The 69,790-nt window shown below is 38.9% G+C and overlaps 7 protein-coding genes and 1 long non-coding RNA gene across 13 annotated transcripts in view; 7 read left to right on the top strand and 1 right to left on the bottom strand.

Moving 5' to 3' along the window:
* Window positions 1–21,957, top strand: part of LOC131315109 (acyl-CoA hydrolase 2) — a 34,055-nt gene extending 12,098 nt beyond the window's left edge. For 4 of the 5 annotated variants that reach the window (XM_058344180.1, XM_058344178.1, XM_058344181.1 and 1 more), the window contains 13 exons: window positions 2,313–2,359; window positions 2,509–2,634; window positions 5,454–5,531; window positions 6,168–6,255; window positions 7,490–7,602; window positions 12,519–12,581; window positions 12,665–12,720; window positions 17,513–17,617; window positions 17,736–17,792; window positions 18,453–18,554; window positions 20,997–21,045; window positions 21,276–21,344; window positions 21,466–21,957. In XM_058344180.1, coding sequence (XP_058200163.1) covers window positions 2,313–2,359; window positions 2,509–2,634; window positions 5,454–5,531; window positions 6,168–6,255; window positions 7,490–7,602; window positions 12,519–12,581; window positions 12,665–12,720; window positions 17,513–17,617; window positions 17,736–17,792; window positions 18,453–18,554; window positions 20,997–21,045; window positions 21,276–21,344; window positions 21,466–21,543 — 1,031 coding nt within the window. In that variant the 3' untranslated portion in view covers window positions 21,544–21,957. The remainder of the gene's footprint in view (window positions 1–2,312; window positions 2,360–2,508; window positions 2,635–5,453; window positions 5,532–6,167; window positions 6,256–7,489; window positions 7,603–12,518; window positions 12,582–12,664; window positions 12,721–17,512; window positions 17,618–17,735; window positions 17,793–18,452; window positions 18,555–20,996; window positions 21,046–21,275; window positions 21,345–21,465) is intronic. The other variant, XR_009196603.1, reaches the window with a different exon arrangement.
* Window positions 21,958–26,575: 4,618 nt separating this feature from the next.
* On the top strand, window positions 26,576–33,948 carry LOC131315107 (autophagy-related protein 18a-like). Of its 2 annotated transcripts, none has more exons than XM_058344177.1 (5): window positions 26,576–27,248; window positions 27,466–27,882; window positions 29,455–29,662; window positions 32,579–32,705; window positions 33,550–33,948. In XM_058344177.1, the coding sequence occupies exons 1-5, from the start codon at window positions 26,787–26,789 to the stop codon at window positions 33,638–33,640; spliced, it is 1,305 nt and encodes a 434-aa protein (XP_058200160.1). In that variant the 5' UTR covers window positions 26,576–26,786; the 3' UTR covers window positions 33,641–33,948. The 2 variants fall into 2 exon arrangements, with proteins under 2 accessions (XP_058200160.1, XP_058200159.1); XM_058344176.1 differs by having other exon boundaries at window positions 26,597–27,254.
* On the top strand, window positions 32,712–33,492 carry LOC131315108 (uncharacterized). The gene is made up of 2 exons (XR_009196602.1): window positions 32,712–33,041; window positions 33,129–33,492. It is a non-coding gene; the product is annotated as an uncharacterized LOC131315108 (long non-coding RNA).
* Window positions 33,949–38,085: 4,137 nt separating the features above from the next.
* On the top strand, window positions 38,086–40,598 carry LOC131315106 (glutathione S-transferase-like). The gene is made up of 3 exons (XM_058344175.1): window positions 38,086–38,681; window positions 39,228–39,276; window positions 40,053–40,598. Exons 1-3 carry the CDS (start codon window positions 38,529–38,531, stop codon window positions 40,520–40,522), a joined length of 672 nt encoding a protein of 223 aa, XP_058200158.1. The 5' UTR covers window positions 38,086–38,528; the 3' UTR covers window positions 40,523–40,598.
* Window positions 40,599–41,767: 1,169 nt separating this feature from the next.
* On the top strand, window positions 41,768–43,062 carry LOC131315105 (glutathione S-transferase-like). Its single transcript, XM_058344173.1, has 3 exons — window positions 41,768–42,047; window positions 42,154–42,202; window positions 42,380–43,062. Exons 1-3 carry the CDS (start codon window positions 41,898–41,900, stop codon window positions 42,817–42,819), a joined length of 639 nt encoding a protein of 212 aa, XP_058200156.1. The 5' UTR covers window positions 41,768–41,897; the 3' UTR covers window positions 42,820–43,062.
* A 3,594-nt stretch (window positions 43,063–46,656) lies between these two features.
* Window positions 46,657–47,851, top strand: LOC131315104 (glutathione S-transferase PARB-like). Its single transcript, XM_058344172.1, has 3 exons — window positions 46,657–46,878; window positions 47,025–47,073; window positions 47,254–47,851. Exons 1-3 carry the CDS (start codon window positions 46,738–46,740, stop codon window positions 47,667–47,669), a joined length of 606 nt encoding a protein of 201 aa, XP_058200155.1. The 5' UTR covers window positions 46,657–46,737; the 3' UTR covers window positions 47,670–47,851.
* A 2,287-nt stretch (window positions 47,852–50,138) lies between these two features.
* On the bottom strand, window positions 50,139–54,871 carry LOC131315099 (probable aquaporin NIP5-1). Its single transcript, XM_058344167.1, has 4 exons — window positions 54,416–54,871; window positions 52,510–52,929; window positions 52,216–52,277; window positions 50,139–50,631 (listed from the first exon to the last, which is right to left on the bottom strand). Exons 1-4 carry the CDS (start codon window positions 54,596–54,598, stop codon window positions 50,436–50,438), a joined length of 861 nt encoding a protein of 286 aa, XP_058200150.1. The 5' UTR covers window positions 54,599–54,871; the 3' UTR covers window positions 50,139–50,435.
* A 6,937-nt stretch (window positions 54,872–61,808) lies between these two features.
* On the top strand, window positions 61,809–69,590 carry LOC131315102 (glutathione S-transferase-like). Its single transcript, XM_058344170.1, has 3 exons — window positions 61,809–62,027; window positions 62,149–62,197; window positions 68,904–69,590. The coding sequence occupies exons 1-3, from the start codon at window positions 61,887–61,889 to the stop codon at window positions 69,350–69,352; spliced, it is 639 nt and encodes a 212-aa protein (XP_058200153.1). The 5' UTR covers window positions 61,809–61,886; the 3' UTR covers window positions 69,353–69,590.
* Window positions 69,591–69,790: the final 200 nt, after the last annotated feature.

Here is a 69,790-nt window from a genome sequence, read left to right as displayed (position 1 = left end):
GCTTTCCTTCGCTTTCGCCTTCACCGTCAACACAATGGGCCCATATCCTCTCCCCCTCCACCGTTCCATTCTTCTCTCTTTTTTTTAAGCAGAGAAGAAAGCAAAAAAATTCCTTGATCCATTCAATCTCCTTTCGTAATTGAATGATGTCCCTCTCCCGAATCCACGTATACAGATTATAGATACCGGAAAGAAGTACGATACAAATTTTTTTTTTTTTTTTTGGGGGGGGGGGGGGGGGGGGGGGGGGGTAAGTTAAAAAAAATGCAATGAGCCATCTCTCTGTGTCTCCACTCTCCATATATGATGTTGGAGAAAGATGGCCTTATTCCCCATTCATGTGACAACAACCTAGCGTACTATAGAAATTAATTGATGACTATGGTTGTGTTGCTCAATTTCAATTTGATAAACGAAAGTTATCATCGTCATCATCGCCAAAGAAGAAGGCATTGATCCGATCTGCGGACGCAAACCCATTGGCCTTGCTCTGTTCGGTTGTCAAAGATTGAGAAGCACCGATTGGAAATTTCACAAGTGAAAAAAGAGTACTAGTGATTGGAATGGGAGAGTAGAAAACGAGCAAATGATCAGAGAGTGGGAGAAGTAGGAGGGAAGGCATGAGTGTGTGAGAGAGATGAGAGAGAAGGACTAAGGGTACAATTGTAACACAACAAGACACTGTCGTGGCACTAAAAGAAGTGTTCGTGGCAGTATCACCATCCTGAGTAAAATAGTAGGGGAAGATAATTTATTAATATCGTAACATTTGATGTGGTATGAATCCATTGAATTCTCTAGCTTTTCCCTACACCATTAGAAACTTATCTTGTCTCTATGATTTAAACAGGCAATATACTTTTTGAATTTGAAACTATGACCCCCATTGAGGGTTTAGAAGATTTCTACTTCTAGAATAGGAGGAAATGTATAAAGTTACCATCATGGAAAAAGGCAAATGCAAAACTCAATTTGCTATTACTAATTTTAATTTCTAAGTATCTCTTCAACAATATGCTTTCTTAATAAAAATTTGGAAAAAAGAACCATGGAATTATGGGTTTGGGAAGACTGGATTCGGAAAGTCCAATAGAAAGATGAAACCCTCATGTACATGTAGTTGAGTAGATGTGTTTCACAGCCTAATACAACCCATAAGGACACAAATTGTATTGTTGGACTATACGTTCGACCATAGTGAAGCATACAAAGAGAATGACAACAATAAGCATAGTTGTGAGTGTCATTTTACCATAAAACTCTTCTGGTGATGAAATTCTCCCATCATCCTTAAACCCTTTTCTCTCTCAATATACAAACACCCATGAGAACCTTTATAAAGTCGTATATGAACTTATATGGGTAATTATACAAGAACATAACACGAAAAAGGCCCACAACTGCAAAAAAAGATACTAAAATTGATGCATACCTGTTTCACAGAAAGAAAATTCAAGCACAAAACCAAAGAAGCTATCAATGCCAATCAACTTCTGATCCCTTCACGGAAAGGTCAAATGATTGAAGATCCAGGCGACTACATTTCAGTTGGAATAAATTCGTTGGTTTGAGACTATCTTTAATTAGGAATGAGAACATACCTTCGGACATTTGAAGGGAATTTTTGGGATTCCTTATGTTTGCACGAGGGATATGGAGCCTTCATTAGGTAACTGTCGGAAAATGCAAAAATAAAGTGATGATGACATTGAGTAATCATTGGGTCATTGTATCAAACAGTTGGTATGCAAATCACATATGAGAATTGTGTTCACAATGTATGTGAGGAATTAAGCAGTTAGTATGCAAATCACATATGAGAACTTTGTTCACAAGGTATGTGTGAGGAATATGTTATCTTCCTCAGGAAACAGTTTGAAAACATACATATGAGAAAACATTAAGTTAAGTTATGGTGTAATTGAACCATTTACCTTTGCGCGCACACAGAGAGTGTGTGTGTGTGTGTGTCCGGAAGAGTTTCTGTTGTTGGATTTTCCAGGAAGGGGGTCGCCTTGTTGTGTTGTATCGTTTTTTTGGGAGGCGTTGAATGTGTATGTTGGAAGAGGTGTAGGATAGGTCAGGTATTAGTTGCACGGGGTAGGGGCATTTGTGGAAGGCAAAAAGAAGGAAACATCTTCGTACATTTAATTAAAAGTAGTATAGATACGTAAAGGCATGTGAATATATTTATACAAAAACATGTTTCTTATCATAATGGATGGATGTAGTTTTCAAATATTTTGAGACCGGGTTTCCCCTCTAGATTTGAATAGTCGTTTTACAACAATAATGTTGGTGCGATTTTGCAGGTATTGCAACATCTGCTCAACATGCAGACGTGATTGCATTGTCTAAGGTAGCTGCACTTCTCTTTCCCGTAAATTTAGTTTTTTAGTTTTTTGTCGCAATTTCGCGGTGCCTAGAGCTACTTTATGATATACATATTGACCTAATATATATGTGGGTGCCATTTGCTAGTTCATGGTGTGTTGTGTTTGATGGCAGCTGACCTGCTTGGTGCTGCCACATATGTATCGTGATCTTCTGCAACCACTATCAATCTGGAGTGCAGATAAAACACTAGAGACATGTTCACTTGTGGAGCATATACTGCACTTGGAGCCATTAGAAGTATGATCTCTTTGCTTTCCTATTGAAAGTTTACTATTTCTTATTTTGGAATGGCGAAGAGTATCTTCTTCTTTTTGATTAGTTGCATACTAGCATTATCTTGATGCTGGTAAACGCAGGGTCTAAGAGTGCCTCCAGCAACAAAGCCGTAGGTATCCCATATCCTGATATCTGCTTGATATCAACTTAGGCATTTTGTTACTCATCATGTCCGTGGAATCTTTCCTGCATCGTGTTTCTATGTGCATTATACTGAACATTGCAGAAAGCATTTATTCTTCTATTTTAATATGCTTTTGTTATTTCAGTTGTAGTTTTTGGAAGGGATTGAAAAAAATTGGTCTTGAAACTATGGGAGGGTCAAATACAGAAATGGTAGCGACCCTTCTTTTTTCCATGAGTTGATCATAAGACTGCATTTCCTTTAAAGCTTAGTCACTGGAACTCGACTGCAATAAGTCGTTCCTAAATTTTCAAGTTCTAAGTAAAGCTAAAAGTAGTTTGGCCCGGGGGTGGTCTATTGGCTTTTGAAGGTGTTCAAGCCATCCCCCTGGTTTAAAATGTACTAAAATTTTATATATTTTTGCATGTAATTTGATTTATCTTTAATATTGACTGCGCTAGATCATTCGTAGAAGTCCACAATAAATGAAAAAAATTGTAAGAAAGTAGACCATAAAGCTGAACAAAACAAAGTGAACTGGGTCTGATATGTTTTCGATCAAGATAAATATATTATTTGTATAGTGTTTCGTGCAGATTTTTTTTCACATTTTTGTCCCCTTTGAGCTAAAATCTTGCAACCGCCCCTGCATTGGCCTAAGGGGGTGTGACGACCCAGATCCACAAGCACCACGACGTAAAGTAAAGGATTTCTATCAATTATTCCAAAAATGATATCTTTTACAACAGTGTTTAAAATAAATTAAAACAGTCTAACGAGCCTAAACTCCAAACACTCATCCCACGCTGCCGTCCTCGCACCAGCAGCCAACCTGCAACACAAACCTCTAGGAAGTATACAATACGACGAGAATAGATATGCTCACAAAAAACGAGACCAGCCAATTAGTGACACAGAGTCAACAACAATTCACATAATATGACCTCATATCAGGTTCTTCTCAGTATATGATCAGTGACTAGCCTCACTTGCCTCACCCAGCCTATAATGAGGCTTCTCGGGCCGTTAGCACAGTTGGCAAATCCACTTGGTCACATACTAAAAAGTTCCTCGGCACCCAACCCCAACACACCACATGACTCAACTCAGCAAATGAATTCAGATGATTCAAAAATAGCATAGCGATCGAACATAATACAAAGACAGGCCAAAGGAATACTCTGGAGATTTAGAGCATATTATATACTTCCTGGCTTGGGTACCTTGACATATAATCATATGCGTGAAGTCCATCGTACGCGTCACCATGAATATCGCGCCTAAGTTCATCTCCGGAAAGCCTTTGCTATGGTTTCAGTTCCTCTTCTTCAGTTCCCTTTTACTGTTTTCTTTATGTTCTTGGCTTCATATATATTCACACAATTGCTAGGCATCCTACACCTATCACTAGCAGCACACACACAAACCCAACAAGAGCTCCACATGCACCTCCTAGCCAAACATCAACTCTTATATCTATCCATTTTTGTTTTATAAAAGTTAATTTCACAAGACAAGTCAAACTCAACACCTTATACTCAAAAACGACAGAATTGGTTTTGTTATGAGAAATAGCTCTTTTTCTTTTTTTCTTTTTAAGTACGGGGTATTACAATTATTGTGACGCCTTGCCCTGGAAGTGGTCGACCGGCCTGAGGGTGGTTGGGACCCGTGCGGGGGCTGTTCGGTGACCAGAAGGGTCAGTCGGGGGTGGTCCCACATCGCTTGGTGAAGTGTAAGTCGTGTGCTATAAATAATAGATCGTATCCTACCTTGTACAAGGCCTTTTAAAGCCGTGAAGGCATCAAAACTCATTGGAACTTCACAGTTAAGCGTGCTCACTTAGGAGTAATCCCAAGATGGGTGACCTCACTGGGAAGTCTAATGGGGTTTGGTGTTCAAAGCGGACAATATTGTATAGGGCGGGAGCGGGTCATTACATGTGGTATTGGTATCAGAGCCTGCACCAACTGGAAATGTGGGACAAAATCTCGATTCCACACAAGGACGTGTGTTCCTAAGTGGGGGAGATTGTGATGCCCCGCCCTTGGAAGTTCCAAGTAGTGGTTAACCGGCTTGAGGGTGATTGGGACCCCTGCGGGGGCTGTCTGATTAGTGACAAGAGGGGTCAGCCGGGGGTGGTCTCACATCGCTCGGTGAAGTGTAAGTCATGTGCTATAAATAATAGATCACCATCCTACCTTGTACATGGCCTTTTAAAGCCATGAGGGCGTCAAAGCCCATTAGAACTTCACAGTTAAGCGTGCTCGCCTAGGAGTAATCCAAGGATGGGTGACCTCACTGAGAAGTCTAATGGGGTTTGGTGTTCAAAGCGGACAATATTGTACAGAGCAGGAGCGGGTCGTTACATGGGGACTTAAGGACATGATGCAAGGTTTCACTTATCAACTAATATATATTCGCTATAATTACTTGGTGATGCTCTTGTGAAGCCATGAGTTTCAAATCACGGATCTTTTATCATCTTTGAATTTTTGTACCTAGGTGTCCATATGTTTGTATGTGGTTTGGGCTTGTGGTGGGAATAATTCCTGGAAAAAGTAATGCGTGTATTGTTCATCTTAAGCCTTTTGCTTGATGACTTGTCCTGGAAATGATATCGTTTCTCTAAGATGTAGTTTGTATTTGTTTGAAGGTGAACATTTTCCGAGGGATCACCTTGCCGGATGCTCCAAAATTCGGGAAGGTTTTTGGAGGACAGTTTATTGGGCAGGTAAGATTAAGCTTCTTTTTTCAGTGCGTGATACGGATATACCTTGATTATTCTGAATAAAAAATTGTCACTGAATTGCATGAATGGTAAGTCGAGAACTTATGCAAATACACTTTTTGCCTTTGTAAAACATTAAGCTTCCATTTTCGCTTGGGGAGGGGAATTAAGATATCGATTGCATCTAGGGTACCCTATTACATTTCAATGCAATCCCTGAACTCATTTTATGTTGTCTAGTTCTTGTTTCCTTTTTTTTGTTTTTTGTTTTTTTGTTTTTTGTTTTTTTTTTGGGGGGGGGGGGGGGGTTGTAAGGATCATTGGAAAATGCTCTAAAGAAATTAAGAAGCATTAATTCAGTTCAGTGGGTGACTAGAAGGCTGAAGGCCAGAAGCGTCGGTTTATTTTTGTTTATCTCCTATATTGGTTGGCTGATACAATTATGGTTATTTTGCTTCCATCCTAAGCCAGCAGATGGCAACCAATAATATGAATTTGTTGATTATAGTACTTCCATGGTATCTTTTAAGCTTTTTTTCTGATAGTACTTAAGATATCTTGTCCATACAGTCTGAGCTGGATTTCATACGTGTAGCAGTTTCTTTGTGTACTTGTAATTTAATTGTCCACAATTTGCAGGCCCTGGCTGCAGCTTCAAAAACTGTTGATTGCCTTAAGATAGTTCATAGTCTGCATGCTTTCTTCCTTCTCGTTGGCGATTTTGACAGTAAGAATATGTTTAACCTGCTGAAGTGGAGTGAACATCTACTTGTCTTTAAAAACTCATGGTAGCTGTATTTTCTATTTTAATTCTTATAATGTATAGTTTTGAGGATAAGTATATTACAGGGGAACCTCGTGTTGATTGCGATAAAAGAAACCTTGATCGAGAATGAGTGATTAGAATGATTCCATGTAGATGATCTGAGTATCTGACACGTGACGAATATTGTGAGAGGACTGAAGAAGAAATTGTACAGCTGTAAAAATGAAATTTAAATCGGCTAAGTGAAATAATGAATGTATATGTCATAATTCAGAGTAAAGAATGATCTAGAAAACTAGACACTAGAAATTTGCATGTCATTGGGGTCAAGTGATCCCACTTTGACATATACTCCCTCCGCCCCTGCATCTGTGGCCTTGAGCATATTCTTCCTCTTCTTTTATAGGTTAGCCAAAAAAGGGTAGGAGGGGGTGGCCAATGCTTGGAAACCCTCCCTGAATGGGACCAACGGAGCCTGAGCCCCTACTCGTTAGGGATCATGACAAGAGGGGCCTAAACGGGCCCGGCACCACAGGGGTACTGCACAAGGGGTTGTAGCCCTGAGGGTGTATAGGTAATCATATTTGTGGTTGTGATGAATAGTATGGTCACTGATTAGTATCTCTCATTGTGCTCTTGTGCAATATTGTGGGGAAATTGATACACCACAGTTTCCTCCATGTAGAGTTGCTCCAGCCCCCAAGGAGGAAGAGCTGTAGTCATGACCTAAAGTTTTAATTATTTCTGAAAGCCCTGGCAGTGAAATCTATATACTATTGAACTCTTTTGGCATAACGAACGAGGTCATCTTGTATTTGCGCTGTGGTAGGTACATATATCCCTGCTTGTGACCCTATGACTGTGTGACCCTGTTTGTTGCTGCTGATAGAAAACATACTAGAAGCCACTCTTCACAAGTTGAATGATTGAAGAGCTTTAAAATGGCTGTGTACATGATTTCATGCTTGAACTTGCTTAGTAAATAGTGGCCTTGATTTTTACTCTTCAAATCTACACTTTCCATTCTATAAGAAAGCATAGATCATTTTTATTGCATTTATTTGTTTTTTTAGTTTGATTTATTGAAATTATTGATCTAAAGTGTTTTTAACTCCAAAGACCTCCCAAGATGTTCCGTTGCTTTTAACCTGGAAAATGAAAATTACCAATTGCATGAATAACAATATGTTTGCAGTGCCAATCATATATCAAGTTCACCGCGTACGTGATGGGAATAGTTTTGCCACCCGAAGGGTAGATGCAATACAAAAAGGAAATGTTGTATTCACATTGCTTGCTTCATTTCAGGTAATGCTGTATTCATTCTTGCATGTAATCGACATCAGAGAAACTACTCTATATTAATTTTGATTTGCAACATGCACACGACAGGACCCATCCACTCTTGTCTTAACTTTTTCCCCCCTATTTTGATTTTCAAAAGCTACATTCATCTTTTATAGTTGTACTTAAGTTCATTTTTTGGGCAGTTTTGTTAGTAATAGTGTTTCCAAGTTCCATTGCTTTGTTTCTGCTCCTTAGTAGATGGGCGGGACCAGATTGAGCTTGACATTGGTTGCTGCTGATTTTCTAGTTGAATTCGTGGGGTTGATGATCACAGAGTGAGGTTCCTCTTCGGTGGATCTGTCTCGCGAGTTGGGATCCTAGCTCTTTGCTCTGGCCTGCTTAGGAAACACACGGCCAAAAGACCTAACCGGAGGAGCTCCGGCAAGGCCTTGGGCAATAGAGTAATTAGGTGCAGAGGGGAAGGCAAAAGGGCTAGGGTTTTGAGTATGAGTCAGAATGTACCTTGGTTGTTAGAGCATCCACAATGTAATAATCAACATCAAAAGGTTGCTAAAGTTAACAATATTTGTTCAAAAAAGTGCTCACATTGTAATAATCAAACTTAGCTACCTCTTAGCAACTCATCAAATATTGGCTTTTGAATAATCAAAACTAGCAACTTTTTGCCAATAATCAAATCTAATGGTTCCCATATTTTTTCAATCAAGTACACCCATCATTACATAAAAACCTTTTCTCTCTTCCCTTCTCTCTCTCTCAACAACGTTTCCAGAAAATTATTTTCAAAAACTATTTTTGTTTAGAAACTTAAAAAAAACAGACAGTATTTACACACAAAAAAAAAAAAACTCTTTTGGTTTTACACAAAAACTGTTTTTTGAAATACTGTTAGAAATTGTTTTTTTTTAAACTGTTTTCTTTTTGAAAAAAAACTATTTAAAAAAAAGTCAATAAACTATTTTCTTTAAAAAAACTGTCTTTTTTTTTTTTTTCATAAAGAGTATTCAAATTATTGTAAAAAAATTTAGTTTTTAGACTTTTGTAGTTTAAAAAGGTGATGTGGCAAGTTTTGGTTATCCAATTTTGATTATTACATTGTGGACCTTTACATTGCTAACTTTAGCAATGTCTAAAATGGATAACCAAAAGATGATGTGGCAACTTTTGGTTATCCAATTTTGATTATTACATTGCGGATGCTCTTATCACTGGGTATTTATAGAAGCACTTTTACTTGCCCTCCAAGTACGAGCATGTGCCACACACGTGTCGGCTGACGTCCTTATGACATCACAGATGGAATCTGGTAACCGTTTTTGGGAATGAGCTGGCACCTCACGCTCACGTGCCCTCATCATTATCCTCTGGGGTAACCGTTGAGGGTGACATCTTATACGTCACCTCGGGGTGAGTCAGCTCTCTGTACGTGAGAGCGTGGTCCCACCTGAGCGTGGCCGAACCTCACCATTCGGCTCCAGTCCGTAGGGCCATTAGGGAGGGTATTTTCTATCTGATCTTGGTTGTGGCCGAGCCAAGGGGTTCAGGTCCGAGCGAGTAGCTTGATTGCTAGAGTGAGTAGGCTGGAAGGTATCCCTCGTCCGTGCTCAGCCGTGGTCAAGCCTAAGAGCTCAGCGGCTAGTCGAGCCCCATGACGGCCATGTCAGGATGACTTCTGTTCGTCAGCATGTAGCATCCTTGCCTAGCCCCAGACTGAGCTTAGGAGGTGCATCTGCAGTCCGATAGGCTCTGGTGGTCTGAGCCGTATAGTTCGGCCCACTTCATAATTTTTGTCGCATGATGGTTTCGTATAGTTACAACAGCCTCACCTGAGGTTTAGCTTAGCCGAAGTGGGTAATGTGATTCAAAGATGCAGCTAACTTTTCTGGTGATTTGGCTGTCCATGTGATTTCCCCCCCTCCCCTTGCATATATTAGGGAAAATTTCAAAATACTCCCTGGAATTTGACCTCAATGCTTAACAGACACCCAAACTTTGTTAAACTTCAATTAGACATTCAATTAGGCTCCTGCCATCTAAATCTGTCAATTTACTAATGCAAGTTGTTGATTAGGATCATTTTTTTCCATTAAATGCTGACTTGGATGCTAATCTCTCTTTCTCATGAACCCTGAAACTCTACTCACTCCCTACTCCCAAACCAACTCTTCTTCCAACTCCTCATCTCCGCCCAACTCCCCCTATCCCACGGCGGCCTCATCGCCTCCTCTCTCTACATCTGAATCTCTGTTCCCTCTCTGCCGCCACCACCACTCTCCTACTCCTTCCCCTCTCTTCACAACCCCCTCACTGCATCTTTATCCACCCAATACACTGCCCAGACCAACTGTTTGACGTATGCCAACGAGATTTTTCTCTTTCTAGCCCACCAAAATCCCAATTACCCATTAAGTTGGTTGTAAATGATTACATTGCAGCTTTATTCAGATCCGGATTTGATAACACCCCAAGTGATAGCTCCGGCGGGGGCGACAAAGGTAATGAAATGGGAATTTAGGAATTTCAAACTTATGACTTGATGAGATTTGGGGGAAGAGAGGATATGAGGGAGTTGACTAAGTAGGGGAAGTGAATGTTGATAGTGATGGAACAACTCTGAATCCATTAGTGTTACTTGTGGAGATTAGAAGGGGAAGAAGAAAGGGCAGCCAGTGTAGCCATAGTACCACAAGCTGAAACAGCGGAGCTGGAGACCTTATTGGATCAAAATTTGGGAATGGGTTAGGTCAAAGTAGTTTGGGAGTGGGCCGAAGAGGGTTGAGTTGGGGTGGTGGTGCGGCGGTGGAGATGGTTTCGATGGTGCTGGGATGTGGGGGGAGAGGGAGAGCATTTAAGGGAAGAAATGATCCAAGTCAGCAATTTTTGTTGGTAAATTTGCAGATTTATACGGCAGGAGCCTAATTGAATAACAGCTCAATAATTTAGCTGTCTAATTGAAGTTAAAAAAAGTTTGGGTGTCTATTAGACATTGAGGTCAAAGTTTGGGGGGTATGTTGAAATTTTCTCCATTTATTTCATCATTTAACAACTCCCATTTTAGTCTTAATCAATCAGAATATACCAACTTGGCCCTAATGAAAACAAAAGAACCAATAGTTGGCCCTTATGAAGACAAAAGAACCAATATCGCCTCATAAAACACTTATATGGAAAACTGCAGAAGCTACATTTACTGTTTGGCTTAGGCCCATGGCCCACCATCACCACTCGTTACTTGGAAACCTGAGTACCATTGCCAATTTGGTCCCACTGAACCTTCACCACCACCACCACTGCAATATTCCTATTGGAACATTTGGTATGTAATTGCTCCCATTGGATTAAGTGATCAAGGTCTTCTTAATGTGACCTACCATGATTCGAGATTTTAGTTGCATATGTTTCCTTTTTATTCTTCATTCATGGATTTGGAAATACTATCAACCAATAGGAACTCACTGGAGTAACCAATATATTGTATTTACCGAAGGATGAGTTTTGATATTAGGTCAGAAAGTGGAGGCTTACAGACTTTCTTCAGTCTTCTGTACAGCAATCTGGACGCCAAATTTTGTGGACACAAACTCACACACCCACAATCCTTTTATTCCTCTTCTGCACTTCAATTGCATTGCATCAAAGTAATATTTCTGAAATGCTTTTTATTCCTTCAAGAGAAGCGAAATAGATAATCTATTACTTTCAACTCGCCTCTCAGGTAAGTTCTCGGTTTCTGATCAGTGTACCGGTTCTCTGTATTTTCTGCTTTTTTAAGGGTTTATATGCATTGTTTGTATATTTTCTAAAAGCTTATGCTTTTGGGACAAGTGTTGATCTAACATGGTACGTCAACTTTGGTTTTTGAGAAGTCTTAGTTCAAGTATCTCCATCTGCAGTTTTTCCTCTTTTGCATTCTGTTTCGATACATCGATGATTGTATCTCCAGGAGATGTTTTGTTTGAGTGAGGGTAATAGCGCGCGCCCCCCCCCCCCCCCCCCCCCGCGACCAACTTAAGAAACTACAGCCCATCATTAAATCCAAGCTTTTCTGATAAAATCTCTCTATCAAAGTTCCTGGAGAACTTTAGGCTGTGTACTGCAATCTTGAAACGGGAGTATGATTGTTACTCTCTCTCTCTCTCTCCAAATGCACTACATCAAGCGCAAACGGCCCACTTGAGCCGCTTTCTATACCTTTCTCCTCTTTGAATGGAAACCTCCTCCAGTGCTAATGCAATCAAGTAATTGTTTTCAATGTAGCCTAATTGTTGATAAGTGTGAATAACAAAGTTACCCTCCCCCTAACAAATTACAATTTTCGATAAGTTTGTGGTCAATAATTTGCATGGTACCAGAGTCGGCAATAGATCCCGTGTTCAAACCTCAACGCCTACATGATGAGCAAAATTCTTGCACGTGTTTGGTCAGCATGTAGAAGAGGCGGCATGTTGACATTGTAAACAATAGCTACCTTCTCTATGCCAACTTGAAATTCTGTTGTGTTGGTGGTCAAAGTTGTGAACACTTGTAAACACAAACATGGAGACAATAAGCTCTACAACTGCCTCACAACATCACAATTGTGTAACAAATGTTGTGCTAGAGAGAGGGATGGGATAAAGGGGAAGAGTGAGTGGTAACACTAGCGCTTTGTATTTGTGGGTCTATATTCACAGCCAATGAAACCTCAAGATGAAACAACTGTCAATAGGAGAAGATAATAAGGCAAAGGAAAAATTGGGCCAATTGACCTTTTTCCTATAAACTTTTGCAGTCAATGAACATTTTTCTGCGTTGGGCTTATAATGCGTTGGGCTTTACTTTCTGGTTTCTTGGAGTGAATAGTTGGTTTTATCTGCAAAATAAATGCTTTGTATATTTCAAAATGCATGTGGTATTGCGCTTTTATGATTTTACAGAAAGAAGAAGAAGGGTTTGATCACCAGGAAGCCCTGATGCCGTCTCTGCCTGATCCGGAAACGGTAATTAAAATATGTTAAATTTGCATTGCCAACATTTTCCAGTCTATTGCTGCCATGTTCCCCGATCTCCAATTCTGGTGCAGCTTTTGTCCATGGAAGAGTTGCGCGAGAGACGTCTCACTGATCCTCGTCTTCCCAGGTATTTTCATATTCTTTGAGAACTTAAACTTTATGCATTACAAGTTGTATTTTTCTAGTTCCAAGTTTGTACAATACTACAATTCTCTCTCTTTATTTTTTTTTCCCGAAATTCTGCTGCAATTAGTTTTGTGTCCAGGCTAAAATGTCCCCACAATACAGTGACAACTGCTGCTTAGGATAGCTATTAAATAGTTGCATTGCTGCCGATTAAAAAAGTAATAATAATAATCGCATTGCTCTCTGATACACAAATTTGGTCTCAACATGTTCCAGTTCGTTTTCTTACAAGTACAGCGTTGTCAACATTGGGGACTACATGGGTTCTGTTGTTGTTGTTGTTGTTGTTGTTGTTGTTGTTGACATAAGTATATGTTCTAACAAGTAAACCGAATAATTAAAGGTCCAAAGGCAGCAAAATCTAGTGTACAGGATTGGTCGACTGAAAGCTCATATGGCCTAATTCATCAACTCTAGGATTCTAACTCCATCCATGAATATTTATAAGGATTTACTATTTGGTTACCAGAAAATCCTCGAAATCAAAAGCTGGTCTTCAACTCTATGAATAGACTGCTTAGTATCAGCAAAATGATGTCAACTTGGGCACAGTGTCTTATTTGCTCAGCTTAGGCCTTTGGCAGGTTTTGGTACGTCTTTGGGTCATGACAAAAGTATACCATAGGACCACTAGTTTGGAGACAAATCTCCATTGCTTAGGCCTTTGGCAGGTTTTGGTACGTCTTTGGGTCATGACAAACGTATACCATCGGACCACTAGTTTGGAGACAACTCTCCATTGCTTTCTGACGCTAGTACAGGCGTATGCTTGGGGTTGATAAGTGGAAGTCTAGAACAGTTGGAAAATTCGAATAGAATTGTAAAAATTGCAGTTTCAGCTACGTAGCCTACACTAAGTTTAGGCCAAAATGCAATTTACCTCCCTGTGGGTTGGTCATTTGCACTTCACCTTCCTATTGTCTAATAATAGCCAACTTAGCACCTTGTGGTTCTAGAATTTTTTGCAACCCTTACCGTTTTTGTCCAAAGTGATGGAATGTGTGCTCACGCGCCGCTTTGCTTTTCTGGAATGAAAAGCTTGATTTCCCTCCAAAAGTTGTGTGATAACTGGACAATAGTGCCCTTAGTATTTATCTTCTTCCAAACCCTAACTCAGTCACCCACCTAGTCCCACCTCTCTCTACAGCCATACCCCTGCCACCCACGACTCTCTCCATCAGTGTTCTAAATGGCGGCCTTGGAGGCCGCCTAGGCGCTTGGAGGCACCCCGCCGCCACGCCAATACCCCTTGGCGTTTGATTTGGCGCCCAAGGAGATTTGGCGGCGTTTGGCGGCCGCCTAGGCGGCCTTGGCGGTGTTTGGCGGACTTGGCGGCCTTGGCGGGCCTTGGCGGGCTCGGCGGCGTCTTTGGAGGCCTAAATTGTATACTATTAATGTAAAAGGGCTAGGATCAAAAGTATAAAAACTAAAAGGGCTTATTATGTAATTTTACAAAATCATATCTATATATATTACAATTACATTTACATCCTCATTCAATACTCCACGCTCCCAGAGATTCAGACGAACGAAGCAGACGAACTCTTTTGTATTTCTGATTTGAGTTTTTATTTTTTATTTTGGTATTTAAAAAAAAACAGATTGTATAACGACAAATAGATTGTTAAAAAAAACAGATTATGACAGATTGTTAAAAAAAAATGTTAAAAAAAAAAAAAAAAAAAAAAAACGCCGAATTGCTTGGAGCCGCCTAGGCGGCTTGGCGCTTGGAGGTGGGTCTCCGCCCTACTAGCGCCAAGCGCCATTTAGAACATTGCTCTCCATCAGTACAGCCACCATGACCCAGCTGCCATTCTGTTCCACATTAGCCATTCTTGATTTTGTCCAAGTTGCCCCACCCTCTCACCCCATCCTTCCCACCTCCTCTTCCTACAGCCGCTCCACACCAATGCCTCCTCCTTGCTCTCCTTCCCGGGTAACCTCCTCCCCTCTATTCCCCAGCCTCCATTACCACATCTCCTTCCCTCCACAGCCCCCATCACCGCTTTGTTGCTCTCAAAATTTTAGAGCTAGTGTTGGGCTGATGAGATTTGTGGGTAAGGTTCCCCTTACTAATCTTCCTTTTCTCAATCCCTATAATGCTTTTGCTCATCCAAACACTTCTGTAAAAAGAGTGAACCTAATGAATCCAATAGATTAGTGTACAAGAATTTGGCCAAAGAGAGGATTTGGTGTATGTTAGTCCCTTTCCTGTAAGGGCGCCCTCATTTTAAATAAAACGCAGACGTCCCTTTTTCTCCCCTTTCCCGATCAAATTTCGATGATCCGAGCTGCTCAATGTGTTTAGAACGTGATTTTAAAGGTACCCACGCGAAATTAGCAAAAAAAATAACCAGGAAGGGCTTGATTTGAGCAATTTTTATTTGAACCGTTCGATAAAATACAAACAAAAACTGTTCGGATCAAGCCCTTCCTGATCATTTTTTTTGTTGATTTCTCGCGAGTACCCTTAAAATCACGTTCTGATCACTTTGAGTGGCTCGGATCGTCGCAATTCGATCGGGAAAGGGGAGTCCTGCATGGTAGCACCGTGCGGGATCCCTCATTGGATCCGGACTGATATACATATATATATATGTATATAAAAACTTCAGGTAACCCTTAACTTATTAAGTTAAGGACGTCCCTCCCCTGATCAATTTGCGATGATCCGAGCCGCTCAATATATTCAGAACGTGATTTAAAGGATACCTGCGAGAAATCAAAGAAAAAAAAGATCTGAAAGGGTTTGATCCGAGCAGTTTTTGTTTGTATTTTATCGAACGGTTCAAATAAAAATTGCTCAAATCAAGCCCTTCCTGGTTATTTTTTTTGCTAATTTCGCGTGGGTACCTTTAAAATCACGTTCTAAACACATTGAGCAGCTCGGATCATCGAAATTTGATCGGGAAAGGGGAGAAAAAGGGACGTCTGCGTTTTATTTAAAATGAGGGCGCCCTTACAGGAAAGGGACTAACATACACCAAGCTTCTACTAAGGGCGCCCTTAACTTGTTAAAGACTTCTCCTTTCCTGATCAAATTTTGATGATCCGAATTGTTCAATGTGTGCAGAACGTGATTTTAAGGGTACTCACGAGAAATCGGCAAAAAATATGACTGGGAATGGCTTGATCCGAATAGTTTTTCATAAAATGCATTTATAGCGTTTTTATGAAAAACTGCTCGGATCAAGCTCTTCCTGGTCATCTTTTTTGCCGATTTCTCGTGTGTATCCTTAAAATCACGTTTTAAACACATTGAGCGGTTCGGATCATCAAAATTTGATTGGGAATAATGTCAAACTCATGAGGTCCTTAACTTAGCAAGTTAAGGGAGCCTTTAGTAGAAGGGAACTTATATATATGTGTGTGTGTCATATTAGTATAGCATTGTCTATCACCAAAAAGTTAGAGAGAGAGATGACCTTAACCATAGGGAGGTAAGCATTTTGCACCTAAACTGGCTCGAAATGAAGATTCTGCACGGTGAATTGCTATGACGTCATGAACTTTCACAGGGTGTAAATTGCATTTTGCACTTGGTAGGAGCCTTTTCCAAAGGAAACTTGCTCAAAATGAAGATTCCTCCCGGTGAAAGTGCTATAACATAGAGAACTCCATTTAATTATTTCGGACTTCAGTAATTTAAAACTATGCTTAATCTTGGTGAATAGTTTTTTTTTTATGAATGGCAAAATAGCATTTTATTAGGGGAGAGGGGAAAGTTTTCAACCAAAAGTTGGAAATAAAACAAAGCCCAATGCAACACCGGGCCTAAAGTGCCCAGATATACAATAAACAACACAACACCCAAAAGGCCAAAAAGCCCCGATACAACAATGAAAGCCCAACCCAAAAGAAACCCAAAACCTAACCTTAAGACTTAAGAGCCACCACCCCCTGCCTCAGATTTCACCACCACCACTGTCAGATTTCACCACCGACAACCACCAAGCCACCACAGGCCACTCACAGCAAAGAAATCCGAACTCATAACAAGCCCAATCTATCGTGGAAGTTGCACCAAGCCGTTAGGCGAATACCGGGCCGGCCAGGGCGGTTGCCAACGCCAACCACACCACCGAACCCGAAAGGACCCTAGCCGTTAAGCAAAAATCCGAGAACTAAGCAGTATCTCTGACCGGGAACAAAAGGATGGCTAACAGCCAAGAGAATGGATGCAAGAACGGCCAGGGAAAGGGGTCGAAATAAAGCAGATCCGAGACGAAGAAGACGAAGGATCGAAGCCATACCAGAGCTGGAACCTGGATCGGACCCCTGATGTGCAGCTGCCGTGAAGCATAGAAAATCGGCTCCCAAAAACGGCAAGAGGAACACGAGCCAGAGACCAGGACAGAGACTGCTGCCGAAGACCGCCGCCATCTCGCCGTTTGGTTTTGTGAATAACAAAAAAAAGGGGTAAAACGAAACGGGTAGGGAGGAAGAGGAGAAGGCGGAAAGGCTGGGAGAGAGGTAGAGAGAGATGGACAGTCCAAACTTTTGGTGAATAGTATTGTTGAGTTCGGTCCTTCTGTGTTCTTTGAGTAACATCTATTCGTTTTTAGCTTTCCCCTTCCCCTGCCCCTTGTTATTTGAGAGCTGTATTTGTGGTCAATTGCTTTGATATTGTCAAAGATATCCTGAGTGAACTGTGTTTATCTCACGTTTGAGATAACGAAAACAGTCATCGTATCTCCTTGTGTTCACTGAAGCCTGACAATCAGTTGTAACAGAACCTACCGGAACAAGGTTGCTGCTGCAAAGTTTGTACCATGGCCAATCGAAATAAGATTTTGTGAGCCAAATTCTTCTACAAACCAAACCAAATCTCCTCCAAGGTTAGTCCTGTCTGTTTGTAACATTTTATGTCTTCTTTTTTGGTTGGATATATGGGCTATTGTTATGCACAGACCTTTGAACTTCATCTCATTGGAGGACAATAAAATGTTGTTGTAGTTTAAGGTATTGGTTCAGAGCAAAAGGAAAACTTTCAGATGACCAGGCTTTGCATAGGTAATAAACTTCTTTTCAATATATATATATATATATTTTTTTTTTTCTGTTGCCTGTGCTGCATGATGGAAGTTGAGCAGAGTGAGCATTAGTGAAGCATGATAGATGTTCAAAAAAAAAAAAAAAAGGCAAAGCATGATAGAAGCTAATATTTACATGTTTTTTTGGAAAAGGCTCATTTAATTTTCATTTGGTTGATTTTGATAAAAGCTTTAAAGATACACATCCTGATGGCTGGTGATACATTCCATGTATTTGTTGAATCCAACTTTCTATATTCGGACTTAATGGGCATCTTTGTGAACTTTCCTACAAAAACTGGTTAGTAAGAACTTCTCGGGATATCTGACAGTTTTCCGCAGATTATAGGCCTTCGAGCCCTGCGTCTAAAATTGTGTAAGATAATATCTGCAACGGATGGAGTTTTTAGCGAAACTTAGGGTAGAAAGTTGAGTGTGTTTGGCTGTAAGGCTAGAAAGTTGCGGGTGCAAGTCTGTAAGACTACCATGTCTGGTGTTGAAATAAATCCAAAAATATTTTTCCCAATGGATGATATTATCAAGCGGTATGTGTGGAGAGTTGATTAATTGGATTTAAGTCCACTTATCTGGTTTCCTTATTTCTTATGTGATTATAATGTTCACAGTTAATTTATTGCAGATGTGTGGCGGCATTTGCTTCAGATCTAATATTCCTTAGTGTGAGTTTAAATCCACACCGGAAAAGGGGTTTAAAAACATCATCGGTCAGTCTTGATCACTCGTAAGTCTACATGCCCTTTTACGATGTCATAAATTGTGCAACTGCGCTTGAACATAAATATTTTTTCTCGACATTGATTTAGCTGGTAGAAGTATCTGTTTGAGGCCAACAGGCCACCCTCCTGAGACAAGGCTTGGTCTGCTTTGATGAGCATGTAAAACCTGGTTGGGCCTATTTTTAGGCTGCACTGGTCTACATATTTAAGCTGGTGCATTATAATTTCGAGAGTATGACTTTGATCATCGACATTAATGCTGCACAATTGTTTAACCTGGTGCGTACAGGAGGACAGGCATGATTTGAGCTACAGTTCACTACCCCGTTTCTGGCTATATGGGTCTGACACATGTTATGTTGTTTTGGGGGCTATAATTTGTCTCGCTCTGTGGTCATCCGTTGTTCGAATGACATTTGAGACCATGGAAAAACTTAAGAAAATAGTTTTTCATAGAACTCTTAGCTTGGAGAAGCATGAGAAAGGGCATGGAAATTATTATTTGTAGGTGGATTTGAGCCCATGTTTAGAATGTTACCCTTTTGACTTTGTGACAATTCTGGAAAAGGTTGTCGATCTCATTCCGTACCGGTCAGTACCAGCCGTTACGTACCCTTTGGCAAAGAAACCAGTATCATATTGGTCTGATTTCCTCCCGGCTTACTTTTCCGCATTTTCTGGCAATTCCGGCCTGTACTGGAGGGCTCCGGCCGAGATTGAGAATATCGGCGGTACATAACCAGTGAAAACAATGGAGAAATTGAAGGGAAATAGAGAGAAGGACAGATCTGGACCATCTTGTCTCTTAGAGGCTAATGCTGTGTTTGGATGACAACTTTGGAAAATTTGAAAAGAATTTTTGGGTAATGAATAGAGAGAGAAATTAGGGTTAATAATTGGAGATAGGGGTAATGAGTGAGAGATAAAGAGAGAAATGAGAGTAATGATTGGAAATAGGAGTAATGAGTGGAGAGAGAAATAAGAGTAATGATTGGAAGTAGGGAGAATGAGTGTTTTTTGAGTTGGAAAAAAAATTTCAAGTTATGATCCAAACAAGGCATAAATCATTCCGGCGATTTTTTCCACAAGAACTGATCGATCTCATCTCATGTTTTGAACTGGTCTTCTCCTCCACGCCTCTTCAAACTTGTCTGGCCGCTTGGGAGAAAGCAAAAGTGCAAAACGATGAAGCAGTGGAACCGTGGAAGTGTAATACTAGGCACTAGCTTTATTGAAGAGCACAACTGCTACTTTCTGGAGATTATCTAGTGTGGAGGATACCACACCACGTTAGTATTCAACAATTCTCCTTAATACTATATTTATTGTTTTTGCTGTTTACTTTTGTACTATAAGTTGTAAAATGTTGTTCACTTTTCAACGACAATATAGCTATTGATGGGTTTTACTAAATGAAGGTTAATAATTTCAGAAAATATATAATATTTTTAATATATATTTATTTATGACGATAAATCCGAAACGGTACCCGGTATAACACCGGTACCGGTACTTACCGTACCAGTGACAAAAACGGTACCATGTCTGGTACGGTATCTAGAACCTTGATTCCGGAAGGTTGTGCGAGAAAAATTTTAATGCCAAAAATTGAGGTTAAGAATTGTGTGTTCATTCCTTCTTTCTCCATTTTTAAAATCATTTGAAGGAAGTTGTTTGGGGTTTTCTTCTCTGACAAGTGACAAGTGGCAACATGGTTGAGCTGATGCTGGTTTCTGTGTATAGGGCAAAGTGGTTAATAGATTAGGTGGTTACCTTCCAAGTAATTTGAGTCTCTGCTGATAGTACATTTAATTCGAAGTCTGTGCACCCAATGCTACTTGCAAAATGGCCGGGAAGCATTGAGAAGCTCTCACTAGCAACATAATTATGTCTTCGCTCACTAAAATATGTCTTAGCTGTAGTATAATTGCGTGAAGTGAATTTGTACAATTAGTGTTCTAGTTTAGGACATTAATAAAACAAAAGTCATTTTTTTGTTTAGCAACTCTGTACAAGACCATTTTTTGTCGTAGTCTTTTGGGGTTTCAATCTCAGGCTCTCACTGTGAATCAATGGAGCATCGAATTTCCACTGATCATTCAGTCGCTTCATCTCTCATGTGGAAGATAACCATTTCCTTGACATTGATTTACTATAATTTAAAGACATAAGTCAGAAGCACAAGTCTATCTAGGGATCCTATGCAAGAAAATTCCTCTTTTGAAGTTGTAAAATGGACATTCTTTTGCGTATTTGCTTCCATTGGTAGTACAGTTATGTTCAAAAAGATATTTTTCCCAAAAAAACATGCATATGTATTTTCTTATAAGGGGAAAGTTATGAAAACACAATTGAGTATTTTGAAAACAATAAATGACAATTGCAGTAGACCTTTTTAAATTTATCTTGACAAATGACCTGGCTCGATTTTTTTTTCTTTTTTTCAGGATGTGGTTTCACAGGCCATTTAGAGCTGATGACTGGTTGCTGTTTGTGGTGGGTGTCAAATAGCATTTATTCTTTTTGGGATTGCTCCTGCCTTGAGTTTTTATGTGATTAGTTCTTTCTGCCTGTTTAATTGTCTGTGAATTTTGTGTTTATTCGTACAAGTCTAACGGTTTAACAGATTCTGAGTCCTGCTGCATACAATGCATGTGGCTTTACTATTAGTTCTTTCTGCCTGTTTAATTTTGTGTTTATTCATACATGTCTAAACTGTTTTGCAGATTCTGAGTCCTGCTGCATACAATGCACGTGGCTTTTGTTCAGGCCAAATGTTTAACACCAAGGGAGAGGTACCCAAATTATGACATAAGAATATATCCTTGCGTTATTTACCTAACGAGTTTTTTTGCTCTTTCTTCATCCACATTTGAGTGTTTAACTCGCATTTTTATGCTTCTTGATGATGGCCAGCTTGTTGTATCGTTGACTCAGGAGGGTTTAATAAGGAAGGCAAGAGCACCCAATTCTGATCTTAAATCAAAGCTTTAATGCAATTCTGATGAACATGCTCGAGACCTCTTCGGGTGTTCAACTCCGGCCTTCATCCTTATTCATAATCTGCTATCATTGCAGTACATATTTTTGCTCGTCTTTTCTTATTTTGTATTGCGTCTTCTTGTGGTAATGTCTTGCTTGTGGTCAAGATGAAAGTTTTTCCAGTGCCTCTGGGAGGCACTACATGGCGCTGCCCTAGGGCACTTAATAATTTTTCCTCTATGATGTCGGAAGAGCTGGTCGTCCTAGCACATTAATTTTCAACTCTTTATCTCTTTCATTTATTCAAAGGAACTCAAAACTATGCATTTTTGTCCAACACAGACAAAATTGTGGGATCTAGAATAGAAAACTACTATCAGAAACATGAGTTTAATTGTGTTAATTACATGTTTCGTGTCTATCTAATCTTTGTCACGAACGAGAATTTAATTACCTAGAATTTTAATTCCAAGTAATTCAATATCTAAAGTAACTTTATTTCGATGTTGGGATTAATTTAGGAATCTATTCAGGAGTTATGTATCTTGAATTTATTAGAGTCAACAACTTCTTTTCCCATTAATTGAGTCAACCATAAGAAAAGTGGGGGGGTCGGATTCATACTTAGTTTGGGGACGTGAACTGCCTTGCCAAGACTCGTGATGCTTTGTCGCGATTCATCCTTTAGTTGGGGGATGTGAACTGCCGGTCAAGACTCATGTGATGCTTTGTTGTGATTTAGGACTTGGACTTGGGTCTTCTGTTTTCTGATATTTTGGTGAGTGCTGGAAATGAAAATGACTCCAACACATATCTGAAGATATATTGGTTCGGTTGAATGGTTCTTTGTAGTTATTCTTTAGTTTTGCTACATGAGTTCCATCTGAGCTCATTCTTAATAGTAAAGGGATTTTATTTCCGCTAATGATATAGGTTTCAACGGCTGGGGAGGGAAATTGTACTGATCAGCCGCGCCGGGCCTCTCCGGCCACCGGACAGCCGATCCGAGCCGTCCAAAAATTTTAAAATAAAAAGCCGAAGGGGTTGGCACGGGAATAAATGGCATCCAAGGTGTGTAGGGTGTTTGATCCGAGCACCCTTTTTTTTGTGTATATGTGTGTATATACATGAAAAATGGGTGCTCGGATCAAGCACCCTACACACTTCTGATGCCGTTGATTCCCGCGTTAAGCCCCTCGGTTTTTTATTTTAAAATTTTTGGACGGCTCGAATCAACCGGTCGATACGATTTCCCTCCCGGCTGTCGGTACTCATAGCAGTACTCTTTTATTTCTGGTCCACAGTCCAGTTTGCTCATTTGTGGGTTTTGCTCTGAGCCATTTAGATAATTGAAAATTTTCACTTTTTAAAGCTTGTTAAGAACATCGATCATATACCAGTTGATATTGTTTCAAAATGCATGTATCTTGAAAAACGGGATTGAACCCACTTTAATGATTTTTAAAATGCATTTATTTTGAAAAATCTTGCAATACCGGATTGAATCCTTTAAAGATTTATTCATTTTGAAATCATGTAAACCGGTGACGTGATCTTTGATATAGTACTGATAATCTGAACGAGCTCTAGTATGTGAGCAGGTAGAATCATTAAAATTAACTGGAAAAGAACCCCATAAACGAGCAAACTGGATTGTGGAGAGGGTGCCATTCCTTATTGATACTTCAGGTGAAACTCGGAACATTCTAGGAAGTGTATCTAGCATACTGAAAGTATTGCGTAGTTTAGAAACGGCTCTAATCACGATTTCAGAATACATTATACGCCATAGAAGCAGGAGCTATTGACTAAATACAAGACATACGATATCATATTTGGTACATTGATTTGTTCATACCATTAGTAATTGAGAATTTAACGACAAGATAAATGGGCAGAGAAATTTCCCATCGAAGAAAAGTTGCTGAAAAAATCAAGCATCAGTCCAGGTAATAGCCAATTTGCCGCAGCTATAACGAGGCACACCCAACACTTCCCACATGGCTTTTGTGGCATTAGTGGGGGGTTTTTGAGCGTTTATTTTTTGGTTTTTCATTTTAAACTTTTTGGCTTTTTACTTTTTGGTTTTTTGGTCAGAATGTAGTTTGAATCTGGTGGAGTGTTTGAAAGCCTATTTTTTAGCTTTTCATTTTCAGTTTTTTGACTTTTTAGATTATGGTCAGAATGTATTTTGAATCATATTAGATGTTTAGATGAATATGTGCAGAATGCATTTTTCAAGCTTAGGAGAGAGATGATGAAAATGAATTATGGATTAGTTTTACCATGTTGCCCTTTTTGTTTTACTAGTGTATCAGCACCATTAACGTCTGAAGATAAAAGATTAGCTTACTTGCTAGAGTATTATTATTTTTCTGAAAGGCGGTGTAATCTCTTTATACTTTTTAGAGTATTTTTTTTCTTGAAGAAACGAATATATGGTTAGGCATGCAATGCTATACAACAGGACCTGTTCTTTTTTACCAGAAGCTTTATGCATTATTTTGAACATAAAAGAATGTAAAATGGGCAAAACACCACCAGAGCACCTAACTTCTTCAAGGGCAATTTTGTAAAAAAATGTAAAATGAGAAAACGTACCTCCAGAGCACTTTTTGACTTCTGCTCTAGATAAGCAAAATGGGCAAAGTCATTTTGCCAAAACTTGGAGAAAAAAAAGAAGAGCCAAACACTTAAAATGGAAAAATCCGAAAATGAGAAATAGCTTGGCAAATATGTTCTCCAAAACACATTTGCAAAATGAGGAACCAAACAGTCAAAATGTGAAAACGTAATAATGAAAATGAGCTAACCAAACACCCCCAATGTCGTTAGGGCACGGGGGCTGATAATCATGGTCGTCATCACATTGCATGGTTGAGTGACGCTCATTGACCACCACAGCGTCCACAGGCCTCCCATTAGCGTGGATGGTGATGTTTTTGAGACACCTACTCCCTGTACCACCCGGTCGACTGTGCCACAACTGGTGTGCTGTCCAAGTGGTACTTGTTGTCGCATTCTGATGGGCCACTGCCGTCTCCTTGAGACACCTGCTCCCTCCGTTGTACCACCCAGTTGTTAGTGCCACGATGCTGTCCGAGTGGCACTTGTTGTCGCATTCCGATGGGCCACTGCCTCCCCCTTTCCAACTGTCCGAGTGGCACTTGTCGCATTTCGATGGGCCACCGCCCTCCCCTTCTGGAAACTGTTTAGAGTAACAACGGCTTTTGTGTTACGTGAAACGATTGGAAAACATTCGTATGTGGTGGCCTTGCACACAACACTCGGAATCGTTCTCCGTGTTGCATTCTCCAGGAGGACGTTTTGTCCCTGTAATATAGCCACTGGGTTTGTAAATCTGAGCCTCAACTTCTAGATAACATGTTTGAAAGAAGATGAACAATATAAGAAGGGATGCTGCCAATCCGAAGCTCGCTCTCTCTCTCTCTCTCTCATAATAAGAAAATATGGAGGAAATAAAGGATCACAATATTGCAATCATCTTTTCACTGTGTTCATACTTGCCTGTGTAGATACCTAGTCAAAGATGGCATCAGTGACGGAGTTAGGATTTGAAGCAGGAGATGACACCCAAAAATATATGTATATGTAATACCCTAAAAGCACATATAAAGAAATTAGGAATACAAAAATTACAGCTAGTTGCCATTTAACGAACGGTCTTGCTATTGTCAGCCCACTGAACTGACGATAATCACACTAGAAGACAAGAAAAATACGTATTTCTTTGTACTTTTTATACCCTTTAATACACATTCACACACTCATTATTGTCAGCCCATTGGGCTGATTTTAGAATTTTCCTTTAACGAAAGTGAAAAAAAAGAATCACCTCTAATAAATTAGAATTAAACTTGTGTCAGTTGATAATTATGATGAAGTCATCATCCATGGTAATAGCAAGGACCAAGCCAGATGTGTCGAAGGAGAAACCCCCAAAATTAGCGTCTTCTTCTCTGTGCATAATCCTTAGAATTGATGCTCCATCTTCGATGTGCGGACGAATACCGGAGTCTCCGCAGATTGTTAGCGTCTCGGAAGTAAGTCCCAGCATGACCTTTTGGTGGAGAGTGGAGGGCACAGCCATGATGTCTGCCCTATGAAGCCAAAGCCTGCCTAGCAGCAGGTTGAAGGTAGCGGGGATGTCGACAACGTGGAACTCCACTTCCATTTCAAAACCCTCAGTATTGAGTTTGAGCATAAGTGTCCCCTCCACCACGCGACGAATGCTATGATAGGCTTTGACTGCTAGGTTAGACTAACTGCTAGGTTAGACGACACAAGATCCTTCTTGGTGAGACCTAGGCGGTAAGTCACCCTCAAAAGGCACACATTGATTGTAGAGCCATTGTCAATGAGCACGATTGGCACCCAATGTCCTCTACACTTGATCGCTATGTGCAACAGGCGGTTGTGTGTAACTCCTTCGACAAGGAGATCCTTCTCGATGAAAGTGACAGAGTGCTTCACTAGAATTGGCAGGATGAGGGCGATCATTGCCAATTTTCTGTAGTCATTATTCTTATGACCTTCGCAACGTTATTGAGCTAGTTGTTTTATAAGTTAATTACAACAGTATTCCGATGTTGCTTTATTAATTTGAACATAAGACCTCTTCAATTGACACTAATTCAAGCAATTTAGGAAAAAACATTAATTCCAAACTTTAGATCAAGAATTGACACTTCTCCTTCCCTAGAACTCAAAATATGGCATTATTCCATATAAATATGTATCTAATGAGTTTATTTCGATTGACGCCTATACTCAAATTACAAAACCTGCAATTAATCGCGGGTAATGATTTTCACATTTTTTTTATAACTATACGTCATTTCTTGTCTTCTAGTGAAAAATACACACACAAAAATTTATTAAAAAGACTAAAAATTGAGTACCGCTATAAAAATAACGGAGTGTGAAAATTATTTCTCCATCCTTTTCCTTTCCACTACCTCCAAACACAACCTTACTACCAGGAATATTGTAAATAAAGGAATTCACTACAAAAAGACGAAATTGTCCTCCAATTGATCAGTTCAGAATCAAGAAATTCGTCTATCTTGTCGATATATCCATCCATGGCACCTTGTCGTCGCTGTCGATCTTTTTTCTTCGCCTTGAAGAAAAGAGGAACGAACTTCGTCGTTGAGCTTAGAACCTAGCACAACTGTAAAAATCAATCGATTCTAACAAAATTTTACTAACTAGCTCCGTTTTCCATATCCACCATGGCCACGCTCTCTGCCTTCGCATCCCAATCGCCTTGGCCTCCCCAAAACCCTGACCCTAACTTTCTCTCTCATCCCGACCTCGACCGCCTCGATCTCTCTCACATCCCGGACAATCTCTCACCACCGATGCTCCGAGACGCCGCCGAAGACGAAGACGGCGGACTTTCGAAACCTGCTATCATCCCGAGCCCTAACCCTAACCCTAACCCTAACCCTAATTTCCTTGACCGGCCCACCCTCTCGGCTCCGAATCTTCTCCATGTGTCCTTCAACCAAGACTACGGCTGCTTCGCCACCGGCACCGACCGCGGCTTCAGGATCTACAACTGCGACCCCTTCCGCGAGATCTTCCGCCGCGATTTCGACCACGGCGGCGTCGGCACCGTTGAGATGCTGTTCCGCTGCAACATACTCGCCTTGGTCGGCGGCGGGCCCGATCCTCAGTACCCGCTCAATAAGGTCATGGTTTGTACTATTCTTTCTTTTCCAAATTTGTAATATTCCAATTGTTGATAAAGAAAATATAGTAGTAGCTCATAATTTGGACTATTTTTTTTCCCCTAGTAGTCCTCTATTCTTTCGTATTCCACTGTATCGGAAAATCTTTCGTATTCCACTGTATCCTTTTTCCGAGTTTATGACATTCGTTTTTGGTGGGATCAAATAAATATAATAGGTCATGATTTGGGATGACCATCAGAGCAGGTGCATAGGGGAGTTATCCTTCCGGTCGGAGGTTCGAGGTGTTCGACTCCGGCGGGACCGGATTGTGGTTGTTCTGGAACAGAAGATATTCGTTTACAATTTCACCGACCTGAAACTGGTGCATCAGATTGAGACGATTTCGAACCCGAAAGGTCTATGTGCTGTTTCTCATGCTGCTGGATCGATTGTTTTGGTTTGCCCCGGGTTGCAGAAGGGGCAAGTTAGGGTTGAGCATTATGCCTCGAAACGGACCAAGTTTATCATGGCTCACGATTCCAGGATTGCGTGCTTTGCGCTCACGCAGGATGGGCAATTGCTCGCGTCGTGCAGTAGTAAGGGGACTCTGGTTAGGATTTTCAATACCTTTGATGGTTCGCTGTTGCAAGAGGTAATAAAGCTTAGTTAAATTTCTTTTGCTTTCTTGAACTGGTTAGGTGGATAATGTTTAATTGAGCTCATTGTTGGCGTTTCAATACAAAATTACCTGTATTAGGGTTCTTTGTTTTTTTCATGGCTTTCTTCTTCCAGCACAATAACTATATGGCTATATGGTTCTGTTTATGTCTTGTAATAGTGCATCATTCTCTGCAAACCTTGGCGTAGTTTGTACTTGGGATGAAGGTATTTCAGTTTATTTGCTACCTTTGGTTTAATAGTGAACAAAGAACACTACTGCAATAGCTTTGTTAAAAAAAACAGAATGAAGAAAGTAGGCTGGCATTGAATGTAATTGAGCCATTTGAGTTTAGTGAAGTCTGCAATTTTTGGAATTGTGTAGCTTCTTGACTGCCCTTCAAGGTAAAGGAGATTTGGCAAAGGGACTATGGGTATGTGCGACATTACACATTTCACTCGGCAAGCAGCCAAGCACACTTGCTGTCTTGTCTGGCTGGTTTTTTATATACTCCCTCCCCATTTTGTTTGTCCATTATTCCTTTTGTCTCTTTTGTGTCTATTGCCTATATGGCTATATCTTTCAATCTATAATGTTTTTCATGATTTTGACAACTTTGTAGTATAGAAAGCGACAAAAGGAATTATGGACAAACAAAATGGGACGGATGGATTATATACTAGAGCCTAGAGGCATGCTAATACATCATTTGGTTTGACACCCTTTAGCATGATGAAAAGAAAAGAACTCTTTTCCCTTTACTCTTCTTCTAGTCAATCATATATGGTAGGAGTACTATTTATTGAAGTTGAAGAGCTTGGTGGCCTAGGGTAAAAATAAGATGCTGTTAATTGAATTGTCATAGCAGCCTTCTATTTTGAACTAGACAAGTCATAAGTGACAGGATTTTGTCTTCGATATTGTGTATGTCTACTTCCTGTCTAAGGTACTTATTGAACTTGCATATGCAGTAACCTCCTCCTGGCATATTTTGTTTTCAGTTGCTTAGATTGATAGCTTATTGTTGATTACATCAGCAATCATCCTCACGCCTTACATTCATGGTTAGTTATGTTCCTAACTAAATGCCTCTTACAAAACAATGGATTGGGTAGTTGGAGTATCCTTTTCCATGGCCTATGAATCCCAGTCAGTTTTTCTTCATCAAAACAATGGATTTGGTAGTTGGAGTACCCTTTTCCATGGCCTAGGAATCCCATTCATTTTTTCTTCATCTCGATAAGTTGTGCAGTATTGAAATGTTTATTGCCATAATTGTGTGTTGTAAACTAGGTTTCGACAGGGATAACACAGAACAGATTTCTATGGAGAAACCTTTTATTCTTTTGAATTTTGAGCCTTTTTAGGTTAACTTAGATAGAAGGAAAGAATCTAAGCTGCTAAATTACTCTCTTCTAATGCAGAGATGGTTTGCTTTCTTGTGAAAACTAAATAAATAGTATGTATTCATCCGAGTGGCAAGTACGAATAGGACATGATTTGCTCACTTAACTTTTTGGGTTTGAGAACTTGTACATAGAAAAAGCGATTGAATATTTAATGCAGGTTAGGAGAGGCGCAGATAGAGCAGAAATATATAGCCTGGCATTCTCTTCAACTGCCCAGTGGCTGGCAGTCTCAAGCGACAAGGGTACTGTCCATGTTTTTGGTCTGAAGGCTAATTTGGCAAACCTGGGAGGTGATAAGCAACATATTGCATCAGATGCCAATCGTGCTGTTTCATCACCTGCCTTGTCTCTCTCATTTATGAAAGGTAAGTTTGCCTGTCTTACATTACTGGTATACTTGCCCATTTCCCTTCATTTGATGTACCGCTAGCACATTCCAGTTCTTCTGTAATTGCGGAGGCATTTGAAGGCAAATTTGTTCATTCAATTAGATGAAATTCCTATCATGATTGTGCACTGGACAATCAATAAACTAGAGTCATATCAAGTGCTCTGGAGAAGGAAACTTCTCAGTTTAGATGCCATGAACAAAACAGAATCGTTTTTAGAGAGGGCTGATTTTCTTTCATCTTTTCAATGTTTTTTTAAAAGGAAAGGGACTTGAAACTATATGCCGGAGGATGATATGAAGATGTTCCACAGTGTCTACTTTCTAGTCACATGATTTTGCTTAGTTACATTGCCATTTACATCGCTTGAGTGTGCTAGTCAAGTTGCCACGATAGGAGATTACTTTGCTGGTTTGGTAGCCACTATTTTCAAATGACTAATTTACCCACTGAAGTTTTATTAAATGAATGATTCAAGTTATTACATGAAGACAATATATAGACCATAGGACTCATATTTAAGTGCCACTTATATAGGAATATAAGATACCAATTTGCCTCATCTGGTACGTATCATGACATTTTGGTATCCAATACCAGTATAGAGGAGTTCATCGGGTGACTAGTTTGCCATTATAGTTGTTCCCTTTAATCCTCAAGTATATGGTCGGTCGAGTCTAAGCTCTTCAAAGTGTCAATGTTTTTTTGCTATGGACAATGCATCAACTTCTTGATTCTCAGAGAACTCATGATCAAATAGTGGGTTTAACCTCATAGAGACCTTTCTTTCAAGATACTATGATGATCTAAGAATATGTTCTGTGATTATGGTCAAATGTTGTATCTCTCTCTCTTTGGTAGAGATAAGTATTGAGAAAATGATGAGTCGGTCGCGCTTTTCAAGTCTATAGTCCTTGGAGTCCTTTCCGTGTAAGTCAAATAGCTCACTAGGTCCCTAAAAAAAAAATCCCACGCACGCCCTTTTTCACCTTTTCTTCCGTGTTTCTCTCTTCTCCTTGTGTGCACCACACTCTCTCTCCCCTCTCTCTTCTGCTATGCTACTGCTAAACCAAACCAAACCAAACTGAGCCTTACGTCCCAATCACTTGGGGTCGGTTTCATGAATCCGTTTCCTCCATTGAGCTCTGTCAAGGGCCACTTGTTTACACAAACCCATTATACTCATATCTTTGCGCACTACAGCATCTAATGTCAATTTAGGTCTACCCCTCCCCGTAACATTGCTACCTAGAGCTATCATATCCGCTTTTTTAACTACTGCATCTTCTGGTCTACGGTAGATATGCCCAAACCACCTTAGTCTATTTTCCCTCAACTTCTTCTCTATAGGTGCTACACCTACCATCTCACGAACTGTTTCATTTCTAATCTTGTCTCGTTTAGTCTAACTACACATCCACCTCAACATTCTCATTTCCGCTACACTCATCTTGCTCAAATGTTGTTTCTTAATAGGTCAACATTCTGTCCCATAAAGCATCGCTGGTCTTATGGCAGTTCCATAGAATTTTCTATTCAATTTTGTTGGTACCCTCTTGTTACATAGTACACCAGTAGCACTTCTCCACTTGAGCCACCCTACTTGGATCCTATGGGTCACATCATCATCAATCTCTCCATCTCTACTAATAATTGAGCCTAAATACCTAAAATAATAACTTTTTGGTATCTCGTGGTCTTGGATCATCACCATTTATTCATGCGCACTACTGGTACCACTAAACTTGCACACTATATACTCAATTTTATTCCTACTTATCCGAAAACCCTTTGACTCTAATGCATCCCTCCAAATTTTTAGTTTCGTATTAACACCTCTAGCGGTTTCATTTACGAGGACAATGTCATTTGCAAACATCATACACCATGGAGTATCCTCTTGAAAAGTTAGCAAGAAAAAGACAAGTGTACTTTTTCCAAGTTTTTCAAAAAAGCATACTCTTTCTCTCTCCTGGATCACTTTCTTTCTCTTTTATTTTATATATATATATATATATATATAAATATTTAATTTTTATGAAGAAAATATTTTCGAAATCTACTCGACGAAATCTATTAAACAAGTACCATATTGAATGTGAAATTATGTACATAAATTTTTTTTGGTGTAGGCTCCTCTTTTTTATTTTGAAATTATGCGTAGAAAAAAAACTGTTAATTAACTAATTAATTAATAATTACGCATTTAGACAGTTAATTAACACTGTTTATTGTTAAATATATTAATTTATAAAAAGCGAATATGTAGAATAAAACTTACGAACATTGTAAAATTTATTAGTAAAATATAGGAGTAATTTAAGAGGGAGAGAGGAAAAAGAACAAAAGTACAAAAGAGAGAGAGGGGAGAGAGTGTGTGTACCGAACAAATAAAAGAGAGGGATGAGAGAAAAACATTTCTGTGGGTGCTCAGAGAGTGGGCTAGCCATGTGCTTGTGTCAGTGTGTAGAGAGAGAAATGGCAGAGGGAGAGTGAAAGTCACGCCGAAGAAGAAAGAGAGAGGAGAGGGAGAGAGGGGAATGGTGTCTTCGCGTGAAAAAGGACTTGGTGGGAAAAAACTTGTGTGCAAGGACCTAATGGGACATAGTCCACTCACATAGGACCGGCCGGAAAGAAGCCCATAAGTATTCTGTTTTGTTAGTTCTCACTATGACGTTAATAGTTAAATCCATCATTTTAGCTAAAATGAGTTTGGTCTCTCTATGTTTTATGTGGTACTTGAGAGTAAATGATGGAAAAGTATGCTATCCAGTTGAAGGACAGGGAACGACGCTGGCAATCAGCACTATACTTTTCTGTTGAAGTTTAAAGCTGAATTTAGTATTATTGGTTTTAGCCTCATAGGACATGAGTTTGGTACTCATTTTGCAGGAGTATTGCCCAAGTATTTCAACTCAGAGTGGTCTGTCGCTCAGTTTCGTCTGGTTGAAGGTTCTCAATACATCGTCTCTTTTGGCCATCAGAAGAATACTGTGGTAATTCTTGGCTTAGATGGAAGGTGTGTACAATAACCAGACCTTCATTGTTACAATTCCCACATCATTTAGTGTTTTTGAAGTGTCTTGTCCAATTTTAACTTTCAATTTCCATACAAGCATGTTGCTTCGCTTCCACTTGAGGTATATTAGAAGGTGTTGCAGCTTCAATTGCTTGAAGTTTCCAGTTTCCTTTCAGTTTTTGGCAACCAACCTTTATGTACATTTGAAAACCGTCTAGGGTGATGCATTGGACCACTGGGCCCATCTATCTATATTCGTGCGTTTGTTAATGTCTGGTAGGGCCCATCTATGTATATTTGTGCGTTTGTTAATGTTGGGTAGGGCCCTTATCTAAGGTCGTGGCTTTTTCTTGTTAATGTCTGGTAGGGCCCATCTATGTATATTTGTGCGTTTGTTAATGTTGGGTAGGGCCCTTATCTAAGGTCGTGGCTTTTTCCCTAATTGACTATGTTTTCCCCGATTTTCTTCTTGCAACATATGTTAGTGTTCCTATTTGTTGCATTCTTTTTCACTTTTTCCGGTGTTGGTTTTGGAATGTTAGTGCAGCAGGAATTGCATCTTGTTTTGCTCTAGAAACATTCATTCATTCTGGTTATACACCTCTTGGGCTTATAGAACAATCTTGGGTTAAACGTGAGTCACGACACCATATAGATTGCACATGGTACCTGCGCATATGCCTGATACCTGCTGTTGTGCTTTACTTTATTAGTGGGGCGAAGTGTATTTGAATCATGCTTGCTGAAAAAGGACTCTCTCTCTCTCTCTCTCTCTCTCTCTCTCACACACACACACACAAGAAAAAAGAGCAAAGCACAATTTAACTTATCTCAATTTATGCAGCTTTTACCGATGCCAGTTTGATCCGGTGAGTGGTGGAGAGATGACTCAGTTGGAATATCACAACTTCCTCAAGCCCGAAGAACCCTTCTAGTAGAGGGTTTGAGTATCACAACTTTTTCATGCTTTGCAAGGTATTCCTCTTTGATTTTGTTGTTACTTTCTCTTCTGAAGGGGAGGAGAATGTTATGTTGTATATATGATTATACGATAACATTTACCTGTACGCAGCTGTTGTAACCACCAAACAGTGTAACAAAACATGAAAAGAAAGAAAATTGTATGTTTTGTGTAGTCTTCTGTAAGTATTCATGTATCTTGTTGTAATTGTGTTTAATGTAAAACATTAAACCGCCTTTGTTTTGAAAGTAACAAAGAGAAGTATCATGATGTTATCGATTAGAGAGTTGTTGTAAAGTGTTTGCCGGTTGATTGGGTATTTTATGTAATTGACATGATGTGACCTTGAAATTCAATCATTCTGGTATGAGATTAAATTATTTACACCATCGGTGTAAACATTTGTTTCCTCCAAATCAATTATATTGCGTCACGTTGTCATGTTTTATTGATTGGGACCACTGTTTTGCAACGTGGCACAATGTAATTGATTTGGAGGAAATAAACGTTTACACTGGCGGTGTAAATAATTTATTCTCTTTTGGTATTTTCTCTTGTTTAAAAAGCTATTGTTCTTTAAAGTAAAGGGACCATTAAGGAAATTTGTAAATCTGGGCAAGCCGCTGGTAGCTTACATTCATTTGTTTTTGTATTACATGTTAACGAATATTTACTATCTCAATCCCTACCCAACCCATCAACGAAAGATATCAACTCTCTTTCCATAGGGATTGGACTCACAACCTTGGCGCACATATAAGTTCAGCTAAACAACTGGGGCCAAGTGTTCCAGTTGTTGAGGTTCGATTTGAACTAGGGGTGTCAAATTGAACCCAGATCCATTAACAAACCCAGACCCATCAACTAAAAAATAGGCTCAACTCAACCCATTTATTAGTTGGGTAAGAATGGGTTCAAATCCAGCTAATCCATTATTAATTGGGTCATAATTGGGCATTAATTGGGTCAACTTAAATGTCCCAATGGGCAATGAAAGTAACCCACCAAATTAAATCTCTTAATTGGTCTCTTTTGCAATTAGGAAGTGGAGGAGTACGCCCCCCCCCCCCCCCCCAACCAATCTCCAGGAGCTCTCTCTCTCTCCCCCGCCCCCCCCAATCTCCACTCTCTCTCTCTCTCCCCGCCCCCACCCCAATCTCCAGGAGCATGGCCTTCTCTCTTTTATTCAATTGTTTTGTGTTAAATTACACGCGTTCAAAAATATTTTGAATGGTCCGAATTAAAAATCAATTGTGACCGGTAATAATTATTTTGACCAGTCAAAATTGAAAACACATCTCATCCATTCATTACGCGAATGGACCCGTGAAATTGTGCTCCGCCGTGCATAAATTTCTCTCATGGTAATCCCGCAAAGGGTTTGGATTAAAAAATTGACTTATTTTTTTGTTTTTATTCAAATTTTTTTTGCATTTTTTTTGTTTTGTGTCATATTTTTGTGACTTATTAATTTGTTTTGATGATAGGAATCGGAAAAGTAAAAAAAATTGATCGAAACTTATAATTTTCTGAATAAAGACAAAAAAAAATCAATAAGACAAAAAAAATTACTTATTCTCGTCTTTTTGAAAAAATTTATGAGTTTCGATCATAATTTTTTTTTACTTTTCTAATTTTTCGATCATAATTTTTAGTATATATGTAATTGGGTTAATGGGCGGGTCGGGTTTGCTTTAAAATAAATGTGTCGGGTCGGGTATGAGTAATTAGACTCATAGTTAATGGGTCTAAATGGGTCAATGACCTATTAAAGATCCAACCCACTAACAACTTACCCAATTTGACCCAAACCCGTCCGTTTGCTACCTCTAATTTGAATGAACTGGACTGGCTAATGCTGGAGGTTTGCCTCTCTTTTTTTTCCTTCTTTTTCTTGTTCTACTCTTGTTTGGGTGACAACAGCAACATATTTACAACGCCCTAAAAGAAGGGGTAATGTGTCGTTCTATTTGCTAGTGTTTTTGTTGGAATGTTAGAATTGTGGAGGGAAAGGAGAGTATATTTCTATATTGCATCATTTTCTGGTCTTAAATCCTTGTAAGAGCGACTCCAACAGTCTCAGCACCTCCTCCCTTTGGAGGTTGGCCAATCCTCTCAAAATTGACTCCCTACTGACTTGCCAAGTTCCTTGGCAATTTCACATTTGCTACAGTGAGACGCCACACCCAACAAGCCACGAGATCTGATCGTGAAATCCACTGGTTAGTGGAGTTGGTTGTGGGTTTTCAGTTTGATTTTAGTAGGTTTCGATTGTGGAGATGGAGTTTAGGATGTGGGCGGACCGGTGATGCTGAGATCGGGGGGGTTGGGGGGGTGGTGGTGTTGTGGGGGTTAGATTGGCCGATTTGGGTGGCGATAAGTTCATTGGAGAATATGGCCTAGTAACTAGTGAATTTGGTGTGTTGGTTATTTTGGCAAAGAATATCAACGTTTAGGAAGGGGGGCTGCTGTCCCCAGCAGCGTGCTGTTGTGCCCAATTTCTGGGCCCATTCAGGTCTCGCTCCGATGATCGGAATTGTTCACTTTGTAGAGCTCGTCGAGTAGAACAATTATGCAAAAAATTAGCTTAATTGGATATCATTAAGTGCCTGATCAGAACCTTTTTATCTTGAAAAGAATAGATCCGAAACACTGGATCATATCCACTGTAACCCATGTATAGAGAGTTATATGGGCTCCGATCAGGCATTTTAATGATATCTAATTAAGCTGATTTTTCATGTAGTTGTTCTACTCGACGAGCTCTATAAAGTGAATAATTCCGATTATCGGAATGAGACCGGAGTGGACCCAGAAATTGGGCACAACAGCAGGCTGTTGTCCCTAGGGGACAGCAGCCCCCCCTTCCCAAAGTTTATACTAACATCCAGAATTTCTATTTTCTGCTCTTGTGATTGGTTTGTCGGCAGTCTCTGGTGTTTTTTGGTTTGCATTGTGATGCTTTGTTATCTTGTTCTAATAAATCCTTGTACTTCGCCCTATCAATAGTAATAAAAAAAAGAAGCTGAAAACGATATTGAGATAAAAGGCTTTTATGAATTTTTTTTTGGAATGCTAGGTACTAAAAAAACTTACTCCGAAAATAACAATTAATGGTTGAGAATCACTTTGATGATTGTGTCACACACATCAAAGTGAATCTCAACCACTAGTTGATCTTTTCGGGATAGTTTCGGGATAAATTTTCTTTGTTCCTAGCATTACTGATTTTTATTTTTTGGGGTGAAAAAGGCTTTTTTGATCTTGTCCGAGCTAAAGGGACAAAGATGATTGGAGGCTAGATATGAGCATCCATCATCCAACCCTTTCGTGCTGGGGGTTGAAAGCCTTAGTTTTGAGAAACTTTTCGGTGCGGGGTGCGTATATTCTACATGGTGTCCGCTCGGCACATTTAAACCATCCAATGCACTTTTAAACGGTTCATATTGAAATCCTCTATCTTCTCTCCCCCCATCATTTTCTCTCTCTAAATCCGAACCATCCAAAACTTCAATGGACGGTCTAGATATGCCGAGCGGGCACCACGTCGTACCCACCACCCGGCACTGAAATTTTTTTTATTAGGTTCACCACTACCGACATTATTTAAATGGAGTCTACCCAACTCATCTCTTCTGGTTAATTCACCTAACAGTCGGCATGTGATAAATTGTTGGCCTACCCAGTTTTTAACTAAAAGTCAGAAAAGCCCCGAGGTTAATCCAGTCGGTGGTGGCTTTGCTCACCATCACTCATGACTCAATTGACCAGGCCAGGTTTTTTTTTTTTTCAGGTTGCAAGAAAGTAATTTCTTCTGAATTTTTTAGTTTTGGCGTGGATGGTCTGCATTTGCTAGACCGTTGGGGAATTAATTAGTTGAGGTGTACGACCCGAACACTCCTGACCGTTTGAAAAAAAGAAGTCAGAACCACGTGGTGATTTGGTATCACAACCAGCTGCAACAACCCCTCAGGTACTTTGTTTTCTATAGCTAAATAAATGAAGTACCAGTTCTAGTTTATGATGATTTTTAATTTGCCAAAGACTATGTAAGTTTCATACACAATGGTATCACGGTTGAATATTGCTCATCACCAAAATTTTCATACACAATAACCGAAAATAACAAGGATCATAATCGATCAGATCTTTTGTTTCTCAAAGTGAAAAAATGTGTTGGTGGAATACACAAAGCATTTTTTAAAGTGGAAAATACAAAGAACATTAAGTTGGTGGTCAAAATGCAAAAAATGTGTTGAAAAACATGAAGTGTGAAGGAATACTAAAGGGTTTACTTACTCTTAAGCCTCAAGTTTGAAACCTTCCAAGTGTTCTCAATTCTTGCGGGAAATAGTTCATGTATGATTTTTTCAGAGGGCCTACTTCGACATTTCGGAAGCTAAGGCGAAGCCTTCAAAATGGGGCCATTAATAAATTATGAAAATAAAATATACACTCTATAAAAGAACTTTTCATCAACAAATGCATGCATTCAAAAACAAATTCCCAAAAAAAATAAGAACTTTTCAAAAACAAGAAAAAAGAGAGCATGAAGTTGGGTTTGCTTACTTGTATATTGGGTGCTGAAAAAAATTAGGGGCCCTAATTTTTACACATTTTTAGGGGCCTAGGCTGCTCTTGGGTTAGGGTCTGCCCTAGGTTTTACTCCGACTTTTAATTAGACCTCACAGAATGTTGAGATTGGTCTTTCAAGAATTAATTGAGAGCAAGCTGATTTGGATACATGTAGTATATGCTTTTATATATGTATCTCGTATACTGAGTCAATATTTAATACTCTTCACTCTCTGATATAGTAGGTAGAAAGTAAGGCAATTTGCGATCCCATTTAGCAGCAAGCTATGACGGAAGCCCGGAAAGTGTACGGAAGCCTGAACTCTCCGGCCACATTGAAGTTGTTGGCCTTGCTCTTTGAGCTGGATGTCCCCTTCGAATTCGTCGCCGTCGATTTGGATGCCGGGGAACACAAAAAGAAACCTTTCCTGTCTATGAGTGTAAGTAGTAATTAATAAACTATCTGAAAATGCATGACCTCTGAAACTTTTGTCTTTCTTGTTTTCAATTTTCGTTCTGCGCTTTGATTGGATCAGAGTCTATAGAATTGTGAAATGGCTTACCAATTTACGTGTTTAGTTACCGAAATTAGTTGTATAAGCTCTTATTTTCGTGATGTCCAAAGAGCAAGATGGGATTTTGTGTTTTGTAAGAGAAATTTTTACGAAAGTACATTATTTCTTGATCACCTCGGATCAAAGGGAGGCATATAGAGGTACCCACCACCAAAATTTTCGAAGTTCATTTTTTACAAAAGTACATTATTTCTTGACCCGGAATCAAACGGAGGCACATAGAGGTACCCACCACCAAAATTTTTGAGGGTTTTTTTTTTCCTTTCTAACTTTTAGATTAATTCTTATGTTTGTGAGGTATGTTTAAAGGCCAAATTCAAATACACGTGTTTTTATATCGCATATATTGAATATAGAACATAATGTTATGGTAATTATGAGGTTGTTTTTTGAATTCCATGCCATTTGCAGCCATTTGGGGAAGTTCCAGTGTACGAGGAGGGAGGCATCATCTTCTTCGGTAAAACCAATTACTAATTCATACTGTTCAATTACTTTGACCAGCCAAGATTATGTTTCGATTACACTCTCCGTCCTAAATTAATTGTTTGTCTTCTGTTCCTTCTTTTTTGGATATCCCAAAAAACTTGTCCTATTTGAAAAAGTGGGTAAATTTACACAACATAACCCTCCTAAATCATTACAAGTAGCTTTGAAAGTATTAAACTAGGGTTTAGTGTTGGAGATCTCATCGTATTTTGTAAGGAAGACATACATTAATCGTATGTCCCCTTAATAAATTGAATTACACGTACAAAACAAACAGTATGAGACGAAGAGAGTACGAGCTTACGAAACAAAAGTTGAACAAGTAAAAGTATACATGTTTAAGTTAAGTGAAAGAACAAAACAGATCCCTTTGGTTTTCCCTTTGAGAAAAGCTCATGCTAATTAATCATTTCACAATTTCATCCCTAAACTCATTTGATGTTTACCAAGTTCAACGTAATATTGAGTCGGTCCAGTGGTCACATGATTTTTTCCCTCAATGATTAAGGCGTCATTAGGAAGCAAGTCAAAATAAGAACAGGTTTCCGAGGATTAAAATAGAAAATCTATGAAAGTTTATAATTCAAGATGGAGACACAAATGTATTTGAAATGACTCGACTGATGAATGTAAACTCCGCAAAATAATGAGGAGCCCACTTTCATCAGACAGCTCGATCAAGATGAAACACATATATATGTATCATTACTCAAGTTAAAATCACTAACCAATGTGGTATTGATTCAGAATCGAGGACAACAATGAGATGCATGGCCCATCAATATGGCCACAAAGGAGAAGAAGCCCTTATCGACTGGGACTCCAGGAAGCAAGCCGTCGTGTCTAACTGGGTGGACGTAGAGGACCACCACTTTGAGCCACCGGCACTCAAGCTGATCTTCGAGCTAGCCATCAAGCCGAGCAAGGGTTTAGGACCGGATGAAGTCGTGGTGGCTGAAGCGGAAGCCGGGCTGGCTAAAGTTCTAGACGTCTACGAGGCTAGGCTTGAAAAGTTCAAGTACTTGGGTTCGGAGAAATACACTATAGTGGACGTAATGCACCTGCCAAATATGCAGAGTCTACTGGGGACGGCGGCTAAGAAGCTAATCGAGTCACGCCCTCGGGTCAGTGCGTGGTGCTCCGACATCCTTGCCCGGCCCGCTTGGGCTAAGGTGATTGATATGCAAAAGAAGGCTCAAGATCATTCGGCTATGTAATGATCAATCGAATCCCTGAATGCAAATATTTGATTTTATCATCAATTAATTCATGCCGGAAATATGGAATGTCAAATAACTAGTACCTGTCGTTAGTGGTCGGTCTTCAGTCAAGTTTGAGTTTTAGCAAATTAAAATCGCCTACTCCACGGCAGCCTCGTCTTTCATCATTAAAAATTTCAATGATTTAATTACACACACATATATATATCCACTTAATTACATCAAGTAAATAAATCACATTGAATGTTACAGTATTTTTCCATGATGATTGATTTGCAAAAGTATCGGATTGAAGAAATTGAAGTTCTGATCTGCAGTTGCTAAAAGCTTGACCACTGATTAACAGAATTAATTCCTCATATGGCTTATCCCCTTCAAGATAGAACAACCCGATCACTATTAAGTCATGTTTTCTCGAACCATGCACCCCGCATGTACAAGTTAGATCCAAAGCTCCTCCGCACAAACACCTTTAATGAATGTTGGGTAATCTCTTTTCGTAAATACCAAAGAAATGAAACAACAAATTAAGTAACAATGAGGGAGATCGACAAACATTATTTACAATAATGGACAAAGATCATGGATATTATTGACCAAAAAAAAGATCACGGTTATTACCCTTGCTCTTTTGTTATTAATCACGGTTTTCGATCAAATAGTGGTCTATGGAGTTGTGATTGTTTCCCGTCAATTCCGATTACAATTACTACTTTGGTAAACAAAGTCCCGGGCCAATGGCTCTGATTAATTTCTTAAAAACAAAAACAAAACACAACTCATCAATCCAGCTCAGAATGGAAAATCCTGGTACGTTTAGATAATTAGATATATTATTATAATCTCTAGTACCAATTAGGTGGAGTAGTTGAGAGGGGACATTAATTACCAGCGAGTCAAAAGGAAAAAGGGACCCCAGGATGGCATCGGTTTGGACCGTTTGGTGGCAGATAGTTTAATTATAGTACTAGGTTAGTTTATAGGTGTTGATACGTAAGACAATACGACTACAGAACAAAACAAAACACAACTCATCAGTCCAGCTCAGAATGGAAAATCCTGTGGTGCAAATTCAAATAAAACTTCAAACTCTTTTTCGGAAATTTTTTCCTAAAAAAGTTTCATTTAAATCTAAATATATTCACAAATAAATGTGATACACCCTACACATTCTGTAGTGGACCCTACATTACAATGTTTTCGTTTCAGTTTGAAAGCGTGATATTCACCACTTACGAAATTATTGAAATGGACCCCATTTCTTCAAAGCTAGCCTGGTATCACCATGTTGTTTTGACATCAAAATCCATCCCTCTCTCTCTCTCTCTCTCTCTCTCTCTACTCTCTCTCTCTCTCTCTCTCTCACACACACATGGCTGCTAGAAAACTGTACGGCGCAGTTGAATCTCGGGCCACCATGCGAGCACTAGCTTCGCTTTTGGAGCACGAAGTCGAGTTCGAGTTTGTAGCCTTGGACCTCAACGCCGGAGAGCATAAAAAGGAACCTTTCCTCACTCTCAGCGTAATCTAGCTAACATCTTTCTAAATCGATTTCAATGTTTTGATCCATGGTTGTGTTGATGAGTGCGCTAACCTATTACTATCCTTTTCCCTTTACGTACCTACAGCCGTTGGGCACGCTTCCAATTTTTCAAGATGGAGACTTGATCATTTTTGGTAGGCTCACAACTTTACACATTCATGAGTGGCTTGTATACTTACTAGTAGGCTTCACATGAATGTATGATTCTAAAGTGCGTTAGAACATGGAAGTATGACGAGAAACATATCACTATGTTTTTGTTTTTTTTTTTACCAATTCTAACTCTTGATTTAATCCATTGTTAACGCCAGGGTCAAGGCCAATCATGAGATGCGTATCACACATTTACCTAAACTCAAAGACAAATCAAATCTACATGGCGCCAAAGATGCAAGGGATAGTAAGCACGTGGATTGACGTGGAAGACCACCATTTCGATCCACCGGCTTTGAAGCTGATCTCGGAACTCGTGTACAAGCCGAAGAACGGCCTGCCGCCTGATGAGATGACAGTGGCCTCGGAAGAGGCCAAGTTGGCCGAAGTGTTAGATGTTTATGAAGAGAAGCTTACAAATTCTGAGTTTTTGGGTGGTGATAAATTTACTTCGGCTGATTTAACTCATCTCCCGAGCTTGCATTATCTGATGAGGACGCCGGTGAAGCGGATTTTCCAGGAGCGGCCGAAGGTCAGCGCATGGTGTGCCGCCATTACGTCGCGGCCTGCTTGGACAAAGGTGGTGGAGAAATATTAGTCCGAACAATTTTATATAATGATCTGGAAAAACTATTCATGTTTTTCAAATTAAATAGTACTGCTACTGCTTTACGTTCACTATGACTAGAATAGAATTTGAGGGTTGTCTGAAAGTTTTATCAACTTTCGTGATTTAAAGAAAGATCAGTACTCTTTGTTTTGGTGAATTTGATCAGATGATTCAGATCCGATTGTAATAGCATGAGCTATGAGTAGAGTAATGGAGAGATCAATTAGCATACGCGTGCAGTAGTGTATTAGATGGGAGAAATTATTCGTTGCCCCAAGGGCAATGCCAGGTGGTGCCTCCCACCTTTGTGGTTTTTTTTTTTTTGATCCACAGGTGCCTTTCACCTTAAATATATACTGACACGCGTTTTCTTCTCTCCTGTCCCACTAGACACAGCATTTTCTCTAAAATTAAGTGTTTTAAATTTCAATCCGTTTGAATGGGTGAGAAGATTTTATTTTTTTATCATTTAATTCTAAAGGGTCATAATTAAATTTTGACTATAGGGCTCTCGTTGATTAACCCTGAGAAAGTCGTAGAATCAAATATCTCTTAAGACTAACCAACGAGAGCCCTAGAGTCAAAATTTAATTATGACCCTTTAGAATTAAATGATCAGATAAATAAAATCTTCTCACCCATTCAAACGGATTGAAATTTGGAACACTTAATTTTTCAACCTTCAGTTTATATATTAAAAAATATGGTTAAAAAATTAAGTACTTCAAATTTCAATCCATTTGAATGGGTGAGAAGATTTTATTTATCTGATCATTTAATTCTAAAGGGTCATAATTAAATTTTGACTATAGAGCTCTCGTTGATTAACCCTAAGAAAGTCGTAAAATCAAATATCTTTTAGGACTAACCAACGAGAGTCCTAGAGTCAAAATTTAATTATGACCCTTTATAATTAAATGATCAGATAAATAAAATCTTCTCACCCATTCAAACGGATTGAAATTTGAAGCACTTAATTTTTTATCCATATTTTTTAATATATATAAACTGAAGGGTGAAAAATTAAGTGTTCCAAATTTCAATCCGTTTGAATGGGTGAGAAGATTTTATTTATCTGATCATTTAATTCTAAAGGGTCATAATTAAATTTTGACTCTAAAGCTCTCGTTGGTTAGTCCTAAAAGATATTTGATTCTAAGACTTTCTTAGGGTTAATCAACGAGAGTCGTATAGTCAAAATTTAATTATGACCCTTTAGAATTAAATGATAAAAAAATAAAATCTTCTTACCCATTCAAATGGATTGAAATTTGAAACACTTAATTTTAGAAAAAAAGCTGTGTCTAGTGGGACAAAAAAGAAGAAAATGCGTGTCTGTGGATATTTAAGGTGGAAGGCACCCCTGGCATTGCCCTTGGGGCAACGAATAATTTCTCATTAGATGGAGTGCCCGGCCAGTTCCACCACTAACACTTTTTATACTTTTTCTCTTTTTTTTTTTTCTACTCCTATAAGATAAGGCTATCTACAATTGTATAATCAAAAATCAATTGTTTTTAAAATTAATAATGTTGATACAAAAGATGGATCATAAGAGCATCCGCATTGTAATAAGCAAATGGATGTGAATAAGCAAATTTAACAATAATGCTCAAAAAACACCCCACATTGTAATAACCAAAGTTACAAGTCTTTAAGTAAATAACCAAATTCCACCCATTCCATAACCAAACTTAACAACTTTTATCAATAACCAAAACTCAAAAACCAAACTCAACAATTAAACTTAAAACTCAATAACTCAAAAACACCCTATATTGGAATCGTCTCATCGAGACGAATAATTTGGTGTGGTCGGGTGCGTGATTAAAACTCGTTTGTGATTGGACAAATGTGCATTGTGTATTGTTGGATTTATTTTGGTTAGGGATACAAAAATAACCAATGTGGAGGTAGAAGTTATTAAGTTTGATTATAGACTAAATGGATAATCAAATGCAGACGTGACACATTTTGATTTTTAATTTTGATTAGTACCATTGCGGATGCTCTAATGGTATAATCAACGCCTCAGTCTTTTAAAATTCCGTAAAAAAAATTCATTAAATAAATTATGGTAGGACAGGTGATACCTCCAACTTCCCTTTTAATATTCTACACCTAATTCCAAAAACAACTGTGCTATTCACACAGACATATAGGTAACAAATCATCCGTAGATTTTGTGTGGGGCCACACAAATGTTCTGAGTCGTTCATTAAATGTAAAATATTGTTTCAAAGGCCTTTCGCGAAATATCAGCTCAAGCCGATATCTATATGTGTGCGATCTAATCATCTAACTTTTCATTCGGATTTCAAGATAATGAAAAATTAGATGATTGGATCAAGTATCTACAAGTATTGAATTGAGCCTTTTTTTTTTTTGGGGGGCGGGGGAGGGAAGGTCTTGAAAAACATAGTTTACATTTAACGAAGGGCTCGGATTGTTTGTTTGTGTGGATTGTTTGTTTGTGTGGAACAGCAACATCAGGTATAAAAAAACACTCCGATCGACATGTAAAGTCCACGGCCTAGCAACATAGGGTATAAAAAAAACACTCCCACGTGTCTTGCCAATTGGAATAAAGCAAAATGCCGTCGAAGCTTTAAATCGAAGAGCGACGCAACTTTGGTTAATCTAATATAATCTCATTCTATTTAATTAATTACCATGCAAGTACTCCTAACTTAAAAGATATCGAATGGGTAAGATTTGAACTTTTAGCAGGTGAAGGCCGATGTTACGATATGTTGATGTAGACATTTTAAAGGACGATGCCGAAGTGAACACACACTAATATATATATATATATTCACTATCCGCTGTTATTTGCAAAATAGTAATCAACTTATCATAACCATTACCCTATATACCATGCATCCGCAATCATCCGAAAATTGTGTCCTGGTTTGAATGAATGGAGCGACGACTGTATAAGATGTACATTTACAACCAAACAAAATGTAATAAACACTGATGAGATAATAAAAAATTTCATCCATCGACTAGCTTGAAAGATAACAACAAATCTAAAATATATAGTAGTATCTAATAATTAATTAATTAATGAAGTTACTTCTGCAATAAATCGCACCGATCGAGTTGTATACTTTAATGTTTTGTTGGATAATTAATTCACTATACACGCTATTAATTAAATACTATATGCCATCAGTCTATGACTTATTCATTTCACCAATCATCTGAATTCAATACCAATATTTTATAAATACGAGATAATATAAAATATTGTCCAGTTAATAGTAGCAGTCATATTTGGCCACGCATGGTGGCTCCACCACCCAAAAGTCTACGCCCACCCTGGCCTCTATTTTATCATTCCTCCCCGCACTTAATCTCACCGTCTAAAAATGTTAAAAAACAGTCCACCACTGTATGATCAGAGTTCTTAAACTTAAAGTAGTTGGATAATTGCTTACATAAACGGTAACCTCAGCAAACCTAATTCTAAAATTTACTACTTCCTATGTTTCTAAACGGTAGTTCATCATAAAAAATAAAAAAATACATGCAATTTTCGAACAAAAATATAAGGTATTTTCTTGCACTATTTTTTTAATTTTTTGACACCAATTTTTGTTTCAATAATTGCACGTATTTTCACGGTGAACTATTATTTGATAACAGAGAGAGTAATTTCAAATCTTGGGGTCATTGGGAATTATGCCTAGTCGTTACCTTCAAAGTCCAGGAAATTAGTCGAGGTGCTCTCAAAAAAAAAATAGACTTCGGAAAAATGAGCTAGGTAAGTGATCACTCCAAACCCCACAATATAAAAATCCCTTCATCGACGTCTCCCAAAGTCTACCCAAAAATTAAGTCCATAATTAACCATCTCGATCCGGACGTTAATTTCTAGCCCTTGGGAAACGGCCGGCAACAATGAAGGTCCACGGAGAAGTATTTTCATCCGCAACCCAACGAGTGCTCGCTTGCCTCTACGAGAAAGAAGTCGACTTCGAGTTTGTTCCAGTCGGCATGAGAACCGGTGCCCACAAGAAGCAACCTTTCCTTTCTCTCAACGTACGTACGCACGAATATTTGTACAACAACAAACTAATTAATACAGATCGACTAATACGTACTACTACGTACGTACGTATAATTTTTCAATATTTTCTTTGTTGACTTGTATAATTTTTCATTCTCTCCCCTGATCGTACGTGTAGCCATTTGGTCTTGTGCCGGCGTTTGAAGATGGAGATATGACGCTCTTTGGTATGATTTTGTGGTTCTCATATAACTATCAATTCGATATTTTGCCAAATGATGTTTTCTTCACCAACTCTGTAATTTCCAAAAATTGAGATTAGGTTAGAACTATGCTGAAATTAATTCAAACTAGAAAATTTAGAGAACCCTATTCCATTTGACTTTTACTATATCGGAATTTTGCAGAGTCGAGGGCTATTAACCTGTACATCGCGCACGCCTATGAAGACAAGGGGACCCAACTGATCTATGATGGAAAGAAGATGGCAATCGCGTCGGTGTGGATGGACGTGGAGGCTCACCAGTTTGATCCGGCAGCTTCGAAGCTGGGTGGGACGGCAGATGCAGCGGTGGTGCAGGAGAAGGAGGCCAAATTGGTTCGAGTTTTGGACATATACGAGGTTCGACTCGCTCAGTTCAAGTACTTGGGTGGAGATGACTTCACCTTGGTGGATCTGCACCACCTCCCTCGCCTTCAACGGCTGATGGGTAGCCAAATGAAGAAATTGGTTGATTCACGCCCCCATGTCAGCGCGTGGTGCGCCGATATCCTAGCTAGGCCAGCTTGGCTCAAGGTCCTTGCAATGCAAGCCAACAACTAATCTGCCATTGCTCTTCCACGTGGATAAGATAGAACAAGAAAAAATATGCTGCCGAATTAAAAAGGAGTGCAAAAACCATTTCTCTTAATTTAGAGCTTTTGTTTTAAAATGTCTCTTCTTCTAAGTCATATTGGAATTAATTAGTTTGGTATTTCAAGGTCTGATCGCTTCGACCACCTCGAGTCTGTATGTTGTAAGTCTTGTCATTTCTTTTCTTTTCTTTTGGTTTTTTTTGAACCACTTATTATTTAGAGCTTTTTTTCTGATGGTTGCGGGCCAGCATCCTGCCCACATGAGTCGAACCGTGGCGTTTGGGGCCTGCTACGCTATGGTATAAGGAAATAGAGTTGCGTCTTTACTACTACCTATGGGTTTTGGTAAGATGGTAAGCGTTTGGTCCTACAGTTAGTATTTATAATGAAGGTTATAACTGGCATGCGAATTGCTTTTGGTTTGTGGAAAAAGTGGGGGTTGGTTTTATTTTTTTTAGGAAACATGGACATTAATTAGATTTCATTACCACTGCTACTAAGTCATTATTGATGATTCAGCTAAAATATAAGTTGCCCCTTACAACCTAGGAATTTCTGTTACAGGGTACATATGGAAATTCATTATTAAAATCCAACGAAAAAAGGAATAACAAGCATCTCAGCATTGGCCGGAAAACACAAAGCATCAACGATTTCTACGTACCCTGCCCAAACCCTTCTTTCATCCTATTATTACAAATGCTTCAAAGCAACTAAAGCTTCCACCATGGCAGCCGAGCTGATCGCATAGACATTTATGGCCTCCTTGTCCCCTACAAATCCATAATGGTTTAACACATACCAAGCTGTAGCACCCTGCCAATTACTAGTAGCACACCAAGCGCTATAGCAGTACAGTGTAGAAATTTTATATGAGTCTCAAATGTCATTAAATGATCACCCATTCCGCTTCCAAGTAATTAATGTGAGACTATATATGTTTCCTTAACATGCATCCTCCCTCATGTGCAATCGCATTTAAGGTCTGTCACGTATAGCCTCTTTTTGGGTCTATCATCGTGAAACTTTTTTACTAGTTTGCCATCGTGGGTGTGAATTATAAAATTTTTAAAATATGGAGTGGAATGGGCCCCACTTTGATATCATGTAGAAACTTTAATTTATATCCATCTCAAAATTAATTGGCAATAAATAGAGATTGCTTGGGAGTGAAATCGGTGATCACTTAATAACATTTAGACCTCTCCACTCAATGCCAATTAATTTTGAGATGGATATAAAATTTCTACATGGTATCAGAACGGAGCCTATTCCACCCCACATTTAAAAAAATTTACAATCCGACCATGCCCCGTGATGACCAACCAAATTAAAGGCTGCACAATGCATAATAGACCCAAAAAGAGATTATACGTGATAGATTTCAAATGTTGTTGCACGTGATGGGAGATGTTAAGGAAATAAAATCTCACATTGCTTGATAGTAAAATGAATAATTACTTAATAATATTTGGAATCTCTCAATTCATTGCTAATTAATTTTGAGATGAATATAAAAATTCTATGTACAGCTCTAAAAAATAAATAGCTCAACAAGCCCAAAATCCTGTAAACCTCCTTCAAGCTGACTTGTTTATGCAAGAGTACATCAAAATCTCCTTCAATCAAAGAAATCACAATCAAATCTCCTAATCCAAGGATATAATAAAGAGAAATATGCAAGATTACAATTGGATATATGATTCTTATCACAAAAAGAGAGATGGTATATATATATATATATATATATATATATATATATATATATATATATATATAGACACACACACGGTGATACAGTCATCGCATGAATCCACCGTGGTGGGCGCACATAGACTTTCTGGTATTCATTACCATGGCCAGCCACATTGATCAAGACAAACGTTCATATATATGACGTCACAAACTCATCCGTTACCAAGATCAAGAACATGTTTCAAGTGATATATGAGATAGCAGTACGTAGCACACCTTACAAATTGTTTAGGAGGCAGTTAATGCCACGGGAACATTTGTTCTTGCCACAGTCATTGATTACCAAATATGCTAGAATGACCCAATTGCCCTCCCATGCAATCAAAATTCTTTTGACTTCCTTTATCATTTACTCCCCAGCTTTTTCTATACACTTTACTGGACTTTCCGTGCACTGAATACCTATTTTATTTTGTCCATTTCAAATGTAATTTGATGCTCCTAGAAGCCAACGAAAAATAGCTACTCTGCCTTCCAACTTGAGAAAAAAAAATTCACAGTACTAGTTCTTGTGGTCGTCTTACATACCTACAGTAAGCAAAGCCAGGATTTGAATCAACATGTGGCGCTGTTCGATAGAAGTGTGCATGTGTTGTTGCCAGTAACAGTACTAAGATAGAATGAAAAGTAATATAATTGGCCTTTATCCTTATCTTTGGTTTTTGATAGAGAAGAATAAATGTTTCGTCCAACTCTCTTGTGTTCTTTAAATAAAAGCCATCAAGTTAATATTTTCCTGATTTGAACCGTTCAATTTACAAACCGCAACTTCTACATCAGTTGCGTAAAAAAATAAAGTTATTATAGAAGAAAAGTCTCGATGGCAAATACTGATAATAGAGCTCTAGCATGATAATAGTAATAGTGATAGGAATGGTTAAGCAAGGCCCTTGTTGCGCACACACGGAGGGAGAGGGAGAGGGAGAGGGAGAGGGGAGGGAGAGACTGGAGAGGGGGGGAGAGAAGTCGTGTTGCATCCTTAGCGGCGGAAGCTCCTGACCGGGCGTGGGGTTTCACCCTCAACCGCTCCCAACTTCACTAGTGTGTAGACACCTGCGCCTGCAAGGGCCCCGAGTGTGGGTGCCACCATGTATATCCATATTGATTTGTAATTCCCTGTTGCAATCGCTGGCCCCATTGTCCTCACCGGATTCATTGAACCACCAGTGGAAGGCCTGTAAAAATGTATTAATCGATGGATCGCATGCAAATGTGTATATATGGCGAAAGTGATCAACACATTCAGTTACCAGGATGTTACTTGAAAATGATAAACACCCCAAATTGAGTCTCACTTTGTTCATCTTACATGTCGACACACTTTTGGCCACTGCACTATGGATGCTAGGGATCTAAAAGTCTACACATTCTACCATCCCGACAGTCAACTTTTTTTGGAGCAGACCATTAAAGAGTACGTTCAGCCTATTCATTCTTGATGATATATATAGTGTTAGCTATTAGCTGAGTTAAATGAGTGAAGAATTTTTCTGTTAAAAAGTTTGATCAATGTGAGTTTGACAGATCATTGTCTAATAGGATGACAAACGTGTGGATGTCAATTGTTGTCGTAGTTTGACATATGGAAATATTATCATTACACTAATTTTCTCTACTTACACTCTATAGAGATATTATCATTACACTTTAAAAGTTATAATTTTCTCTACTTACCCTCTATAGAGATAATATCATTACACTCTAAAAGTTATAATTTTCTCTACTTACCCTCTATAGAGATATTATCATTACACTCTACAAAATGGAACATACTTTTCTAGAGGCAAAATGAAAAATGTTCTAATTTTTACCCACTAATTTTACAAAATTGACACTTATTAAGGAACAACTCAAAATGAAATACTGGATTGTAAAAAGGTGACAAAGGGGACGTAGGAAGTAAAAAAATAATATTACTCTTCTGTCCCAAAATCTTGGTCTTTTTTGAAAGTACGTGCTACTTTTCAATTAATTATATCTTATAATCTATAATTTTTTTTGGTGATTTTAAAAATCTAGGTTATAAAACAGAGTAGTTTTTGTCTATCTATACAAATCCAACACCCTCTACAACCATCCATCGGATCGAATTTTCAATAGATCATATCCGTCTGATCGAGAGCATACTTCCTAATATAAACCTCATAACTTTATGACTGGTAAATTCTTTCGATTGATTGTTTTTAAGTTGTTTCCTTAAAAAGCTTGATTATCTTCTTGAATTTAAATCAACTCAATAATTGATTTCTGTCTAAAGTTAATTTTCCTTACATTCAATTTAATATATTTTTTAATTTGTTTCCTTTTAGGTTGATTTTCTTACAGTCATATACAAAAAGAAAATAACATATGATCTTATGAATGCAACATGATATTGGATTTGAATTTGTTGGCTCAAATTTATGTGATTTGGATGATCATTAGTAGTGTCGTACACTACCAATGAAAATAGTGATGAGGGATCGAAAACAAAAACTTTTTATGACAAAAAACATTTTGTGCTCAAAACGCATTGCTTCGTGCCTTTGGACACGAGCAATTCCTAATTTTGTATAAAAGAACTCATTGAGATCTATTAAACAATATTCATATTTGATACTATAAATATATTACATTAAAATATATAACTAATCTTTTGAGACTTCCAAAAAAGGAAAGAGGACCAAGAATTTGGGACGAATGGAGTAATTTAAGAGAGAGAGAGAGCGAGGGGGGGGGGGGGGGGGGGGGGGGTAATTTGAAAATGAAGAATCACTAACCCGGCTATTAGAATGTTAAGCAATATTGTAGCTCCGATTGCTATTCCTGCTAATTCGCCAACCTGTTAAGAATACCCCACATGGAGAGGAAAGGGTGAAGAAATTGTAGGTTATGGTGTACCTTCAAAATATATATATATATATATATATATATATATAATCTACAGTCGTTCTACGTACGTACCCTGATCAATCCATGCACGTATGTACTACATGATAACGACAATCAAGAACAAGTGGATCGAGAGTTGTAAATGTAAGTGCATATATATATGTGCAGAAATGCTTAATTACCGCACGGGTGTCGGTGGCAACGGCAGTGATAACAAACAGAAGAATGAAGGTGGTGATGAATTCAAGCACGAAAGCCTGGCCATTGCTTACGGAAGGAACAGTGACACCACCAGACATGAAAGGGTGGAAAGCACCTTTGAGAACAAAAGCAGCACATATAGATGCCGAAACCTGCACTGCTATGTAGAGTGGGACTTGGAGCCATGGGAAGTGACGGAGCGCTGCAAACGCAATGGTGACTGAGGGGTTCAAGTGAGCGCCAGAAATGTGACCCGTAGACAAAACCACAATCATCACTGCCAGCCCAGCGCATAACGCGTTCCCTATCAGCGTCTCCACTCCATTATGCTTTTGGTTAACAATTGGACCAGCTGCCGCCGAAAATATCAGTATGAAAGTCCCCACAAACTCTGCTCCCAACTGCATGCGCCCGCCCCCAACACCACACCAAACAAATTAAATTATTGAATCAACAAAGTAATGCATGCTAGCTGACGACGAGTAAAGCACAATTATTCCAAAATAGTACGTATTGATTACCAATATATATGAATCTTACATCCATAAATCTTAACTATTGAAATTTATATCCCATAAATCTCCACCCTCCATTTATAAAATGGTATTTTTGTAAATACATAACCTTTTTTAGAGCAAAAATAGAGCACTTATACCAATCACACAATTTCCTCTACGTCTTTCCTCAAAAACTCTCTCTCTCTCTCTCTCTCTCTTAAACTTTCTTCCCTCCTTTCTATTCATCTGTCACCATTAATTCTTGCTGTTCATATCTCAGAGGTGAGACCTTTTTATTTTTATTTTTTTTCATATCTGAGGCGGCGGAACCATTTTTTTACTATGTTGTTGTTTGTTTTTATTTCTAGCTCATTTGTAATTCTATTGTTTGTCTTTGTTTCTAGCCCATTTGTAATTCTGAATAGTTGCAAACTCGCTATTACGTCGTGCCGTGCCTTTAGACATAGGCAATTCCTATGAATATTCTTGGATTATTTTTATTATTTTTGTTTGCGTAGTTGGGTTTATTGGGTAAGGATTGATATATTACAAGTGAGTCCAATGTTATTTGCGTGTGCGATCGTTTAAGTAGGCACAGGCATAAACCCCTAATTAGTGCTTCAAAAATAGTTAGTGGTGAAGTATATTCCTTCAACTTTAGATAGAGATTGCAGATATCCTTACTAAACCCCTAATTACTATTGCACGATTCCAACGGATTGCTTCCAAACTGAGGCTGCCAATCCTTCCCACATCAATTTGCGGGGGTGTGTTAAGTACATCAAATCATGAAGCTGCAGCCAAGTTAGCCCAACTCAGTTCATCTAGCTCAAAGCCGGCTTAGCTAGGCTTAGCCGGCTCACAGTTGGTTATACTTGTCCCGTGGTTAAACAGGAAAGTTTGTTAGTTGTTAAGTGTGTTGATTATTCTCTCTCTATTATTGTGTAAAGAGATTAGATTGATTGTGATCTATAACAAATTCCAAATTCAAGAAATGAAATGTAGAATTAGCTTCTCGATCTCTCTAAAAATTCACAGTTACGAACAGAGGCACTTATGAACGTGGGTAGCCAATTAATCATGTCTTTTTTACCCTTACAGTTAGGAGGTGTTTGTATGTATTTGGAAAGGGTATTTTTGAAATTGTAAAAGTTCACACAGCTTCAGAGAATAGGTGACGAGACCAAAAGTTGCTTCGGCTTTGCATATTAGAATCGAATTTTTTTTTTTCCTGAAATCCAACATGTTCGATCTCCATCCAGTTCTCCTCTTATCATTTTTCGAGCCTCACTAACCGTAAAAATCTGCCTTAAAAATATAGAGATAATATCAAATAGAAGTAAAAACCAGGCATAAGGCGTAAGTAAAACAGTTAAGAAAGATATACTACCTTGCGGGTGAGGGAGACGTCTAGTGAAGCCTGTGAAGGAAGACATGACAGGCACTTGCATCTGGGCAACCACTTGCTTCGGGGCATTGACTGTCTATCATTGGACATTGAGTGGACTCGGTGTGATGCATCTGGCGTCCCCGGTGTTGCTGTCGACGGTGTTCCAACTTCTGATTCCGGCATATCTTCTAGCTAGGCTTTGAGGGCTACAAAAAAGAAATACCCGGTAGCCAGCCTAATTAAGTTGATCGGAGGAAAAGAGCTGGAACGATTCTGTGAGTAATGTCGAGAAGATCGAAGAGACGAAATAAAAGGGGCCGGGGTGGGATTGTTTAACAGATCGATGATGAAATTAAGCAAGGATTAAAATATTGGAGGTCGTAACTCGTACGAGTTGGGTTCAGAACTTCAGATAGCCTGGAGCGTGTGTCCGTTAATTTATGTTCATAAGTACGTAGAGCGAGAGAGAGAGAGAGAGAGAGAGAGAAGAGAAGAAGGGAGAAGCTTTTTTTTTTTTTTATACCGGGTATACAAGGGATGGTAGTATCCCTTCCGGTCCGATTTTAATTTTTCGACAATTTTTCAATCACACTTGGATGATCGGCTTCGTTCATTTTATAGAGTTCAGCGAGAACCTTATACATATCAAAAATCGTGCTCATCGAACGTTCATAGATACATGATTGGCACACGTGAAAATTGAAGAAAATCAAAATTGGATCTAAAAGCACACTGAATTGGAACTCAATTTTGTTTTTTTTGGTCAATTTTCATATGTGCTGATCATATATCTACTAAAATCCGATGAACACAGTTTTTGATAGGATTATGGTTTGCGCCAAACTCTATGAAATGAACGAAGCTGATTATCCAAGTGTGATCGAAAAATTGGAAAAGAACCGGAGGAAATACCATCACTTGTGGTATACCCGATATACAACAAAGTTTCTCAAGAGGGCGGGGGTTTTCTATTTGGTCCGTTTTGAGAGAGAGAGAGAGAAGGGGTGGCTTGGCCAACAGGTAACCGCAGAGAGAGAAAGTCAATGGAAAAATTATTCAATGCACCCCAGGTCTCTCCTTAATTACACATTTTTGTAAGGTCCGAGACTATATGTGAGGATCTTACAACAATGTGTGGTGGAGAGAGACTTGGGGCACCGCCACATGGTGGCTCCAAGGGCACTGAATAATCTATCAAGTCAATGACCATCACCATCCCATCATGTGGTAGATATTTGACCCCACTGTAATCAAATCCTGGGTCCGCCCCTGCGCATGGTGTGCCGCCATTACGTCGCGGCCGGCTTGGGCAAAGGTGGTGGAGAAATCGTCCAACAATTTTTATACTAATAATCTGGAAAAAATATTCTTGTTTTTCAAAATAAAGTTTGAGCCAAGTACTTTATGTCCACTATATATGACTAGAATGCAATTTGAGGGTTGCCAGAACTTTTGATCAACTTTCGTATGATTTAACGAAAGTTCAATCTTTGTTTTGGTGAATTTGATGATCAGATCAACGATCCGATTGTAATCAATAATGCACTCGGCCATATTGATCCCATCACATTACTCTCGCATATGTGTGGATCCCATCTTATAATTAAATGAGTGGGCCCACACATATGTGAGAGTGATGTAGTCGGATGTGACCGAGTGATGTGTCTTGTAATATTATTAAGTAGCTATGTATATCATAATAAGTGTTTGTATTGTGTTTGATTATAGTAAGATATAGCATGAAATTATATTAAAGAGGAAAAATTAGTGTTGATTTGCATCTGAGTAAGATGAGATGCGTTGACCTATCCAAGGCCGTTGGATGAGAAACCCTTCTGGGACTGGACTATATATCTTGTTTAAGTTTTTTTTTTTTTTTTTTTTTTTGTGGGATTTTAGCCCATTTTATAATGATCCAGATTACTCAAATTCGTTGAGATCACTAATTATGTTGAAAACATGTTCATCGAATATCAATTCATGTTTTTACAAAGCATGTTTTTATGTTGCGAAAAATAGGTTCTAATTCAGTGTTTCAAACTTTGTTTTTCACATTTTTTTGAAACATTATTCTTTTCGAAAATATGTCAATCTATATCCAACGAACATGATTTTAGTATGTACCTTTAAAATGTATCCGTATCAGTGGTCTGACTTATTCTTGAATTGACTACTTTGGGAGAGATCAATTCTTACTGTTCATTAGGCTGAACTGGATATAAGAATTGATATCGAGAAAGCAAAAATTTATTAATTCTGAAGCAAAGACTTTGTAGCAAGTGGAGTAGTAGGCAGCCAATTACTAACAAGTACAATGTACTCCCGTGCATTTGACATGAGTTCAAACCAATAATTTCTATAACACCAGCTAATTCCCAAAACCCTATTTCTCCCATGTAAAAAATGACCTGTTTTTGTATATTTATGTACTTTTAGCCGCGGTGATATATAGTATTAATTAATACTCCCTCCGTCCCATTTTTATAGTCCATTTTCGTTTTTCGTGCCGTTCTTTCAACGCTTATATCTTCCAATATAAATCTTCAAAAATATGCAATATGGATCTTGTTTGATAGTTTTCGATTAGATCTATAATACAAAGTTTTCAAAATTATAAAAAACATTATAGATTGGGAGATATAAGTGTTGAAAGAACGACACGAAAAACGAAAATGAACAATAAAAATGGGACGGAGAGAGTATGACGATAGCCCCCACTCACTATGAGTCATTATCAACATAGCTATATGCAATTTAAGCTATTGAAATAAACAATTTATAGGCCGCGGCGGTTCCGATTGTGCATTTCCCAATATGTTCCCGATACTAGGCCCTAGAATATCCCAATAACCCAAAGCCTAGCACAACAGCTACCATAAAATAAGAGCTTCGATCCAAGATCATGGTATTGGAATGATGAGATTAATCCACCTTATTTTTTTACTTTGATCGGCTGTCCACCTTATTTCATACAGTCTTGCTAACATATGCCCTGGGACATTTGTACGTATGTCAGCAAGTAATGGTACCAATTGTATATATAGAGTTTTTGGGCTTGTGTTTTTCCTTTTTACAAATATATATGTAACCACATTTAACTCGATCACCTGCATTTTGATTACTGCAGATATCTTTCTACCATAACTCACTAGCATTGATCAAATTTTTTCCTAAATTTCATCTTGTGATTGCATTACCCTTGTGTAAATATGGTAAAATCTACTTCATTTATTCACATGCGTTTATAAAAATCAACGGCCAACGGGTTGGATGTATTTTGGCAAAAAATCAACTTCATGAGCCACGCTGTATTTGCCGCTCTTCCATTCGGATGGTTTACAGGTTTGAATCACGGAAACAGTCTCTCCACTTGAGTGGTAAAACTGTGTATATTCAACCAATCTCCAAATCCAGCAATATACTAGCGAGAGCCTCGTGCACCATGGGTAGCTCTTTTGTAATTAAGGATCAGTATTTGTTTAGTGAATTTAGATGTCTCTCCGTCGTTCTTTTTTTTGGCTTAAGGGATTCATTAATGTTAAGAGTGGGTAATGCTATTTTATTTTAGCGTTAGCACAAAAAAGTGAGGCTCATGCGAGTCATGCGGTGGTAATAACCAATAAATAAATAAATAATGTTCATCCTCTTTTTAAGTAGGTTCATGACCATAATTGCTTTAAATGTACCAATAAAAATGAGTATGGACTACATATTTGAATTTGATAGCGAAGATCATCCAAATGCAATGCGGTATCAAAATCAATAACCAATCTCAGTAGTCATATGGATCTGATAGCTTCTTAAGAGAAAGAAAAGCTTTTTTTTTTAACAGCAACAAAATTTCATTAATCTTGAAATTTTTACAAGATTAGAAGGAGCAAAGAAACAACATCGTTTTCAAAGAACATTCATCTGCCCAATCAAAGACCTATAATCCTACGATTAGCAAAAAACCAATCGAGAACACCCAATTGGGCCGAAGTCCACTGAAGTCCAAACACCCTAAATGAGTCTAATACTAATCAAATTAGTACTGGAGTATTATGCACATAAAAAAGACCTAAACTGCCCAAATCAAAAAATCAACTCAACAAATGGACCAAGCTTGGCCCAAAAAAGGACCAAACCTAGCCCAAACACCACAACCAACCCTAATTAATAAACAAACAGCACCATTGTCGCTGTCGCCCAAGCACCAAGCCGCCGCCACCAACAGCACCTCAGGCTTAACACCACCACCGTCTGACCCGAACGGTGGTGGGAGTACTATTTTCCCCTGTTTTAATTTCTTTTATTTTCTCAATAAAAAATTCCGTTCAAACAAGTGTACTTGTTTTATCACAAACACAACCAATAGTTTTGATTCTTTTGAACATCAAAAGCAGCTAAGCGTGACGCGATTTTGCCCTTCACAGCCTTAGAAGATCCCACTAGTACTGCTAGGCATTTTGGATACCCAACATGCAAAATTACAAACAAATCTAATCTTTATTTCGTCCAGTATCTTTTATGACTAAATTTCAAAGCCTCTTTCACTTTCAAAACTCCGTTAAAAAACTTTACCGGAGGCCAGACGAGTAATGCCTTTATCCAACCTCAATGGATTGGTCTAGTGGTCAAGACCCGTGACTTAAGAATTTTTTGTCTCAAGTTCGAAACCTCTCAAGTGCTATCAACTTCTTTGGAACCAATCGATACAAAGCTTTGCTTAGATTTTATTTGAAACCCTCTCAAATGGGAAGTGAGATTAGTCTTCTATGATTAATCAAGGTCGTAAGCTGACCAGATACCTGAGTAAAAAAAAGAATAATGTCTTTGCCCTTTCCCACGGGGTGCACAAGGTAGTAGTTATTCTCCTCCTAATTCCAATAGCTAGGTGAGATTATAACTATTTTTATTCTCAACCTAATTCCAAGACATTGCACAGCGGCTATAAAATGGAGTATGTGTCTTGCCAATTGGAATATAGCAAAACGCCATGTAAACGCACGTGGCACCATCTTATCCAGTCAAAAGACTCTAAAATAATTTGATTGACGGGCTGAACTGAAATTTAAACAAGCAGAGCAGAGTCGAATTTTAAAGGGTTCAAGCTCAACTCATTTAATATCGAGGTGTTATTGGTAACGAAAGTGAAAACTCACTTGGCGCAAAGATAATCAGGCGGTGATTGGCAATCAAACCAGAAAGTGGAAAACCTCATGTCGTGCAAATGGGTGCGAATTAAGAAGCCTAAAAATAATGTTTAGTAGATAAATTTTGTTTGAAATTACATCCCTTTTCGTGGTGGAGCACTAACCTATTGGGACACAATGTTTAGTAGATAAATAATGACGGGGTAATAAAAAAAACTTATCTACTAAACTTTCGGAAAGCTAGGCCAAAGGGGAGAGTAGCTCATGAATCAATGAAATTGAATACTCCTTTTTTCAATGGGATTGACTTTGTCCATCAATTTAAAGAAAAAAAGAACCCTCCTTTTTTAGTCACATGGGGCGTCGGTGCAGTTTCACGTTTCGAGAAGTTTTAGGGTGCCGAGCGGGTACCATACAAGTGGTATTTCGTCGGCGATTCCAACCGTTCTAACGTATTTTGAATGGTTTGGATTTAAGATAAAGAAAAAGAGGAGGGAAAGTGGTGGGTTGAGAGAGAGAGAGAGAGAGAGAGAGAGAGAGAGAGAGAGAGTAATTTGGACCATTCAAAACACGTTTGGAAGGCTGGGATCGCCAACAGGTATGCCATCATGTGGTACCCGCTCGTCACCCAAAAGTATTTTTACTAGTTAGATTTCGTTGAAAATTTCTTCCCGGGAAGAAATTACTCTTCTCGAAATTAGTTGGTTGTGTTCGGTTCACATTTTAGTTTAGTTTTAGTTTAGTTTTTCAATCATTACCCTATTTTTTTCTCCAATTATTACTTTTTCATCTCTCTCCATTTCTCTCCAATCATTATTCCGCTCTTCAATCATTATCATATTTCTCTCTCCACCCACTACCAAAACTAAACTAAACTAAACTTCCAATCAAACAAAGCCATTGTTTTTAAAATCTACGCCATTAATTCTTGAGATGAATGGTTGAGATGAGGCTGAAGAGGATTTAGTGCAATTGCACTACCGAGAAACCGGATCCTTTTATACACCACCAAACGCCAAAAGATTTGTAGCCCAATGGTATTTCTTGGTCCTTCCCCTTGTTAGAGATTTTCAAAATAAATGAGTCGTTGTTTTGGTTTTGTAAAATTTTCTTGTTTCCTTTAGAATGCTTGTTTTCCTCTTTGTAGGTTTTGTCCCACATTCGTTAGTTGAGAAAAGTTAGAGTGGTATATATTAGGGAGCTTTCCTAATATGTTTAAATAATGATATAGTATGGTGCAACCCAATGGTGCTTCGCGCCCGAGCCATGAGTGCACAGCATTGGTTGTGTGGCGCTTTGTCGGCGCACTTTGCACTTTAGCACATCGGTGCCTTGTAGGTGCCTTTTCTTATTGCAAGTTAGCAGTAAGGTGACAGTGGATGTCACATGTCACACGCGTGGCAGGTGAGTCATACGGTGCGATTCCGATTGGGTGAAACTCGAGCCCACAGATACACTGGTTCGTGGAGTTACGATCGCAGCCATCGGCCGTGAACGGGCACGATCAAACGGATTGGGATCAAATCTGATTGGATGTGAATGAAACAATACACTAGTTTGATGTGACTAGTCGATCAAGACCGTAGGATCTTATCCAACGGTCAGGATAGATCGGGTGCATACCCATTCACAATGGGTGCGTAGTAGCCTATAAATAGACCACTACTTTTCAGAATTTAGTGCACACACAAAAGCCGAAATTCTCGCACATCTCTCTATTTTTTCTAGCATTCTATTTTGCTGCATAAAACATAATTCAGTAGTTTTAACGGTTCTTGTATATTCGTCTAGCAGATATTCTATCCATTTTCGTTAGTGCAAACGCAAACGGGAAAAAATTTCGAGTTCAGGCATCGATTTATCTTGAAGGCAAATTTGTTGTAACCCTTTGCATAATGTTTGGTAGAGGCAAATACCGTCTTTAGGAAAACGACTATAGTCGTGACTTGAAATGTATTTCAGTGTTTGTGGAGATTTTGCCAACAGTTTAGAATTTGGAGCAACCTATTTCCAACACCCCCGTGGGAGGTCCTCCCATGATTCGAGTCCCATTAAGAGCGTTGTTGGTTCAGGACTATGATAGCCTTTGAATATTCTGTGTACTAACTTACTGACTACCTCAAACTCCGCCATACCACTTGGCAAAAAAACAAAACTAACCCCACCAAACAAAATTGCCGACATGGGCAACAGCTGGCCACTAAACAAACAGAACAAACCGTAACTATAAAAAAAGAAACCTTATCGTCCTCTGCTTACCCCCTATCCAATCCTCCTCCTCTCTTTCTCTTGGACTTTAATCTTTCACTGAGCTAATCTCAGTCGATCCGGCAAAAATGAAGGTCCACGGAGCCGTATTATCAACCGCATCCCAGCGAGTGTTCGCTTGCCTCTACGAGAAAGAGCTCGACTTCGAGTTAGTTCCAGTTGACATGAGAACCGGCGGCCACAAAAAGGAACCTTTCATTTCTCTCAACGTAAGATTAATTGTACAACAAACTAAAACAAACATCTTCTCAAATGAGCCATGAACAGAGAGTGATTTTCATTTTCTTTGTTTCACTTCTAAAAAACTTCTCCCTCTCTTCCCTCATGTAGCCATTTGGTCAAGTTCCGGCGTTTGATGATGGAGATCTGAAACTCTTCGGTATGGATTGCTACCTACCTAGCTACTCTATACGTACATATCCATAGAGAAAAAGGTTCAATTTGTAGAATTTGTTGGGATGATGGTTATTCAAGACTGAATAGGTAGTTGCATCATCAAATCATATTTGTTTTGTTTTAGACAGCAAAGTATGATTTGTTTGGTTCGATCGTATGTGATGAATTGTCGTTCACGTATCTAAACATGTGTGTGTGTTGATTAATTCAATATTTTGCCAAATGATGTTCTCTTTCACGAACACGCTCGTAACTGTTGGTGCAAAAATTGGAACCTTCAAAATCTGGAGCCTTCTGAAACTTGAACAAACTGATGGAAACCGCTTCGAGTCACGTTACGTCGTCGCTTTCCGAAAACAGTATTCGCCCCCACCAATAGGTGTGCACCGGGTTACAGCGAATCTGTTCTGAGGATAAAACGAAGCCCGATCAATGATCTTCTGCCTGCGTCCGCACAAACGAAGGACAGACAGAATACCGAGCCTATGAGAATCAATTGAACCAAGTACTGTTAATTCCGTTTCTGCAGAATAACGGAATAACAGTATAGAAAACAACGAGACAGAGAAGCAGGAGAGTTTCTGGATATTTTATTGGTGTGTCAAATGAATTAACCAATGGCCTATTTATAGACTTATAGGCACCCTTACGTGAAAGGTTGTGTCTTTTGTAAACACACATTAGAAAGGGTATGTCTTTTGGAGACAATTAATTATGAGAAAGGATCATGCCTTTTAGTAGGCACCCTTTCATGCAAATAATTAATTAGGAAGAGTCATGCCTCATGGAGGCACCTCCATGTATCACATCCCTTCCTAACAATCACACCCCATTCTAATAGTCACACCCTAAGTTAATAGGTGTAATAACTATTCACGTAAAGTCATACCCCATGTGAAAAGGTGTCGCACCTTTTCACGAATAACCTCCCGCAACCTTTTATTTTGAAAAACTCCAACAATCCCCCACCATTTTCGAAATAGAGAAAAAGTTTTCTTGGTTCCTTTGAAAAGACTTGTGCATCAATGAAGGTGTCTCACGACTTGAACCATTCACCTAGTGAAAACACATCAAAGTTAGTCGGAAAGCATAGTAGTCTTGTCTTTGAACTAGCGATTCTTAAATGACCAACCGGACGCGTCTCACGCACGCATCTTGTTTGACTCAAGTATTCAAATTTGCCGACACGTGGTTTGGCCATGTGTCTTTATCCTGAATTTCATGAGCGCTCTAGAGTCCTAGCCCTTGAACCCATAGAAGGCGGCACCACCTTCACACTCATATAGGTAGACTTTGAAAGTGCCCCTGTAACTACAGCACTTGAAACCTAACAAACCGTTAGAAGTCTATTAAAAGCTAAGTAGCTTAACCTCCATGTTTACATTACAGGTACCAAGCATTTACCATGGGATGGATAAAATCGGAAAATGCTTGCAACCACAACTTATGGTGTACTTTGCTCATTGAACCCAAGACTTGATGTTATTCAAGCGTTGAGTCGAGTTTCCACCAAGAGTGATTAAATTTCAATGGGCTTGAGTCCCATCCCCTGTGATGTTCTCCACATCAAATCCCTTGCAAGACCTTTTGTTAAAGGATCAGCCAAGTTTTGACTTGATTTTACATAATCAATGGTTATCACCCCATCTGTAATCAAGTTCCTCACATAGCTATGTCGAAGTCCTATATGCCTGGACTTTCCATTATACACCTGGCTATAAGCCCGTGATAGAGTCGACTGACTATCACAATGCAAAGATATAGGTGGCATAGGTTTTGGCCACATGGGTATCTCCCACAACATACTTCTCAGCCACTCTGCCTCTTTGCTCCCTGCTGCTAGTGCTACAAACTCAGCTGCCATAGTTGAGTCTGTAATGAGACTTTGTTTCTTAGATCCCCAAGAAACTGCTCCTCCACCAAGTGTGAAGACCCATCCACTTGTTGACAAGTGATCTTCATTCTTGGCTATCCAACTAGCATCAGTATATCCTTCTAGAACCGAAGGATAACCACTATAAACCATCCCATAGTCTATAGTTTTCTTTAGATACCTCAATACCCGATTAACTGCGTGCCAATGGACATCGCTTGGATTATGTGTGTACCTACTTAGTTTCCCCACAGCGTATGCAATATCTGGTCTTGTGCAAGTCATGGCATACATCAAGCTTCCTATCACTCTAGAATATTCTAGTTGTGAAATTGCTCTACCAGTATTAGGATACAACTTAACATGTGGATCAAATGGTGTAGAAATCGGCGTGCAATCAAAGTGATTAAACTTCTTTAGAACTTTCTCAATGTAATGAGACTGACTAAGGATTAAATTTCCTTTTTGTCTCTTAATTCTGATTCCCAGAATTACATCAGCAACACTCATATCCTTCATACTAAAACTAGATGAAAGGATATCCTTTGTACTTTGAATGCTTTCTAGATCAGTCCCAAAGATAAGCATATCATCCACGTACAAACATATGATTACACCTTGATTACCACTAAATTTACTATATACACATTTATCAGACTGGTGTATCCTAAACCCGTTTGATACAATCACCTTATCAAACTTTTCATGCCACTGTTTAGGTGCTTGTTTAAGTCCGTAAAGAGACTTAACAAGTTTGCATACTTTGTGTTCTTGACATTGCACAACAAAACCCTCCGGTTGCTCCATATAAATCTCTTCATCCAACTCACCATTTAGGAATGCAGTCTTAACATCCATTTGGTGAATCTCAAGTTTATAAATGGAAGTCAACGCAATTAGTACTCTAATTGTAGAGATCCTTGCCACCGGAGCATAAGTATCGAAATAATCAATACCTTCTTTTTGCGTGAAGCCCTTGGCAACCAACCGTGCCTTGAACTTGTCGATTGTACCATCGACCCTCATTTTCTTCTTGAAAATCCATTTGCAGCCAATGGCTTTGGAACCCGGAGGCAAATCAGCAAGAACCCAGGTATTATTACCCATAATAGAATCCATTTCATCCTGGATTGCTTCTTTCCAGAAAGCATAATCTTGTGATTTCATAGCCTCCCCGATGGTCAAGGGATCCGATTCCACATGAAGCGAAATCATGAAATGATTATCTGCAATCTTTCTAGTTCCTTCAACTAGATAAACTATGAAGTCAGGACCAAATGACTTAGCAACTCGAGCCCTTTTGCTTCTCCTAAGTCCGTCATGTTCCGTAGGTTCCGCCTCTATGTCAGACTCCAGAGAGTCTGGCTCATTCTCTTGATTAGGCACCTTTGGAATAGATACGAACCTATTCTCATAAAATACTGCATCACGTGATTCAATAATGGTGTTTACTCCAACTGAATCATTTGGCTCAGAAACCAGAAACCGATATGCTTTACTATGTAAAGCATAACCAATGAATATGCATTCAATTCCTTTTTCACCCAACTTCTTCCTTTTGGATTTCGGCAATCTAACGATTGCTCTACATCCCCAAGTTTTGAAATAACTTAGGTTCGGTTTCTTTCTTTTCCATAACTCATAAGGAGTTATATTAGACTTTTTGAGAGGCACCCTATTCAAAATATAAGTAGCAGTAAGTATGGCTTCGCCCCACATACCACTACTTAATCCTGAATTGCTAAGCATAGCATTAACCATCTCAGTCAAAGTCCGATTCTTTCTTTCAGCAACTCCATTTTGCTATAGAGTATAAGGTGCAGTTTTCTCATGAATGATCCCAACTGATTCACAGTAATCAGGGAAATGGTATTCACCACCCCTATCAGACCTTAAACGTTTTATCTTTGTTCCACATTGATTTTCAACTTCGGTTTTAAAAGCAATAAACTTCTCAAGAACTTCATCTTTTGAATGCAATAGATACACATAGCAATATTTGGAATAGTCATCTATGAAAGTTACAAAATATTCCTTACCTCCTCTAGTTGGAGTGCTATGCATGTCACACACATCACTATGAACAAGTTCTAACAGAGTAGTTGTTCTTTCAATTTTAGGAAATGGAACTCTGGTTATTTTAGTAAGTGAACACACTTTGCATTTATCAACCATATCAACATCATATTTAGGTATCAAATCTAATTTAACCATAGTATCCATTTTCCTAGTATTAACATGCCCCAACCGATTATGCCATAAAGAAAGAGAGTCAATCAAGTAAGCAGAAATAGCAACTGTGTTATTAATGTTAAGCTTGAACATGCCCTCGTACAAATAGCCTTTCCCAACAAAAGTACCACTCTTAGACAGAACAAATTTGCCTGACTCAAACACTAACTTGAAACCATGCTTATTAAGCAGGCTTCCAGATACAAGGTTTTTCCTAACTTCTGGTACATAGTAAACATCAGTCAGAGTCAGAATCTTCCCAGAAGTGAACTCTAAGTCCACTTTTCCTTTGCCTTTGATAAGAGCAGTTGATGAATTACCCATGTAAAGAACTGTACCATCTTCAACCGATTCATAGTCGGTGAAGAACCTCTTATCATTGCACACATGCTTTGTAGCCCCTGAGTCGATCCACCTGTTATCAGCATCCTCGAGAACATTAATCTCAGATATTACAGCCACAAAGTTATTCTTTGAACTCGATGCCCCTGGATCATTCTTCTTGTTGGACTTGCAGTCCTTCTTAAAGTGCCCTGGCTGACCGCAACGCCAACATACAACTTTTGGCTTTTTTCCTTTTGGTTCATCACCACGGTCATCGCCCTTTCGGGCTTTCTGCTTCTGTTTACCTTTACCCTTGTTGGTACTCTTTCCTCCCTCCACTACATGGATCTTGGAAATATTATCTCCAAGTTCCTTCTTTTCTTGACGCTTTGACTCTTCCTCCACCCGAAGATGGACAGCCAATTGTTCCAGCGTAAGATCTTCAGTTTTGTGTTTAAGAGTTTTCTTATACTCTTTCCAGGAGGGAGGAAGTTTATCAATCACAGATGACACTATGATCGATTCATCCATGTTCATGTTCTTAACCTTAAACTGATTTAAGATATGCTGAATTTCATGCAACTGATCAATCACAGACTTGTTATCAATCATTTTGTAGTTCATAAATTGACTGACCAGAAATTTCTTACTTGTTGCATCTTCAGTCAAATACCTCCCTTCCAAGGAATCCCACATCTCCTTTGCAGTCTCCGTATCCGAATACACATCGAACAAAGCATCCGAAAGTGCATTCAGAATATGACCCTTGCAAATGTAGTCATCACTTTCAAACTTCTTCCTCACACGAGCCTCCTCCAATGTTTCATCTTCATTCTCCTCCGGAAAGGGGTTGGTGAGAACATACACGACTTTGAGAGTCGTAAGCAAAACATGCAACTTCTTTTGCCAACGTCTGAAGTTACCGCCATCAAACTTGTCCAATTTCACGAAATCTTGTGTCAACGCTCGCAACGATTTTGAAGCCATGGTAGAATACTGTTTTCGATTGTTGGTGCAAAAATTGGAACCTTCAAAATCTGGAGCCTTCTGAAACTTGAACAAACTGATGGAAACCGCTTCGAGTCACGTTACGTCGTCGCTTTCCGAAAACAGTATTCGCCCCCATCAATAGGTGTGCACCGGGTTACAGCGAATCTGTTCTGAGGATAAAACGAAGCCCGATCAATGATCTTCTGCCTGCGTCCGCACAAACGAAGGACAGACAGAATACCGAGCCTATGAGAATCAATTGAACCAAGTACTGTTAATTCCGTTTCTGCAGAATAACGGAATAACAGTATAGAAAACAACGAGACAGAGAAGCAGGAGAGTTTCTGGATATTTTATTGGTGTGTCAAATGAATTAACCAATGGCCTATTTATAGACTTATAGGCACCCTTACGTGAAAGGTTGTGTCTTTTGTAAACACACATTAGAAAGGGTATGTCTTTTGGAGACAATTAATTATGAGAAAGGATCATGCCTTTTAGTAGGCACCCTTTCATGCAAATAATTAATTAGGAAGAGTCATGCCTCATGGAGGCACCTCCATGTATCACATCCCTTCCTAACAATCACACCCCATTCTAATAGTCACACCCTAAGTTAATAGGTGTAATAACTATTCACGTAAAGTCATACCCCATGTGAAAAGGTGTCGCACCTTTTCACGAATAACCTCCCGCAACCTTTTATTTTGAAAAACTCCAACAGTAACCACTTCTTCACCTCTTCCAAATGGAAGGCAGGGTTTCAATTCTCGCCTGGAGCACGAGTGTTTAGTGTGGTGGTTGGGGCTTGCCTTACCCGTTTGCCGCTTAGCGGTACCCTTTTCTCATCCCATTAGGAGTAGGCTATAAATCTATCGAGTGACAAAAAAAATGTTCTCTTTCACTGACCGTGTTAGCATAAGTATTAAGAAATTAATACAGTAGTATTATGTTTTCCATGTTCTTAGGTTTTATTATTAAGTTTCCTTTTCAGTCAGGTCATTATTCGTGTTTACTACTCCAATTAGTATAAATTTCTTTATTCTAAATGTTTTCTAGTTGGTTTGAATTTCTTAGACATCAAGTCTTGTAGTTTATATCATGCATGTTAGACCTATATTTTAAATTTTAAATACAGTTGCTAGCTACAGATCAATGAAAGCAAAGTTGTTTGCAATTCTCTTTTCTAACATAGAAACCTATATATAATAACTCAAATTCAAGAGTACAGAGAAACCTATACAATTCGACTTTGATGTTGGATTTGCAGAATCAAGGGCAATAAACTTGTACATCGCACATGCATATGCCGACAAGGGGAACCAGTTGATATATTCGGATGGGAAGAAAATGGCCATCCTATCGATGTGGATGGAAGCAGAGGCTCACCAGTTTGACCCGGTGGCTTCGAGCCTCTATTGGGAGCTTGTTTTCAAGCCCATGTTCGGGATGACAACGGACGCCGCAGTGGTGGATGAGAAGGAGGCCAAATTGGGTCAAGTTCTGGACGTATACGAGGCGCGACTAGCTCAGTCCAAGTACTTGGGCGGAGACGACTTCACCTTGGCGGATTTGCACCACCTCCCCAACATTCAAGTTTTGATGGGTACCCAAGTTAAGAAACTGTTTGATTCACACCCCCATGTCAACGCGTGGTGTGCCGATATCCTGGCCAGGCCGGCTTGGCTTAAGGTTCTTGCAATGCAAGCCAACAACTAATCTACCATTGCTCTTCCACGTGAATAAGAACCGGAAAAAATATGCTGCCGAATTAAAAAGGAGTGCAAAATCCATTTCCCTTTATTTAGAGCTTTTGTAATAAGTCATATTGGTAATAAGTTTGGTATTTCAAGGTCAGATCGCTTTGACCACCTCGAGTCTGTATGTTGTAAGTGTTGTCATTTGGTTGGTGAGAAAAAGAGAAAGAGAGTGGAAATTAGGTGCTTTCTTCTTCCAACTTTTATTCTACTGTTGTTAGTGTACTATTTATCATGCATGCGAATTGCTATTGGTTTGTGGAAAAAATGGGTTGGTTCTCAGGGACAGACGGACATGGGGCACGCGGGGCACGTGCCCCCACTCGAACGCGTGCCCCCATTTGAAATAAAAATATTTTTTAAGAATATTTATGTATAAATTAGCATAATTATGAAAATA

The sequence above is a fragment of the Rhododendron vialii genome, chromosome 13a, assembly GCF_030253575.1.
Source record: "Rhododendron vialii isolate Sample 1 chromosome 13a, ASM3025357v1".
Taxonomy (NCBI): Eukaryota; Viridiplantae; Streptophyta; class Magnoliopsida; order Ericales; family Ericaceae; genus Rhododendron; species Rhododendron vialii.
This window is presented reverse-complemented; position numbering and strand designations above follow the sequence as displayed.

Bases quoted from the DNA above. Each gene is read 5' to 3' on its own strand.
- LOC131315107 (XM_058344176.1), top strand. From the start codon at position 26,787: ATGGCCACGCTCTCTGCCTTCGCATCCCAATCGCCTTGGCCTCCCCAA. The intron at 27,255-27,465 runs GTTTGTACTATT...TAAATATAATAG, and splicing joins ACCCGCTCAATAAGGTCATG to GTCATGATTTGGGATGACCA. The intron at 29,663-32,578 runs GTAAGTTTGCCT...CTCATTTTGCAG, and splicing joins GTCTCTCTCATTTATGAAAG to GAGTATTGCCCAAGTATTTC.
- LOC131315106 (XM_058344175.1), top strand. From the start codon at position 38,529: ATGACGGAAGCCCGGAAAGTGTACGGAAGCCTGAACTCTCCGGCCACA. The intron at 38,682-39,227 runs GTAAGTAGTAAT...TGCCATTTGCAG, and splicing joins AACCTTTCCTGTCTATGAGT to CCATTTGGGGAAGTTCCAGT. The intron at 39,277-40,052 runs GTAAAACCAATT...GTATTGATTCAG, and splicing joins GGGAGGCATCATCTTCTTCG to AATCGAGGACAACAATGAGA.
- LOC131315105 (XM_058344173.1), top strand. From the start codon at position 41,898: ATGGCTGCTAGAAAACTGTACGGCGCAGTTGAATCTCGGGCCACCATG. The intron at 42,048-42,153 runs GTAATCTAGCTA...ACGTACCTACAG, and splicing joins AACCTTTCCTCACTCTCAGC to CCGTTGGGCACGCTTCCAAT. The intron at 42,203-42,379 runs GTAGGCTCACAA...TGTTAACGCCAG, and splicing joins TGGAGACTTGATCATTTTTG to GGTCAAGGCCAATCATGAGA.
- LOC131315104 (XM_058344172.1), top strand. From the start codon at position 46,738: ATGAAGGTCCACGGAGAAGTATTTTCATCCGCAACCCAACGAGTGCTC. The intron at 46,879-47,024 runs GTACGTACGCAC...TCGTACGTGTAG, and splicing joins AACCTTTCCTTTCTCTCAAC to CCATTTGGTCTTGTGCCGGC. The intron at 47,074-47,253 runs GTATGATTTTGT...GGAATTTTGCAG, and splicing joins TGGAGATATGACGCTCTTTG to AGTCGAGGGCTATTAACCTG.
- LOC131315099 (XM_058344167.1), bottom strand. From the start codon at position 54,598: ATGCCGGAATCAGAAGTTGGAACACCGTCGACAGCAACACCGGGGACG. The intron at 52,278-52,509 runs GTAATTAAGCAT...TATTCTTAACAG, and splicing joins TTGCCACCGACACCCGTGCG to GTTGGCGAATTAGCAGGAAT. The intron at 50,632-52,215 runs GTTAGTGATTCT...ACATTTTTACAG, and splicing joins CTTAACATTCTAATAGCCGG to GCCTTCCACTGGTGGTTCAA.
- LOC131315102 (XM_058344170.1), top strand. From the start codon at position 61,887: ATGAAGGTCCACGGAGCCGTATTATCAACCGCATCCCAGCGAGTGTTC. The intron at 62,028-62,148 runs GTAAGATTAATT...TCCCTCATGTAG, and splicing joins AACCTTTCATTTCTCTCAAC to CCATTTGGTCAAGTTCCGGC. The intron at 62,198-68,903 runs GTATGGATTGCT...TTGGATTTGCAG, and splicing joins TGGAGATCTGAAACTCTTCG to AATCAAGGGCAATAAACTTG.